At 43.5% G+C, this 63,568-nt stretch overlaps 3 protein-coding genes across 7 annotated transcripts; all 3 read right to left on the reverse strand.

Annotated features, from left to right (window-relative positions):
* Positions 1 to 11,831: 11,831 nt before the first annotated feature.
* Positions 11,832 to 35,449, reverse strand: LOC124136145 (beta,beta-carotene 15,15'-dioxygenase-like). Of its 4 annotated transcripts, none has more exons than XM_046501961.2 (11): positions 35,337 to 35,449; positions 26,744 to 26,841; positions 25,622 to 25,880; positions 25,185 to 25,323; positions 23,853 to 23,994; positions 20,597 to 20,808; positions 19,410 to 19,655; positions 18,782 to 18,884; positions 17,448 to 17,554; positions 16,483 to 16,597; positions 11,832 to 15,006 (listed from the first exon to the last, which is right to left on the reverse strand). In XM_046501961.2, the coding sequence occupies exons 2-11, from the start codon at positions 26,820 to 26,822 to the stop codon at positions 14,855 to 14,857; spliced, it is 1,554 nt and encodes a 517-aa protein (XP_046357917.2). In that variant the 5' UTR covers positions 26,823 to 26,841; positions 35,337 to 35,449; the 3' UTR covers positions 11,832 to 14,854. The 4 variants fall into 4 exon arrangements, with proteins under 4 accessions (XP_046357917.2, XP_046357916.2, XP_046357915.2 ...); XM_046501960.2 differs by lacking the exon at positions 35,337 to 35,449 and adding an exon at positions 30,175 to 30,285; XM_046501959.2 differs by lacking the exon at positions 35,337 to 35,449 and adding an exon at positions 30,143 to 30,230.
* Positions 35,434 to 37,668, reverse strand: LOC125382026 (carotenoid-cleaving dioxygenase, mitochondrial-like). The gene is made up of 2 exons (XM_048399632.1): positions 36,853 to 37,668; positions 35,434 to 35,611 (listed from the first exon to the last, which is right to left on the reverse strand). The coding sequence occupies exons 1-2, from the start codon at positions 36,950 to 36,952 to the stop codon at positions 35,460 to 35,462; spliced, it is 252 nt and encodes an 83-aa protein (XP_048255589.1). The 5' UTR covers positions 36,953 to 37,668; the 3' UTR covers positions 35,434 to 35,459.
* Positions 37,669 to 39,587: 1,919 nt separating this feature from the next.
* LOC124136226 (retinoid isomerohydrolase-like) lies at positions 39,588 to 56,979 on the reverse strand. Of its 2 annotated transcripts, none has more exons than XM_048399630.1 (8): positions 56,881 to 56,979; positions 49,879 to 49,976; positions 48,925 to 49,183; positions 45,400 to 45,538; positions 45,053 to 45,200; positions 40,575 to 40,786; positions 39,923 to 40,163; positions 39,588 to 39,690 (listed from the first exon to the last, which is right to left on the reverse strand). In XM_048399630.1, the coding sequence occupies exons 2-7, from the start codon at positions 49,955 to 49,957 to the stop codon at positions 40,071 to 40,073; spliced, it is 930 nt and encodes a 309-aa protein (XP_048255587.1). In that variant the 5' UTR covers positions 49,958 to 49,976; positions 56,881 to 56,979; the 3' UTR covers positions 39,588 to 39,690; positions 39,923 to 40,070. The 2 variants fall into 2 exon arrangements, with proteins under 2 accessions (XP_048255587.1, XP_048255588.1); XM_048399631.1 differs by lacking the exon at positions 56,881 to 56,979 and adding an exon at positions 56,758 to 56,878.
* Between the last annotated feature and the right edge of the window lie 6,589 nt (positions 56,980 to 63,568).

Here is a 63,568-nt window from a genome sequence, read left to right on the forward strand (position 1 = left end):
CTTTATCACTATACATGCAATTAATGTCACCATTATCACTGTACATGCAACTAATGTCACCATTATCGCTATACATGCAACTAATGTCACCTTTATCACTGTACATGCAATTAATGTCACCTTTATCACTGTACATGCAATTAATGTCACCATTATCACTGTACATGCAATTAATGTCACCATTATCACTGTACATGCAATTAATGTCACCATTATCACTGTACATGCAACTAATGTCACCATTATCACTGTACATGCAACTAATGTCACCATTATCACTGTACATGCAACTAATGTCACCATTATCACTGTACATGCAACTAATGTCACCATTATCACTGTACATGCAACTAATGTCACCATTATCACTGTACATGCAACTAATGTCACCATTATCGCTATACATGCAACTAATGTCACCTTTATCACTGTACATGCAATTAATGTCACCATTATCACTATACATGCAACTAATGTCACCATTATCGCTATACATGCAACTAATGTCACCTTTATCACTATACATGCAACTAATGTCACCATTATCGCTATACATGCAACTAATGTCACCATTATCGCTATACATGCAACAAATGTCACCATTATCGCTATACATGCAACAAATGTCACCATTTTCACTGTACATGCAACTAATGTCACCATTATTGCTTTTTGTAATGTATATAACTAGAACCAATGTTTTACTACAGATTATATGATATCGTTACTACTGTAATAAAAAAGTATTTTTTGTTGTTTAACGTCAACAATATTCTACTTATATGACGGTGGCATGTAGATAATCGAGTCTGGATCATACAATCCAGTGACTGATATTATGAGCAATAATACGATGACACACATTCATCGGTCTTGACCACCCGATCCACGTAGTCGCCTAGTACGATCAGCACAGGTGTTTGGGCCCAATTTTAACCCCTTGTGGGTAACTCATGTTACCTTTACTTCAGGCCGTGTCACCGCTACTACCAAACTCCGTGTAAACAAGCAACAGAAATTATTATGTATGTAACTAATTTACAAACAATTGTGCAACTTGGCAATAATGCAACAACAAACTGAAAAGGAGCGGGACATATCCACGAAAGGTGAGGTGGAATTGACTTTTATAGCGACGTGCATGAACGTGTGTGTGTGTGTGTGTGTGTCTGCTTGTACTAGTCCGGACTCATGCCGATTTATAGTGCTAGCTCACTGAGACATCATGCCGCAGTTAAACATGAATACCCCACTCTGACACAGTATACTGACTCAGAGCCGATCAGTCCTCGTTTTAGACACTTAATGCCGAGCGCCACACAGGGTAACAACAAGTACCATCTTTTAACGTCTTTTGGTATGACGCGGCCGGGAATCGAACCCCGGACCTTCCGCTCTCCGGGCGGACGCTCTGCCACAAGACCACGGAGGAGGTCTCGGAGAAAGGATAAGGGGCGCCCAAACACAGCTCATCTTGTAAACACCATTTTAAATAAAGGCGGAACTACCCTGTCTAAAATCATAAGAAATTAAGTGTAGGATTCCGACTATATCATAAGCATGTGTTCATGAATCACTATCAAACGGTAATGATATCAGATGTTCGCGTAAAAGGTGAACATATCCTGCTCCACCGTAGCTACCTGCCCCAAACACGTGCAAAGGCAGGTAAACTGTAAACACTTTTAATTCACGAAATGAACCCTACCGGGTTACTGTGTTATAGCAAAGGTGACTGTGTGTCGTGGACTCATTGATTTGAAAGACATATGTGCATTTGATTATCCTAACATTGGGCAAGGACATTATTACTTCTGCCAATTAACAGGATCAAATCGTCATGAATATTCTCACATCAGGCTTAAACATTGTTTAATTATGAAACATGAAATCCGTCTACAAGATTGATATCAGCGTGGAACTTCATTTGAAGGAACTGTCGCTGGTTTTGGTTACATGCATGGCAATGAAACGTTGAAACAAATCTATGCATGTTGCAATTCATTTACATGTTGCGGGAGATAAGTGAAGAGTTACTGTCAAAGCGTTTATCTGCTACGAATCGAGTCTGCTTTGAAATTTGAAAAGTATATCGTTTTCAGATAGCGAATAGGACCGGTGCTACGAAACAAAACACTGGTTTCACAGAAAATATGCTAGACTCGGATTCCACACCATTAAACAACAAATGTTCCATTCCGCTTCCGTCTTACGGGTGTTACGGGTATACAAAGTGGAGATTGACATTTCATATTCTGCTGCGAGCCAGACGGACTACAAAGATTGTGAAACTACTTATGCTGGTAAAGGTTTACTTGGTGGAAACTGGAGTTTTAAGGGGCGGTCGGGTAGCCTAGTGGTTAAAGCGTTAGCTCGTCACGCCGAAGACCTGGGTTCGATTCCCGACATGGGTACAATGTGTGAAGCCCATTTCTGGTGTCCCCCGCCGTGATATTGCTGGAATAATGCTAAAAGCGGCGTAAAACCATACTCACTCACTCACTCACTGGACTTTTAAAGATGTACTGCTATAAGGTTTTTATGTGTCCCATATCTTGAAATTTAAATACAGTATCGAGAATTTTCAAGATAGAAAACCACAAATGTTCGGCACAAATTGTATTCCTCAAACAGCATATTTAAGAAGATTAATTTGCAATCCTTACAAAAATACACGTTCTGTAGTTTATATGGGTATCATAGTCGCTATATGGCTGAAATAATGCCGATGCGACATTAAATCTTTACTCACTCGCAAAGAACTATGAAAAACGATCCGTGGTTTATTTCACGAAAAAGTATCATGACGTCATTTCTTGATTTTTCGAACATGCACTCGCAACAAGATGACATCGTAAATTGGACGACGTCGGAATGTATTCAGGGAGTCATCGTTATTTAAATACGTGTAAATATTTTTAAAGGTTGTACATTTTATAAGCATGCATAAGGAGGCTGTACATAAGGTTTAAATTTCATATAAGAAATACACAAATAAACCTGGTCGTTGTTTCTCGTACAATGCGCCCCTCATGATGTATTCTCCCTGCAGTGTTTACTGTTTACTGATGAACAACTCCCACTCGTCGTTGATTTCTCAAATAAGAGCTACAAAAACTACTCCCATTATCATAAGACATTTCTGTCAAAAGCAGAGTCCATTGTACGATTCCGACTATATCTTGAGCATGTGTTTATAATGCACTATCAAACAGTCATGATCTCACGTGAGTACAAAAGGTATATATATTCTACCCAAACGGAGGCACCCGTCCAAAACACATGCAAAGTCCGGCCACACCTCCCTCCCACAATCTCCCCATCATACCTCCCTCCCACCATGGGCCCACCATACCTCCCTCCCACCATAGGCCCACCATACCTCCCTCCCACCATAGGCCCACCATACCTCCCTCCCACCATGGGCCCACCATACCTCCCTCCCACCATAGGCCCACCATACCTCCCTCCCACCACGGGCCCACCATACCTCCCTCCCACCATACCTCCCTCCCACCATAGGCCCACCATACCTCCCTCCCACCATAGGCCCACCATACCTCCCTCCCACCATTGGCCCACCATACCTCCCTCCCACCATTGGCCCACCATACCTCCCTCCCACCATAGGCCCACCATACCTCCCTCCCACCATGGGCCCACCATACCTCCCCCCCACCATTGGCCCACCATACCTCCCTCCCACCATAGGCCCAGCATACCTCCCTCCCACCATTGGCCCACCATACCTCCCTCCCACCATAGGCCCACCATACCTCCCTCCCACCATAGGCCCACCATACCTCCCTCCCACCATGGGCCCACCATAGGCCCACCATAGGCCCACCATTGGCCCACCATACCTCCCTCCCACTATGGGCCCACCATACCTCCCTCCCACCATGGGCCCACCATAGGCCCACCATACCTCCCTCCCACCATAGGCCCACCATACCTCCCTCCCACCATGGGCCCACCATACCTCCCTCCCACCATAGGCCCACCATACCTCCCTCCCACCATGGGCCCACCATACCTCCCTCCCACCATAGGCCCACCATACCTCCCTCCCACCATGGGCCCACCATACCTCCCTCCCACCATAGGCCCACCATACCTCCCTCCCACCATGGGCCCACCATAGGCCCACCATACCTCCCTCCCACCATGGGCCCACCATACCTCCCTCCCACCGTAGGCCCACCATACCTCCCTCCCACCATGGGCCCACCATACCTCCCTCCCACCATGGGCCCACCATACCTCCCTCCCACCATTGGCCCACCATACCTCCCTCCCACCATGGGCCCACCATACCTCCCTCCCACCATTGGCCCACCATACCTCCCTCCCACCATAGGCCCACCATACCTCCCTCCCACCATGGGCCCACCATACCTCCCTCCCACCATAGGCCCACCATACCTCCCTCCCACCATAGGCCCACCATACCTCCCTCCCACCATGGGCCCAACATACCTCCCTCCCACCATAGGCCCACCATACCTCCCTCCCACCATGGGCCCACCATAGGCCCACCATAGGCCCACCATACCTCCCTCCCACCATAGGCCCACCATAGCTCCCTCCCACCATGGGCCCACCATACCTCCCTCCCACCATAGGCCCACCATACCTCCCTCCCACCATTGGCCCACCATACCTCCCTCCCACCATTGGCCCACCATACCTCCCTCCCACCATAGGCCCACCATACCTCCCTCCCACCATGGGCCCACCATACCTCCCTCCCACCATAGGCCCACCATACCTCCCTCCCACCATGGGCCCACCATAGGCCCACCATACCTCCCTCCCACCATGGGCCCACCATACCTCCCTCCCACCGTAGGCCCACCATACCTCCCTCCCACCATGGGCCCACCATACCTCCCTCCCACCATGGGCCCACCATACCTCCCTCCCACCATTGGCCCACCATACCTCCCTCCCACCATGGGCCCACCATACCTCCCTCCCACCATTGGCCCACCATACCTCCCTCCCACCATAGGCCCACCATACCTCCCTCCCACCATAGGCCCACCATACCTCCCTCCCACCATAGGCCCACCATACCTCCCTCCCACCATAGGCCCACCATACCTCCCTCCCACCATGGGCCCACCATACCTCCCTCCCACCATAGGCCCACCATACCTCCCTCCCACCATGGGCCCACCATAGGCCCACCATAGGCCCACCATACCTCCCTCCCACCATAGGCCCACCATAGCTCCCTCCCACCATGGGCCCACCATACCTCCCTCCCACCATAGGCCCACCATACCTCCCTCCCACCATTGGCCCACCATACCTCCCTCCCACCATTGGCCCACCATACCTCCCTCCCACCATGGGCCCACCATACCTCCCTCCCACCATTGGCCCACCATACCTCCCTCCCACCATAGGCCCACCATACCTCCCTCCCACCATTGGCCCACCATACCTCCCTCCCACCATAGGCCCACCATACCTCCCTCCCACCATAGGCCCACCATACCTCCCTCCCACCATGGGCCCACCATAGGCCCACCATAGGCCCACCATACCTCCCTCCCACCATGGGCCCACCATACCTCCCTCCCACCATGGGCCCACCATGGGCCCACCATAGGCCCACCATACCTCCCTCCCACCATAGGCCCACCATACCTCCCTCCCACCATGGGCCCACCATACCTCCCTCCCACCACGGGCCCACCATACCTCCCTCCCACTATACGTCCCTCCTACCATAGGCCCACCATACCTCCCTCCCACCATAGGCCCACCATACCTCCCTCCCACCATGGGCCCACCTTACCTCCCGCCCACCATAGGCCCACCATACCTCCCTCCCACCATGGGCCCACCATACCTCCCTCCCACCATAGGCCCACCATACCTCCCTCCCACCATAGGCCCACCATACCTCCCTCCCACCATGGGCCCACCATACCTCCCTCCCACCATAGGCCCACCATACCTCCCTCCCACCATGGGCCCACCATAGGCCCACCATAGGCCCACCATACCTCCCTCCCACCATAGGCCCACCATAGCTCCCTCCCACCATGGGCCCACCATACCTCCCTCCCACCATAGGCCCACCATACCTCCCTCCCACCATTGGCCCACCATACCTCCCTCCCACCATTGGCCCACCATACCTCCCTCCCAGCATGGGCCCACCATACCTCCCTCCCACCATTGGCCCACCATACCTCCCTCCCACCATAGGCCCACCATACCTCCCTCCCACCATTGGCCCACCATACCTCCCTCCCACCATAGGCCCACCATACCTCCCTCCCACCATGGGCCCACCATACCACCATATGAAGGTGACCTTGTAGTGAGGCAGTCCTCATAATAGGACTTTGGAATGAATGTGGATGTGACACTGATGGTGATCACAGCTGGTATCCTCATTACAGCATCGATGAGACAGCAGCATTCAGAATGTGCAATATTCATCTTCATTAAAACATTTGGACGTAATGCACTCCTCAGCTGTAGCTGGTATGCAGGATACTCATCAGGTTTGTTTATCATGTTGTACAGGGTGTGTGTTTTGTCAGTAGAACCCATAGATCTGTGACATAGTTCATCTCCCCTTGTCAGCAAAATGGACTGATCTTGATGGGTTGAACTGCCTGTGTCAGCAGAAAGGACTGATCTATGACAGGGTTGAACTCCGTGTCAGCAGAAAGGACTGATCTATGACAGGGTGGAACTCCCTGTGTCAGCAGAAAGGACTGATCTATGACAGGGTGGAGCTCCCTGTGTCAGCAGAAAGGACTGATCTATGACAGGGTTGAACTCCCTGTGTCAGCAGAAAGAACTGATCTATGACAGGGTGGAACTCCCTGTGTCAGCAGAAAGGACTGATCTATGACAGGGTTGAACTCCCTGTGTCAGCAGAAAGGACTGATCTATGACAGGGTGGAACTCCCTGTGTCAGCAGAAAGGACTGATCTATGACAGGGTGGAACTCCCTGTGTCAGCAGAAAGGACTGATCTATGACAGGGTTGAACTCTCTGTGTCAGCAGAAAGGACTGATCTATGACAGGGTGGAACTCCCTGTGTCAGCAGAAAGGACTGATCTATGACAGGGTGGAACTCCCTGTGTCAGCAGAAAGGACTGATCTATGACAGGGTTGAACTCTCTGTGTCAGCAGAAAGGACTGATCTATGACAGGGTTGAACTCTCTGTGTCAGCAGAAAGGACTGATCTATGACAGGGTTGAACTCCCTGTGGCAGCAGAAAGGACTGATCTATGACAGGGTTGAACTCCCTGTGGCAGCAGAAAGGACTGATCTATGATGGGTGGAACTCCCTGTGTCAGCAGAAAGGACTGATCTATGACAGGGTGGAACTCCCTGTGTCAGCAGAAAGGACTGATCTATGACAGGGTGGAACTCCCTGTGTCAGCAGAAAGGACTGATCTATGACAGGGTTGAACTCCGTGTCAGCAGAAAGGACTGATCTATGACAGGGTTGAACTCCCTGTGTCAGCAGAAAGGACTGATCTATGATGGGTGGAGCTCTCTGTGTCAGCAGAAAGGACTGATCTATGACAGGGTTGAACTCCCTGTGTCAGCAGAATGAACTGATCTATGATGGGTTGAACTCCGTGTGTCAGCAGAATGAACTGATCTATGACAGGGTTGAACTCCCTTTGTCAGCAGAAAGGACTGATCTATGACAGGGTTGAACTCCCCGTGTCAGCAGAAAGGACTGATCTATGACAGGGTTGAACTCCCCGTGTCAGCGGAAAGGACTGATCTATGACAGAGTGGAACTCCCTGTGTCAGCAGAAAGGACTGATCTATGACAGGGTTGAACTCCCTGTGTCAGCAGAAAGGACTGATCTATGACAGGGATGAACTCCCTCTCTCAGCAGAAAGGACTGATCTATGACAGGGTTGAACTCCCTGAGTCAGCAGAAAGGACTGATCTATGACAGGGTTGAACTCCCTCTCTCAGCAGAAAGGACTGATCTATGACAGGGTTGAACTCCCTGAGTCAGCAGAAAGGACTGATCTATGACAGGGTTGAACTCCCTTTGTCAGCAGAAAGGACTGATCTATGACAGGGTTGAACTCCCCGTGTCAGCGGAAAGGACTGATCTATGACAGAGTGGAACTCCCCGTGTCAGCAGAAAGGACTGATCTATGACAGGGTTGAACTCCCTGAGTCAGCAGAAAGGACTGATCTATGATGGGTGGAACTCCGTGTCAGCAGAAAGGACTGATCTATGACAGGGTTGAACTCCCTGTGTCAGCAGAAAGGACTGATCTATGACAGGGTGGAACTCCCTGTGTCAGCAGAAAGGACTGATCTATGACAGGGTTGAACTCCCTGTGTCAGCAGAAAGGACTGATCTATGACAGGGTTGAACTCCCTGTGGCAGCAGAAAGGACTGATCTATGATGGGTGGAACTCCCTGTCAGCAGAAAGGACTGATCTATGACAGGGTTGAACTCCCTGTGTCAGCAGAAAGGACTGATCTATGACAGGGTTGAACTCCCTGTGGTAGCAGAAAGGACTGATCTATGATGGGTTGAACTCCCTGTCAGCAGAAAGGACTGATCTATGACAGGGTTGAACTCCCTGTGTCAGCAGAAAGGACTGATCTATGACAGGGTGGAACTCCCTGTCAGCAGAAAGGACTGATCTATGACAGGGTTGAACTCCCTGTGGCAGCAGAAAGGACTGATCTATGACAGGGTTGAACTCCCTGTGTCAGCAGAAAGGACTGATCTATGATGGGTGGAGCTCTCTGTGTCAGCAGAAAGGACTGATCTATGACAGGGTTGAACTCCCTGTGTCAGCAGAATGAACTGATCTATGATGGGTGGAACTCCGTGTGTCAGCAGAATGAACTGATCTATGACAGGGTTGAACTCCCTTTGTCAGCAGAAAGGACTGATCTATGACAGGGTTGAACTCCCCGTGTCAGCAGAAAGGACTGATCTATGACAGGGTTGAACTCCCCGTGTCAGCGGAAAGGACTGATCTATGACAGAGTGGAACTCCCTGTGTCAGCAGAAAGGATTGATCTATGACAGGGTTGAACTCCCTGTGTCAGCAGAAAGGACTGATCTATGACAGGGATGAACTCCCTCTCTCAGCAGAAAGGACTGATCTATGACAGGGTTGAACTCCCTGAGTCAGCAGAAAGGACTGATCTATGACAGGGTGGAACTCCCTGTGTCAGCAGAAAGGACTGATCTATGACAGGGTTGAACTCCCTGTGTCAGCAGAAAGGACTGATCTATGACAGGGTTGAACTCCCTGTGGCAGCAGAAAGGACTGATCTATGATGGGTGGAACTCCCTGTCAGCAGAAAGGACTGATCTATGACAGGGTTGAACTCCCTGTGTCAGCAGAAAGGACTGATCTATGACAGGGTTGAACTCCCTGTGGTAGCAGAAAGGACTGATCTATGATGGGTTGAACTCCCTGTCAGCAGAAAGGACTGATCTATGACAGGGTTGAACTCCCTGTGTCAGCAGAAAGGACTGATCTATGACAGGGTGGAACTCCCTGTCAGCAGAAAGGACTGATCTATGACAGGGTTGAACTCCCTGTGGCAGCAGAAAGGACTGATCTATGACAGGGTTGAACTCCCTGTGTCAGCAGAAAGGACTGATCTATGATGGGTGGAACTCCCTGTGTCAGCAGAAAGGACTGATCTATGACAGGGTGGAACTCCCTGTGTCAGCAGAAAGGACTGATCTATGACAGGGTGGAACTCCCTGTGTCAGCAGAAAGGACTGATCTATGACAGGGTTGAACTCCGTGTCAGCAGAAAGGACTGATCTATGACAGGGTTGAACTCCCTGTGTCAGCAGAAAGGACTGATCTATGATGGGTGGAGCTCTCTGTGTCAGCAGAAAGGACTGATCTATGACAGGATTGAACTCCCTGTGTCAGCAGAATGAACTGATCTATGATGGGTGGAACTCCGTGTGTCAGCAGAATGAACTGATCTATGACAGGGTTGAACTCCCTTTGTCAGCAGAAAGGACTGATCTATGACAGGGTTGAACTCCCCGTGTCAGCAGAAAGGACTGATCTATGACAGGGTTGAACTCCCCGTGTCAGCGGAAAGGACTGATCTATGACAGAGTGGAACTCCCTGTGTCAGCAGAAAGGACTGATCTATGACAGGGTTGAACTCCCTGTGTCAGCAGAAAGGACTGATCTATGACAGGGATGAACTCCCTCTCTCAGCAGAAAGGACTGATCTATGACAGGGTTGAACTCCCTGAGTCAGCAGAAAGGACTGATCTATGACAGGGTTGAACTCCCTCTCTCAGCAGAAAGGACTGATCTATGACAGGGTTGAACTCCCTGAGTCAGCAGAAAGGACTGATCTATGACAGGGTTGAACTCCCTTTGTCAGCAGAAAGGACTGATCTATGACAGGGTTGAACTCCCCGTGTCAGCGGAAAGGACTGATCTATGACAGAGTGGAACTCCCCGTGTCAGCAGAAAGGACTGATCTATGACAGGGTTGAACTCCCTGAGTCAGCAGAAAGGACTGATCTATGATGGGTGGAACTCCGTGTCAGCAGAAAGGACTGATCTATGACAGGGTTGAACTCCCTGTGGCAGCAGAAAGGACTGATCTATGATGGGTTGGTCTCCCTGTCAGCAGAAAGGACTGATCTATGACAGGGTTGAACTCCCTGTCAGCAGAAAGGACTGATCTATGACAGGGTTGAACTCCCTGTGTCAGCAGAAAGGACTGATCTATGACAGGGTTGAACTCCCTGTGTCAGCAGAAAGGACTGATCTATGATGGGTTGAACTCCCTGTGGCAGCAGAAAGGACTGATCTATGACAGGGTTGAACTCCCTGTGTCAGCAGAAAGGACTGATCTATGACAGGGTTGAACTCCCTGTGGCAGCAGAAAGGACTGATCTATGATGGGTGGAACTCCCTGTCAGCAGAAAGGACTGATCTATGACAGGGTTGAACTCCCTGTGTCAGCAGAAAGGACTGATCTATGACAGGGTTGAACTCCCTGTGGTAGCAGAAAGGACTGATCTATGATGGGTTGAACTCCCTGTCAGCAGAAAGGACTGATCTATGACAGGGTTGAACTCCCTGTGTCAGCAGAAAGGACTGATCTATGACAGGGTGGAACTCCCTGTCAGCAGAAAGGACTGATCTATGATGGGTGGAACTCCGTGTCAGCAGAAAGGACTGATCTATGACAGGGTGGAACTCCCTGTCAGCAGAAAGGACTGATCTATGACAGGGTGGAGCTCCCTGTCAGCAGAAAGGACTGATCTATGATGGGTGGAACTCCCTGTGGCAGCAGAAAGGACTGATCTATGACAGGGTGGAACTCCGTGTCAGCAGAAAGGACTGATCTATGACAGGGTTGAACTCCCTGTGGCAGCAGAAAGGACTGATCTATGACAGGGTTGAACTCCCTGTCAGCAGAAAGGACTGATCTATGACAGGGTGGAACTCCCTGTCAGCAGAAAGGACTGATCTATGACAGGGTGGAACTCCCTGTGTCAGCAGAAAGGACTGATCTATGACAGGGTGGAACTCCCTGTCAGCAGAAAGGACTGATCTATGACAGGGTTGAACTCCCCGTGTTAGCAGAAAGGACTGATCTATGACAGGGTTGAACTCCCTGTGTCAGCAGAAAGACCTGTCAGTACAATGGACTGATCCATGACAAAATAAACCACCATTCACTTAAAGGATTTGTTTGTTTGTTTGTTGGTTAAAGCCGCACTCAGCAATGTTCATGCTATATGACGTCTCACTTACAGGAACAATAACTACATGCAAATCAAAACAAAAGCAACAGTATAGCAACAAAGGAGATTTATGACAACAAACATTTAATATATTAAAGCTGTGTATTAAATACAGATTGTCATTGATCAATGAAGTCATTTTCAAAGTCAACTGAGATATTGACTAAATTGACAAGGAATCATCATAAAGTCACTCAACATATTGAACAATGGGTAGATTTCTGTAGAACAGCCTAGAGCCATGAATGTTTCTGTGTAAAGAAAAGTGTCCAAGATCAATTACACCCAACATGACCCCTTCCTAAAAATATTAAATACAATGCTAAAGCACAAATATAATTAACCTCAGATGTTTACTCCTACATGATACCTCTCTGCCTGAAGATCTGACAATCCATCACTCCACAGGTTGTGTCAGGTGAACCTTAAACTTTGAGCACCCAGTCTAAATGAAGGTGGGTGGGTTACTGTCAGCTTTCCTTAACAATTTGGCTTCAATTCGATACAACCATGATTCAGGCATTTCGATGATAACACAAAACACTACAGAATACCTTTGGGTGTAGAATCAATTGCACTCAGAAATGTCAGGGTGTATAACATTTTACACAACAATACAATGCCATGGCTCTTATTATTTACATTCGGAACTGTTTTCTAATCATGCAACCTTGAATAGTTTCACACTGCATATTTCAAACAACAGTTACGGGCTGTACGACGGATTTGATCAAAGTCATCGTCTATCTCTTGCTTCAATGGGATAAACATTTGCAATGAACGAGACTTTTGAATTGCTGTCATATAATCTCGACCATCTGTTAGACATTCCAGAATTGTCGTTTGTTCAGTTTTCAAATTTTGAATAGATATTTTTCAAAGCGTATAAAAATCAGGAATGAAAGTCTCACCAGTTTGAAAATTGTGCAATAAAGAACCAGAAAGCTGCTTTCTGATAGACTAATGTCGACTTCTTGTTAGTCTTTGGTCAGTCAGAGTTGGCAAAACATTGTTCAGAAGTGACCTGTAATGGTATGTCCTCAGATCTATGTGTAGCAGTAGCGAGCATCAAGATCTGATTTTAATGAGATTGAATCTTCATGCGAAAAAGTAACACATGTCTTTTTAATGATTAAGTTAGTATTTCAGCAATATCTCGGCAGGGGACACCAGAAATGACCTTCACACATTGAATCCATGTGGGGAATCGAAACCTGGGCCTTCAGCGTGACAAGCGAAAGCTTTAACCACTAGGCCACCCCACTGCGCCGTGAAGATAATTGCCAAAGTACATCTCTCTTTAACTCATTCCTTACACAAGTCACTGCTGTCCCCATACACTTCATAGTACATGCCAATCAATAAACATATTCAATTACAATACACACATTTCATCAGGAACATAATGCTTTAAATAATGCTGTATAAAAATATGAAAACTAAAGTTGCTTTATCATGTGAAAACAAGAAAAATATAAACATGTTTCATTATTAACATTGTTTTACAATTCAAAATATGTAAAATATTACTAAAAAATGTGGGGTATATTCCATTTTGGTCAGCAATAATATGTAATATAAAGGATGTAAACTTTATGTAAAATAATGACTTTAACTAATATGAAAGTGATTTTCCCCAGCAAAAAGTCCACAATTTGTCACACAAATAACTGAGCTTAAATAGTTGGTCACTTGTAAATAGAACAAATGGCTACAAACATCATAATATATTTAAATTGCTCCATGTCCTCATCCACAAGATTCATAACAATTATCATCAAAATGTTTTGAAAACATGCATAACAAGTGTATACAACAATTGTTTTTATAAAGTTGCCGTTCCAGACAAAATGCATCTGAATAAACAAGATTTTACCGACTTGTGTAGTTGAAAATTATGGCATTATCGAACATGATGGCAATGACACTTCTGAATACAACTCAGTGTGTTGTGATCGTGATGTGATTTAAACTGACGGCACTCTTGTTGGATACTGAAACCTGACATACATATTTTGTTTATCATATGGTTTATGATCATATAACTGAATTAATGAACACAACCGTATTAACGATTCCACAAACACTACAGCATAATCAATGTCTTACAGACACCAGTGTCAGTGGAACATGAGATGCTTTTAATAATGCTGTATCAAAACATACAAACCTGAACTTGCTTTACCATTTCCACAAACACTACAGCATAGTGTAACATGAGCAGTCTCCAGCGTGACACTCAAACGCTTTAACCACTAGGCTACCCAACTGCCCAATAAGGTGTGGATAACAAAGGGTTATTACATTAATGTTCAGGTCATACTTACAATAGGCACTTGTCCTATCGTCCTTGCCAAACGGCCAAATAGTTAAGGTATCATAAGGACTAGTAGAAATTTGCCCGTTTTAAGGGTTTTGCATAATGCTATCATAATAAGGACTAGTGGATTAAAACTGTTTGTTTCTATCGATAACTTATGTCATCAACTTAGATCACATGTATTTCCCTTGCTGACAATGTTAAAATACAAGTCAGTATCGTGCAAGCCCTGAGACAGTTACTGCTACATACACATTCTGTAAGAGGACAGAATATTTAGGTAAATACTTGTTTCTATTTTAATTGAATACCAGGAAATTGAATTTGCAAATCAAATTATTAAGATAATGCTGTTCTAAGCTGATTTCATTGCTTTTCTTCCATATCACTAATGCCAACAGGACACTGCCATGGAAACTTCCTGGTCCAAGTCTTTTCCTCAGGGTATAAATAATACCACCTCATTGTAACAATGCAAAAGTATGATAAGAGGTTAGGCGATGCAAAATAATACTAGCTCATTGTAACACAGAAATACATATGATAAGAGGTTGGTCATGCAAAAATGTAATAAAAAGCAAATATAAAAAAATTAAATACACATCAAGAAAAATCAACAAAGTAATGCTTACAAAACATCTTTTTCAGTTGGACAAGCGGGACGTATTCCCACAACTTATTGTGAAGTAAAGCTAAGAAATTACTGCCAACTGTGGCTTTCAATGCCATAGTGATATCTTTGGTTCAAGTTTCCCTCAGGGTATGAACGACCCATGGAATGTGATCGGCATCTTGACACCAGGGGGCGTCTCTGCTCTCGCCAGTTCCTTGAATGTCTTCCCATCAAGCACCAGGAGGAAGGCCTTGAGGTCTGGTTTCATCGGGAATACAGGGGACAGAATTACACCTGGAACATACAGAAAGATTCAGTATTGATTTGACATTTAGTGAAAAGACTGAAGGAGGAGAGACCAGGGTACAGATTGATATGGCTGCAAATACGAGTAAATCCCCCAAACACCCACACATTCCTACTTAGACAGATATTCAGAAGACCTAAATACTGGGAGACAAGGACCTCATGTTCAGAAGACCTGACAGATGGAGAGTCAAGCACTCAGATATTCAGAAAGCCTAATAGACTGAGAGGGCAAGAAATTAGACGTACAGGAAGACTAAGGGACAAGAACTTAGATATACAAAGACCAAGAATAGAAAGAGGCAAGCACTTACATACAAAAGAAATAAAAGACAGTTAGACAAGTAATTTGGCATATAGAAGAAGTAAAAGACTGAGAGACAAGTACTTAGATATACAGATTAACTAAAGGACATAGACGAATGTACTTAGACACACAGAAGAACTAAAGGACTAAGAGACAAGCACTTAGACACACAGAAGAACTAAAGGACTAAGAGACAAGCACTTTGACACACAGAAGAACTAAAGGACTAAGAGACAAGCACTTAGACACACAGAAGAACTAAAGGACTAAGAGACAAGCACTTAGACACACAGAAGAACTAAAGGACTAAGAGACAAGCACTTAGACACACAGAAGAACTAAAGGACATAGAGGAAAGCACTAAGTCATCAGGAGAACAAAAAGACTGAGAGACAAGCACTTAGACACACAGAAGAACTAAAGGACATAGAGGCAAGTACTTAGACACACAGAAGAACTAAAGGACATAGAGACAAGCACTTTGACACACAGAAGAACTAAAGGACATAGAGACAAGCACTTAGACACACAGAAGAACTAAAGGACATAGAGGCAAGCACTTAGACACACAGAAGAACAAAAAGACTGAGAGGACACACAGAAGAAATATAAGACAAAGAAATAGGTACTTAGACACACAGAAATAAAAGACTGAGCGACAAGCACTTAGACATACAGAAGAACTAAAGGACATAGAGGCAAGCACTTAGACACACAGAAGAACTAGAGGACTGAGAGACAAGCACTTAGACACACAGAGGAACTAAAGGACATAGCGGCAAATATGTAGACACACAGAAGAAATATAAGACAAAGAGATAAGCACTCAGACACACAGAAGAACAAAAAGACTGAGAGACAAGCACTTAGACATGGCCTACAGAAGTATCAATAGACAGGAAGACACTGGGGACAAGACAACCAAAACATACAGAGGACATGACAAAAAACAGAGGACTTCATCAGCAGATCAGAACTAGACAGACATCTGGAGGATGAACAGATCCCAAACATTATTAAGTAATAAATACGAAGGTAAATACAAAACATGGTTCGGCAGACTGCCAAATCAATATAGGAATTAAGACCTTCAGACTGCACTGACAGGCACACACAGATATAAGTGGACGGACTAAGGATCCTCCAGAAGCACATACCATCGTCCTCCTCTGTGCCCTCAGGGCGAGCAATGAAGACTGGCTCCCCAGGCTGGTCCTGATCCTCAGATTGCCAGTGAACACAGGTCTTGGTCTTCAGGTCCAGCTTGGTCAGCTGAAATAACGAGTATTTTTCGTTGATGTGGACCTCACACTACACATGCGGATCCACTCCAGGGTGCATAGAGTGTACACTCCACCCTTATGAAGCCGACTAAACATTTGTAAATTTGTATAGTTTGTCCAGTTTTCTCTTGTGAACAGTGAATGGATGTTCTAAGTGTTCTTATCATACCTCCATTTCAGAATGAAGAGATCTGATTGGTCCACGTGATCTTGATCAAATACTGTGTAACCTGCCTTAGAGGGGAAAGGTAGTATGAGAGATATTGTTGAGTCTGTTTAAAGATGTTGTGTAGACAAGAAAAGGTTAGTCACAAATATGAATATTTTGGACATGCACTTGGTGCATGCAGACATAAACATTAGGTTGCATTTCCAATCATACGTTGCACTGGTGCCTGTTTTATATATTTATATCGAGCCCTGCCTATGGAGATGGGATAGCCGAGTGATGAAAGCGGAATTCACAATGGAATGAAAAACCTTCCAAGGCTCCATCCCTAAAATTCAAGGCCATCCATATTATTATTTTTTTCTCACAATCTTACAATTTCAGCTATTTATGTCTCAACCAGGGGCAGACTATCATTAGGATGGAGTTAATGTGGCTACTGACAATAGACTGAATGCAAATTTTTTGTTTTAACTTCAACGAAAAAGATTTGAAACCATAAAATGACAAAGGTAGTTATGTTTAGGAAATTAATTTGAGATGGGGTTTGTTGGTAGGTTTTAAGGCCTTTTTCAAGAAGTCACATTATTCATTCTGAAGCTTTTTTCAAAGCAGAATTATAATTGGCGGCCTTTTCGAAGCCCTATGAACCTGTGCAAGGACACTCTACCTTGGCCTTGTCTGTCAAGAATTCGGTTCCATACACATATCTGTATTTCTTTGTGTTGTAGGCATAGTTGATTCTTGGAAGTTCCATTAATACAGCTTTAGATGAATCTGTAAATAGTGAGTGGAGGAGTGAGTTGGGTGTCACACCACTTTGATCAATATTCCATTAATATCACGGTATGTCTGCTTAATGGGGAGGAAACCCCAAGGGGTGCAGGTCTTAGACGTTTACCACTTTGGTTAAACCCACAGGCATGGTATGGTGCTGACAAACCTAGAAACATAATGGGGGCGAACCAGGATTGGAACCCACGATCATAGGTTTCTGGCGTGCCCAAGGGACACACCTGTCCAGGTGTGAAAGGAAGAGCGAGTAGAGTCAGATGAAAATGACGTAATGCTTATTCACCATTAAGTGAGTGAGTGAACGTTGTTTAACACACAGTCAGCAATATTACAACCATATGACATTAGTCTGAATATGATAAAGTCTGGACCAGACAAACCAGTGATGAGCATGATCTAGGGGCATGGTGTCACACACTCTGCCAGTCACTCTGGACCAGACAATCCAGTGATCGAAAACATAGAGCATCGATCCACGCAATTGGGAAATGATGACATGCATCAACCAAGTCAGCGAGCCTGACCGCCCGATCCTGTTAGTGGCCTCTTACGACAAGGATAGTCGCCTTTTTCAGCAAGCATGGGTTGCTGAAGACCTATTCTGACCCAGGTATTCACGGGTGCCAACCAGCATGGGACACACGATAGCGGGATCCTTCTCTGGAATCCCCATGGGGTATAAACAATGAAATTCTGGTTTCATAAACATACACAGTTTGCCTTATAAACCTTGGTGACATCTAAAGGCTTAAAAGATAAAAGAATTGATTTTCAGGCAATGAGTTTTGAGAAAATAGTGCAGGCGGGCGATGTTTTTTTTTGCTTGTTCAATCTAGTATGTAACAAACAGTTGTGTAGCCTCAGCCTGGGAAAGGGCCTCTCTATATTAACTAGCATACAAACTCCTATTGCTGCCATAACCATAAAACGAGAGTGCGCAGTAAAGCAGTGTGCATGTAAAGGGAAGTAACTGTGTGCTATATTTGGATCGCATTGTTTTTAAGTAAATGTATCTTTATTTTTTTATTTGGGGGAAAATGGAAATAAAACCGAAACATGCGGCAGACTTTATGATGATGTGGGCAGTGCCTGAGCACCAATGGTGTTATTTTTTTCAGCCTGATGAAGTATTAATGATCACAGTGTCTCTATCTTCTGTCAACGATGTAGGATTTCCCACAGCAAGTTCTCAGTCAAAATGTCACCCACCTCCGGTGATGTAGTCAGGGGTACAGAAGATGGAGCCGTCCGGCTGTTTGACCGCTGTAGCTGATGTGTCGGACAGCGTCACCAGATTCTTGCCAGATTCTGCCTACAGTTGGGGAATCACAAACATACAATCTATACAACCAGATTCAGCTTCAGCTTCATGTTATCAATGTCTAAAATATATATTCACCCTACTGGACCCGTGAATATCTGGGGTAGAATAGGTCTTCATCAACCCATGCTTGCCGTAAAAGGCGACTAACGGGATCGGGTGGTCAGGCTCGCTGACTTGGTTGATGCACGATCATCAGTCCCAATTGCGTGGATCGTTGCTCATGATATCAATCACTGGATTGTCTGGTCCAGACTAGATTATTTACAGACCTCCGTCATATAGCTGCAATATTGCTGAGTGCAGCGTTAAACAACAAACAAACAATCAAACCAATCAGCCTACTTGCGAACAATGACCATGCAATATGACCTGCAAGAGCATGTTGAATGAGATTTAAAGCCCAAAGCTGTTCTTGACTTGAAAGGTACAAATTCTGAATGAGATGACATTCAGCATAGCAACACTAATATCGAACCATTACATATTATGTTTGAAACCCCCATCACACATTACCTTCGCGACATCCAGTGGCAGAACGTAACGTCTCACTTTGGCATTTTCCCACTTTGGCTCCTTCTGCGTGATGGAGTGAAGGTAAAGGTCACGCACAGCTTCCCCACTGTCAAAGGCACAAAGGTCGATGACCAGATGCCTGTCTTCCTCATAGCAGTTGATGAAGTGGAAGCAGAAGAAAGAATCCGCATTATACTGTGTCGTGATCGTCTCTCCATCCGAGCGACGAGTAAGATGAATCAAAGACTGAAAGAAAGTCATTTCAATCAACAATTCTTTAAAATAAAATAAAAATATCAATGCCCTGGGTTCATGTAATGAAATTAAGAGGAGAAAAAAACATAACTGTTGCTAAGAGAATGCTTAAATGACCTAGCTCAAACTTAAATGTTTTCTGTTCAAAATGACAACTTCAAAATGAATTTATTGTGACCAACATCCAGATCAATATTCTGTGTATTGTGCATATATACTCTGTGTTGTTTTTGGAAAACACTGTTTATTGTTTTCACGGATGTGCTCCACTCAGCGCTAATAAGCAGTGCTATTTGTTGTTTGATTGGATTAAGGTGAGGATATGTATCATTCCACTGGGGATGCGGTGGGGGGAGTCGCATTGATATTGAGTCGCATTTTTGGCTAGGGGTCAGCAGTCATATTAATTTGGAGACACATTAATTTGCAGATTTACAGTATGCCATCCTGTGCAGGCAGGCTTAACATTGCTATCTCACCCAGACACTGTATACTGACTCAGAGCTGACCAGTCCTTGTTTTAGCCCCATACTGCCAAGTACAAGGCAGGGTAACAACAAGTATAATCTTTTAGCATCTTTTGAGGCGGCCTGAGGATCCGTCCGCTCTCCTAATTATAAAATGACAATATGTTATTTTCAGGACTAAATAACCTCCTACACAAGTGACAATACGTTGTTTTCAGGACTAAATAACCTCCTACACAAGTGACAATACGTTGTTTTCAGGACTAAATAACCTCCTACACAAGTGACAATACGTTGTTTTCAGGACTAAATAACCTCCTACACAAGTGAAAATACGTTGTTTTCAGGACTAAATAACCTCCTACACAAGTGACAATACGTTGTTTTCAGGACTAAATAACCTCCTACACAAGTGACAATACGTTGTTTTCAGGACTAAATAACCTCCTACATAATGTTTCTTACCTTCTCCTCAGGATAGTTATCCATGCATGTTTCAAATGCTGCCCCCCAGATGTTCATTACAGACAACTTCAAGAGGTTGGCAACCAGAGTCTGTTCCAGGACAACAAAGTAGTTCTCCGACATCCCAAAGCTGTGGTTGTAGCCGATGTTCACCTTCCAGCGAGATGGAATGGTTGACACCAGGGATGCCCGGGTGAAGGGGTTGTCTCCCCCTAGAATGATTTTAACTTCAAGGTCATTGCGTAATATAAATATAATATTTCAAACACTAAGGGGCTGGTCAAGTATTGTAGGGGTGGGGGGAAGGGGTAGGTCTTCCTGTACTTGGGAGAGATTAGTCTTAGAACTCTTGTCAAATTTTGCCATTCTCCCCCCATCCCATTTTATGTAACAAATTTTCATCCAGAACTATTTTGAAAAAAATAGAACAGTGCATTTTTTTCATGGCCCCCACTTATAGCTGTGATATATATAAGTCACCCCCATCTATTGTGGTGTCAGACCATACCCACCCACCTACACCCCATCTTTTGTGGTGTCAGACCATACCCACCCACCTGCACCCCCATCTTTTGTGGTGTCAGACCATACCCACCCAGCTGCACCCCCATCTTTTGTTGTGTCAGACCATACCCACCTACCTGCACCCCCATCTTTTGTGGTGTCAGACCATACCCACCCACCTACACCCCATCTTTTGTTGTGTCAGACCATACCCACCTACCTGCACCCCCATCTTTTGTTGTGTCAGACCGTTACCACCCACCTGCACCCCCATCTTTTGTTGTGTCAGACCATACCCACCCACCCACCTACACCCCATCTTTTGTGGTGTCAGACCATACCCACCCACCTGCACCCCCATCTTTTGTGGTGTCAGACCATACCCACCCAGCTGCACCCCCATCTTTTGTTGTGTCAGACCATACCCACCTACCTGCACCCCCATCTTTTGTTGTGTCAGACCATACCCACCCACCCACCTACACCCCATCTTTTGTGGTGTCAGACCATACCCACCCAGCTGCACCCCCATCTTTTGTTGTGTTAGACCGTTACCACCTACCTGCACCCCCATCTTTTGTTGTGTCAGACCATACCCACCCACCTGCACCCCCATCTTTTGTTGTGTCAGACCGTTACCACCCACCTGCACCCCCATCTTTTGTTGTGTCAGACCATACCCACCCAGCTGCACCCCCATCTTTTGTTGTGTCAGACCATACCCACCCACCTGCACCCCCATCTTTTGTTGTGTCAGACCATACCCACCCACCTGCACCCCCATCTTTTGTTGTGTCAGACCATACCCACCCACCTGCACCCCCATCTTTTGTTGTGTCAGACCATACCCACCCACCTGCACCCCCATCTTTTGTTGTGTCAGACCATACCCTCCCACCTGCAACCCCATCTTTTGTTGTGTCAGACCATACCCACCTACCTGCACCCCCATCTTTTGTTGTGTCAGACCGTTACCACCCACCTGCACCCCCATCTTTTGTTGTGTTAGACCATACCCACCCAGCTGCACCCCCATCTTTTGTTGTGTCAGACCATACCCACCCAGCTGCACCCCCATCTTTTGTTGTGTCAGACCATACCCACCCACCTGCACCCCCATCTTTTGTGGTGTCAGACCATACCCACCTACCTGCACCCCCATCTTTTGTTGTGTCAGACCGTTACCACCCACCTGCACCCCCATCTTTTGTTGTGTCAGACCATACCCACCCACCTGCATCCCCATCTTTTGTTGTGTCAGACCGTTACCACCCACCTGCACCCCCATCTTTTGTTGTGTCAGACCATACCCACCCACCTGCACCCCCATCTTTTGTTGTGTCAGACCGTTACCACCCACCTGCACCCCATCTTTTGTTGTGTTAGACCATACCCACCCACCTGCACCCCAATCTTTTGTTGTGTCAGACCATACCCACCCACCTGCACCCCCATCTTTTGTTGTGTCAGACCGTTACCACCCACCTGCACCCCATCTTTTGTTGTGTTAGACCATACCCACCCACCTGCACCCCAATCTTTTGTTGTGTCAGACCATACCCACCCAGCTGCACCCCCATCTTTTGTTGTGTCAGAACATACCCTCCCACCTGCACCCCCATCTTTTGTTGTGTCAGACCGTTACCACCCACCTGCACCCCCATCTTTTGTTGTGTCAGACCGTTACCACCCACCTGCACCCCCATCTTTTGTGACGTCAGACCATACCCTCCCACCTGCACCCCCATCTTTTGTTGTGTCAGGCCATACCCTCCCACCTGCACCCCCATCTTTTGTGGTGTCAGACCATACCCACCTGCACCCCATCTTTTGTTGTGTCAAACCATACCCACCCACCTGCACCCCCATCTTTTGTTGTGTCAGACCGTTACCACCCACCTGCACCCCCATCCAATCATAAATGGTCACTAATACAGATGACTCTCATTATTTGAGAGATGTGTATGTCAAGTTGCATCTTCAACTTCACATCTATCCTCCTATCAGGTAACTTACAGCTTCTGTCCAAGAAGATCTTGTAGAGGGATTATGCTCCAATTAGGAGATACATGTTATGTGTTTTGGGACTTGCATGGGTTTTTGAGGATTCAAATCATGGAAAATTCAATTCGAACCGCCATAGGTTTCAAATGTTAAAATCTCTGAGCATCGAGTACTCAATAACACCCGCAAACCTAAAACACATAATGTTTATCGACATTCTAAAATACTACAGTTATCAGTTATTATCACTTTCTCCCTATGTGAACACTCACAGTTGTGAGACATATATGGCATTACTACAGAATGAGGTGACATTACACTGGATCACTATTACCATTAGCATGTGTTTCCAACGTCTCTGTTTTGGAAAACATTGGACCGAGTCATCTTGACTTTGAGAAGTATCAGGGAGTCATTTCACAGAGCAATCTTAGCGCTACGACTGGCGTAAGGCTATGTTAAGTATGGAAGACAATAGTCTTAGCGCTAAGATTAGTTAGTGGAACAGCACCCTGATCAACAGGTTTAGAAACATAAGTGAGTGAGTGAGTGAATGAGTGAGTGAGTGAGTTTGGTTTTACGCCGCTTTTAGCAATATTCCAGCAATATCACGGCGGGGGACACCAGAAATGGGCTTCACACATTGTACCCATGTCGGGAATCGAACCCGGATCTTCGGCGTGACAAGCGAACGCTTTAACCACTAGGCTACCCGACCGCCCCTTTAGAAACATAAAAACATAGATACCTCTTTCTTTTGGAGGTACCTTCACAATGCTGTATGCCTGCTTCTGGTTGAATGATGTTGCCAGGTTGTACATGGTGCCGTCAAAGTCCATGTGTGGGTGAGCCGTGGCGATGTGCACCGCCACAATGTGCCCAAGGGGTATCTTGTTACGAATACACCAAATACATACAGGTTCAAATCTGGCACATCTATTGTATTTGATTTCAGTTACTGAAAATAGCGGAAGTCCAAGACACTGGCACTACTAAGCCCATCAATTTCTCCTTTTAATCCTTGACAGCTGAGGTCTAAAAGTACTGAAATAAATTGATTGACTGACAGCTTTCCACATGTTATGACACTGATGCAGAATTTTGTTTTCATGGACCTAACAGATTCAATATTGACCTCAAACTTTGTCCCTGGTCATTAACTTTTCTAAGGTTCAATTTCTTCAGGTTTCTGCAAAAATATAACATTAATATTGAATTCAATCTAACTTCCGAGAACAGTCTTTTCTTCAGCCCAAATCTGTTAACTACTACTAGTTCAGAAGGAAACATATGTTCAAAATTGATCCACATTGGAAGCAAAGTACTCCTTTGCTTTGCGATATCTTTACTTTACCTGACTTTGTTACTCAGCAAGATCTCTTTTCAGAAATGCCTCTCCTAAACACATTTTAGTTTTCTTACTGATAATTTGACCCTGGTCTGGGGAAAAAATATCATAAACAAAGAAATCAAACGCTTGATTAAATATGTTTGAGCCATTTTGAATTTTCGAAAGGCAAGGCTACTTTGCTGTGACCAGTAATATATGTAATATGTCGTGATAAAAGCTGAACTGAAATGGGGTTTAACATCATGTTCAACATTATGGCACTTCTATAGCGATGTGCATGCATGTGTGTTTGCGTTTGTGTGGCTGCTTCTACTTGTCCAGGCTAATGCTAGTTTTACAGTCCTAACCCAGTGAGATACCTTGCCGCAGTTTAACAGGAATACCCCACTCAGACACCATATACCGGTACTGACTCTGAACCGACCAGTCCTTGTTTTAGCCCCTCAATGCCAAGTACCAGGCAGGGTAACAACAAGTAAAATCTAAAAATGTCATGGGATTGAACCCCGGACCTTCCGCTCTCCAGACGGACGCTCTACCACTAGGGAACAGAGGTGGTCCTAGTTTTGGAGAAGAGTATTTAATTGCATTGATATTCATAAGACATATGGACCATAGACAGAACCCATAAGGTATCTTAATAATGAGCATGTCAATATATAACAATCATTATAGTTCCAAGAATTTCCTCTAGAAACTTGTAATGCCCTTATCTTGAAGTCAGCATACCGATCCTTTCCTTGTGAGTGTCTCGGGATTGACAATATTGATGTTTGAGGACTCCGTAAAGGCAAGTAGCATATCGCCATGGGGGACGATGTTCACTGCTGTGTTGTCTGTCATTTCCCGGGAAAAATAGGAGAAAAACCTAGAAACAAAACGGACTGAATAAACATACTTCAACACTTGTATTCCTTCAGGGTTCATCTCAGAGTTTTAACTAAGTGCCTATGGCTGGCAAACTGGGGAAATACATTATGTTCGTCCACAGCTTTGAATAGTTGTTAAGTCCATATTTTCTGAAATTCAGAGGTATTTTAATATTGTATCCAAATGTCATAAAGTAAAACTAAACTAGTGAATAAAGACTTGTCTCTTATTTGCTTCTGTGATTCAGAAAAACACAAGTAACATTTGCAATGTTGACCCTCGATCTTCTCCCATACCTCGCAAAGATGCTCTTACAGGGATCTGGGTATGCAGCTGTTGCAAACTGACCAATGACTAGTCGATTAGCCTTCAGGCATTTTCCAAGTGTCTCAGTGTCCAAGAGCTTATTCTGATACTGAACTTTTCCGTCTTTGATGGTGAACTTGTGAAGGACAGCCAGGCCATCAAACAGGTGCTTCACAGTTGTCTCCCCTACCTTGAACATCCCAGACCCATTCCGGTACAGGGTCCCCGTCACCCATTGTGGGATTGTCCCTGGATTGTGAAAGGAGGGAGTGAATAAGAAAATATAGTTTAAGCATTTTTTCCAAGACATGGCATGTACAATGAATCTAATCTGCAATTGCATGACATTGACATTGAGTTGAAACTTGTAGGAACAATTTGAGTTCACAGATAAATAAGTTCAGTGTAGGTATGGAAGTCTTTCCCTTCCACACCGCCATCTACAGTCAAGGTAGTAGTGTTAGTCAATAAGGTATCTCTCAATTCAATTTCATATCCCATCCGGTAAATATGGGAGAATGACAGACGGATCATGATATCACACCTGCATCAGATTCAGAAAAGTCTACAGAAGAATAATGATCTTTGAGCTAAGTGTGAATCGTGGTGTCACGATACATCGAAATATCGATATATTGCTATTGGTAAGCACTTAAAAGTCAATAAATCGATTGTTAAATCAATTTCGATCAATAGTATCGATTTCAGTTAGGAATATCGATAGTTTCGATTGTATTTACCATATCATGTGATTGAGTCACCGAAACACGCTCACGAACGCAGCCGAGTGTGGATTAGAGTTAACTGCCCTTGATGCTTAGCAACCGATCTTTCTTAAGTAAAATGGTAGAGGGTGACAGTCAAGTGGAGTTTGTGACAAACTTGGGTGGAAAATCGAGTGTTTGGAAGTCTCTTGGCTATGTTAAAGAAAATAATAAGCTTGACAAGAAACATGTTGGATGCCGAAAGTCCATCTAAAATGATACACTGAAAACTATCGATATTTATCGCAATAGTTGCTTGCAATATCAATAGTCATCGCAATAGTTTCTTTCAATATCAATAGTTATCGCAATAGTGATTTCCAGACCAATTGTCACCCCTTATTTTACCTGTGATGTTTGTATCCACTGGCTTCTCAAGCTGGTCGCCGGGCTTGTAGGTTAACCATGCTGGCAAGTCGTCGGCCATAGTTTCAAATGAGCATCCACTGAAACAAAGAGTCATCAGAAGTTTGATAAGAATTATATAATTTGTCTCATAACTCACAGACGACAAGGGTGGGCCAGTTGTCTCAGGTGCCACAGATCAGATAGATCTTTAACTGGATGCTAGCAAGACTATAAGGGACTCTAAGATCAGGGATTGAATCTAAGATCTGCGCTGAGAGAGTTGAGTTTAACGCCGCTTTTAACAGTATTCCAGTTATATCCCGGCGTGCCGGCTTAATGTGGAAGGAAAGCCCGAAGTGATGCAGGTCTCAGACGTTTACCACTTCGGTGAAACCTACGAGCACGGGTATGGTGCTGACAAACCTAGAAACATAATCGGGGCTAACCTGGATTCGAACCCACAATGATAGGTTTCTGGAGTGCCCAAGGGACGCAACTCTGCGAATCGCGGCGCCTTAGACGACTGGGCCACCCGTGCCCCCTAATGTGAGAGGAAAGAGCCGCTGATGAATTCCATCAGGCCCTAATATCAGCTCTAACATCTCAAGACCGCCTCCGTGGTCTAGTGGTAGGGCCTCCCCCAGAGAGCGGAAGGTCAGGGGTTTCGATCCCCGGCCGCGTCATACCAAAAGACGTTAAAAGATGCTACTTGGGTTTGTTTGGGGCATTGCTGTGCATGTGTTATTTGTGTTATAATTATAAGTGGTAAATATCAAAGCAGGGGCATAACTAGGCTAATTTTAAGTCAGATCTCCAGATAACTTTTTGAGCAATTGAGTTTTTACTCTAGGGTTTCTATTTTAATTGGGTTATTACATTTTTCATAGGGTAACCAATATTTTTTCACTCATCTATTCATCACTCTATTGGGTTTTTCCCAAATTAGTGAACATTTTAAGATTAAAAAAAATGAAATAATGTTTCAGATGTATATAACTGTTCTAAATATATAGGCTTAGCCCGGAAAGTAAATTAACTCGTAATTGTGTTTCGGAAATTAGCTCCTTTGTACACATGCTGAAAAAGCTTCAATGGGTATTTACCCGTGCTGTTGTTATACATGTGAGTTTTTCATTTAATGCATGCCTTTCTGTACCAAGTTAATTGATCGTAATTGGGTTTTGAATATTTTGGGGGGGGACTTATCTGTAGCTCTGTAAGTGTAAGCAAAACCAATTTTATGAGGGCATGAAGCACCCAAGCAACTCACTGGCATTGTGACCAGGGTTTTCACAGCTATGATAAACCATCTACCACTAAAATCCTAAAGACCATAAAAATTCCGATTTTCCAGTTAGACAATAAATATCATGTTCAACTGTGTTGAGTTTGAATAAAAACTTTTCAGCATAGATGGTAAATTAAGGTTTACTCTTTTTTTCAAAAATGTGTTTTTGTTAGGTGTAAAAACAAATTATGTTTTTTTCTCAGGTGTAGGCAATTGCTTTCCTGCTACAGTGGCAGTTTTGCCCCTGCAAAATCCCTTCGAGCTTTTTTCCAAAACTGAACAGGTGCTCACTCTGGCTGTAATTTGTAAAACTAAACTCACTATACCTCACTCATACACTTATTTATCATATAATCGGTAGGTTTCCTGGCAGGATAAAGCCAACAGATAAAAATGATATCCGTTGGGGTCATATGCAGATAGAGATGCAAATATCAAAGGTCAAGTAGGGACTACTTTTACTGTTTAAAAACAAACATGGCGTCGCCCTCGTCATTCGGCGGTCGAGTCAGAATTAACCATCGGGAATCGGGATAAACTATAGGGATAATTGCTATCATTATCAAAAGAACAGTCTAATATACTGAAAATCTGTGATGTAGCTAAGGCATTTTATGTTTTGGCAACTTTGGAGATATAAATTTCGAAACAATTTTGCGAGCGCACGAGGCCTAGCCAAGCGGGATCAGTAGCCATATCTGTGCTTGTAGACCTCTGCGGCTTGAAACCTTCTCCACAAATTAAAATAGTTGGATTTGGCCGAAATATGTTTGAATTGTTACCTTGTTTCGTCTTGTCGCTGTGTGTACATCTGTCTGCACTTAACGTTATGATAGGACAGGTCGACTGTCAACAACATCTGAGCGTGGCTGTGAAGTCTCAAAGACTAGGGTTAGAGTAGCTTCCCTTTGACAAAGGGCAGTTACTCTAGCGGACAGACTGATGGATTGCCGCAAAAGGCAAATAAAAACAATTGTTGTTTTGCGTATATGTTTCTTCGCCACTGTGTAAGAAACAGATTTCAGTTGGAACTATATTGGCTACTGTCACTGTCCGACTGACACATCACTTACCCTGTGACGTAATAAATATTAATGCGCGCATTCCAGGAAAGCGATTTTGAAGCACTGAATTAAAGAATGACATTATATGATAAAGAGGTTATCACGCTTGTGTGTTTGGGGATGGAAAATATCCTGTATTAGGAATAAACACTATGTATTTAGCTCGCCAAGGCTCGCTAAATACAATGTTTGTTCCTAATGCAGGATATATACCATCCCCAAACACACTCGCGTGATAACCTCTATATATTTTATCATTTCATTTTTTAATTACATCTAGATTTGTATATTTCATTTATTATCTGGAGATAAAATCATAAATACTTCAATACAATGTAAACATTTTCTATTGTGAATAAGAAAACACAAACCAGTACATGGTCTCTAATAGGGCTGGGACGAGTAACTCGGGTACCCGGGTCGAGTGGGTACAGAGTAAGACCCGGGTACCCACAGGACTACCCGGACCCGTGGTTAGTCACGTCATATATTGTTTCATGACAAAAAAATCACAATATAACTACATGGTTACACGACATTTTTAAATCTCTAATGCTCGCATTTCTTCATGGCTATGAACGCGTTCCTTTTGACTTAAATATGTTTGAACAAAGCTAAAACTTCAGTCAACTTCAGTGTATGCATGACCACATCGTTTTATACGTGCATCTAAAAACATTCTGCAAGGGCTACTGTCAAACTATTACAAATCGAACATTTTGTACCTTTCTCTTGACACCAACAGCGAGTACCCGGGTAGGGTCGGGTAATAGGGGTGTATGTACCCGGGTAGTAAATTTGGACTCGTCCCAGCCCTAGTCTCTAACTTAATCAATGTACACGTGTAGCCTACATAGATCTAGCTTTGAAAGAAAGTATCGACAAGTGAACTTTGATCTCTTGCATGCATTAGGCCTAGAGAAAACACTCAACAGATGAACTATTAAGTGCATCTGTCCGAACTGTCAACACAGTGAATAAAAATATAGAAACAATGCATTGACAACCATGTCAGTTTAAGTTCGATAAATCATCAGTGGTATTTACTGTATGTAGTTAACAGTAGGCTCTAGACTAACCGTACGCTTGACAGTCTTCGATGGGTATACTTCAAGCTCCTCACAGCGATAGTCCGTTCGCGGAGCTCTCTATACTACCGAGTGTGTAACGAAAGTGTCACGCGCTGGGAAGGAGCTTGGTGGTTACTTCAAGCTCATCACAGCGATAATGTTACCGAGAGTGTAACGAAGGTGTCACGCGCTGGGAAGGAGCTTGTGGTTACTTCAAGCTCCTTCCCAGCGCGTGACACCTTCGTTACACTCTCGGTAACATCGCTGCCACCAGTGTGGGCGCGGCCATTACAAGAATCTTGAAATTTGCCCTCTAACCCCAAATGTAGTAACGTTTATACTTTTGTTTATGTCTTTGGGAATGCCATCATATTTCTTTTTTTAAAAGGTTTACGACTGACCATGTTTTCCAGATGAATTTACTTTGTTGTTTTGATAATCAGATTGGCTCGAGATTGCAGACTAACGGAAAACCAACCAACTTCTCCCTTACATTCTTACTATATCAATAACACGATAGTTTTAATGAAACAGAAATTCAAATTGACAAACGAAGAAAGTAATTTAGCAGCTATAAGTGTATTCGGCGTCACGACAGTCGTCACTTGTTTGTAAACAAAACGGTCATTCGGTTGCGAGTTCAACTCCAAGCATGGTTGTGGCCACCTATTCACAGTGGGGAGTTTTGACTGGTGGCAGCGATAGTATAGAGAGCTCCGGGAACGGACTATCGCTGTGAGGAGCTTGTGGTTACTTAACTGAAGGGAAGTAACTCTAATGTGTCTTTAAACCCCATTCGTCACCACTCGCTTCTTTCCGTAAACTACACGGTTTGTCACGGAAAGACCGGAGTTGATCACGAGCCTGAAAATACTTGAAGTGCGAAGCGCTCATAATATATTCAAAAACGCTAAAAAAACCCATCGCGTACCACCTTATAAAGCTTCTGTTAGGGCTGGGGCGGGTAACTCGGGTACTCGGGTCGGGTGGGTACTGAGCAGGACCCGGATACCCACAGGACTACCAGGACCCGTGGTTAGTCACGTGATTATATTGTTTAATGGCAGAAATTATCTAGAACACTATGGTTACACTATAAATGACAAATGTTCACATTTCTTTCCGACTATGCACACATTCCTTCTGACTTCATATGTTTGCATAAAGATAAAATTCAGTCAACTTCAGTGTATGCATGACCTGTATCTAAATACATTTTGACAGGAGTACGGTCTAACGTTTCCTAATCGGACATTTTGTACCTATCTCTTGATACTTACAGCGGGTACCTGGGTAGGGTCGGGTAATAGGGGGATGAGTACCCGGGTAGTAAATTTGGACTCGTCCCAGCCCTAACTTATGTCTGTACGTGTATTATCGGGTTTTGTTTGACATATGTTGATTACACACCAAACTGTTATTTTCTGATGGTAATTTTACTACATCTATCGATACTATCGATATTTTAGCACAGTTTCGGTTTCATTGTAAATATTGATATTTGAGCTTGTCCTCGATATGTGATCGTATATATATTGCCAGGAAGTAATTTGTAAAAACATAAAAAGTGACAGTTGAAAAAGCTCTTGAAAATCCGGGTTATACCTGGACTTCAGGCCAGCCACCCATGCTTGTCGTCAGAGGCGACTATAACGAGATTGGGTGGTCAGGCTCGCTGACTTGATTGATGCATGTCAGCTTATTCCAATTGCGTATACTTATGCTCATGATATCAACCACTGGAGTGCCGTCATGTAGTTGAAATATTGCTGAGTGTGGGGTTAAACACCACCACCACCACCACCACCAACAACGACAACAACAACAACAACAACAACAACAACAACAACTGTGCACACTGATCTGACCGAAGAGTTCTTAATTGGATCCTATGCAGAGACAAATTTATTGGTATGCCGGATGCCTTGAGAGGCTTTGCGCCGGGATATTATTGGGTGTGTTGGATGGTTGCACCCCGAATTGTTAATATTCTTTGTTGTATAGAGAATAGATAGTACGTTCAATCGTTATATCCGGAAGTCAACAGAGGTGAGGTGAGGTGAAATGGGGTTTAATGTCGCGTTCAAGATTATTTCACTCATATAGCGACGTGCATGCACGTGAGTGTGGCTGCTTGTACTAGTCAGGTCTCATGCCTGTTTTAAAGTGCTAATCCACTGAGATACCATGCCGCAGTTTAACATTAATACCCCACTCAGACACATGATACTGACTGAGCCGACCAGTCCTTGTTTGAGCCCCTTAATGCCGAGCGCCAGGCAGGGTAACAACAAGTACCATCTTTTAACGTATTTTGGAATGACGCGGCTTGGGTCGAACGCCCGATCTTTCGCACTCAGATTTTATAGCGCATCCCATGGTATACCTCTACCATATAAGCTAGGAGTCCTGCTAGAGACGAGTTGGTCGACCATCTCCTGAAACTACCGAGAAACTTAGAAAAAGAGCTTTATTGAGTTAGCACCTCTTGAGTCAAAAACATCCACCTCTGAGGGATGTTACAGGTTTTTCAAATTAAGATAAACCTTTTTCTCAAACAAGTGTTAATGAATCTCGGTGAAAAAGGTTATATAAGGTAACATCACTGTTCAGTTGTGCTGTGACAATCGATACATGAGAATGTATGATTTGGCTATGCTTACCTAGCTTTGACAAGTTTATTTGCTTGTAAGCAAGTTCTATCAAACGACTTTTAGAGAATTCTACTGTCGACTTGTCACATCGACCTATTAATAGTCTTAGGGGGCACGGGTTGCCCAGTCGTCTAAGGCGCCGCGATTCGCTGTGCAGAGTTGCGTCCCTTGGGCACGCCAGAAACCTATGATTGTGGGTTTGAATCCGGGTTCGCCCCGATTATGTTTCTAGGTTTGTCAGCACCATACCCGTGCTCGTGGGTTTCACCGAAGTGGTAAACGTCTGAGACCTGCACTTTCATAGCGACGTGCATGCACGTGTGTGTGCTTGCGTGTGCGTGCTTGCGTGTGTGTGCGCGCCCGGACTAAAGCCGCAGTTTTACATGAATACCCCACTCAGACACAGTATACTGACTCCGAGCCGACCAGTCTTTGTTATAACCCATTAATGCCTAGCGCCAGGAAGGGTAACGACAAGTACCATCTTTTAATGTCTCTTGCTATGACGCGGCCGGGGATCATACTCGTCATACAATATATTTTTTAATGTTACACCAAGTATTGACTGCGTCATGGGACAAGCACTTCAACATTACTTTTGTACATGATCATAATCACCACAATTAACCATGATCCAGTAGTAACGTTTTGCTTGTATCTAGGCTTCACATCTGAATCGCCTGTTTGCACCAATCTTATTAAATCAGATTTTATAGTTCGCGCTACCTGTAAACAAAGATCTGAGGACATTCCATTACGGGTCACGTCAGACACGACCTTTCATTCGACCAATCAGAGCGTCGCTTACCAGATCGGGAAAGTAACAATCGGAATGTGTTTTCTTATCATGCAACCTCGAAAAAATCAACACAGAGTATGCCGAACGACAGCTACGGGCTGTGCGGCTGTCTCTCGCTTCAATGGGATACTTTTTTGAAACGGAAGAGACTTTTCATCGCCCGTGTGGGGTACCGCCTTACAATATAAACCATCTATCTAACATTCCAGATATGGTTGTGTTCACCTTTCAAATTTTGAATCAATATTTCAAAGCACTGCCCGTAATGGGATGTCTTTAGATCTTTGTTCAGCTGTAGTGGTAGAGCGTCCGCCCGGAGAGCGGTAGGTCCAGGGTTCGATCCCGGGCCGCGTCATACAAAAAGACGTTAAAAGATTGTACTTGTTGTTACCCTGTCTGGCGCTCGGCATTAAGGGGCTAAAACAAGGACTGGTCGGCTCGGAGTCAGTATACTGTGTCTGAGTGGGGTATTCATGTTAAACTGCGGCATGGTATCTCAGTGAGCTAGCACTATAAATCGGCATCAGTCCGGACTAGTACAAGCAGCCACACACACACATACACGTGCATGCACGTCGCTATATAAGTGCAATAATCTTGGACGCGACGTTAAACCCAATTTCACCTCACCTCACCTTGTTCAGCTGTAGTGAGAAGTAGCGTCATACAATATCATCCATGTATTTTGACATTCCAGAATTTGTTTTGTTCAGTTTTCAAATTTTGGATCTTTGTTCAGCTGTAACGAGAACTAAGATCTGATTTGAATGAGATTGTGGTTTGCACATCAGTATCAGTATGGTGAGCTGTGTCAATGTTTGGAAATGTGTCGATCATCCAGGCACTGCGTCGGACTTCACGGTTTTTGAATGGAAAAAGGAAGACAGTTTTGACAGAATTTCTTTTCGGCATCTTCATAATGCGCTACAATATTCAGTAAACTACGGTTATAACGAACTCAAAGGGACCACTAATTTTAGTTCGTTAAAATCATAGTTCGTTATAAGCATATACATGTATAAGCATATATACAGCAACTGGACGGGATCAAAACACATTTCGTTTTTTCCCGCCAGTTCGTTATAAGCTTGTTCGTTATAAACAAACAATAATGTTCGCATTAAACAAAAAAATACCACCTAATTGTAACACTGCAATGAGTATGAGAATAGGTTAGACCTTGCAAAATAATACCACCTCATTTTATATGCAATAAGTATGATAAGAGGTTAGACCTTGCAAAATAATACCACCTCATTTTAACACTGTTATAAGTATGATAAGAGGTTAGGCGATGCAAAATAATACCAACTAATTGTAACACCGCAATAAGTATGATTAGAGGTTAGGCGATGCAAAATAATACCACCTCATTGTAACACTGCAATAAGTATGATAAGAGGTTAGACCTTGCAAAATAATACCACCTCATTGTAACACTGCAAAAAGTATGATAAGAGGTTAGACTTTGCAAAATAATACCACCTCATTGTAACACCGCAATAAGTATGATAAGAGGTTAGGCGATGCAAAATAATACCACCTCATTGTAACAATGCAATGAGTATGATAAGAGGTTACGCGATGCAAAATAATACTAGCTCATTGTTACACAGAAATACGTATGATAAGAGGTTGGTCATGCAAAATAATGTAATAAAAAGCAAATATAACAAAAGTTAATACACATCAAGAAAAACCAACAAAGTAATGCTTACATAATATCTTTTTAAGTTGGACAAGCGGGACGTATTCCCACAACTTATTGTGAAGTAAAGCTAAGAAATTACTGCCAACTGTGGCTGTCAATGCCATAGTGATATCTTTGGTTCAAGTTTCCCTCAGGGTATGAACGACCCGTGGAATGTGATCGGCATCTTGACACCAGGGGGCGTCTCTGCTCTCGCCAGTTCCTTGAATGTCTTCCCATCAAGCACCAGGAGGAAGCCCTTGCGACCGGGTTTCGTCGGGAATACAGGGGACAGAATTACACCTGGAACATACAGAAAGATTCAGTATTGATTTGACATTTAGTGAAAAGACTGAAGGAGGAGAGACCAGGGTACAGATTGATATGTCTGCATTTGTCATTTGACTCAACAACAACAACAACAACAACAACAACAACAACATCATCATCATCATCAATAATAATAATCATATTATTATTAATAATAATAATAATAATAATAATAATAATAATAATAATAATAATAATAATAATAATAATAATAAAAATTAAAATAATAATAATGATAATAAAAAAATTGATGATATACTCGATTATGTATGATTTTGTTGACTGGCCGATCAATCCTTTTCTAATGATTCTTAGATATTGTGTTGATTGCCCTCTAAAATGTGCAGACAAAATACTGAGCTGCAAAACCAAGAAGGCAAGTTTGAAGAATATGGCGCATACAGTTATGTATTTAAATAACAGTTCAGACACCCTGCACCCTCGTGGGTCGATCAGTGACACAACAATCACTTTGTGAAACGGCCATCAGTTCCAGAGAAGTCAGTTACCTGATTTTGATCATAATCCTCCATCAAATTCACGGGTACGATGACACACTATACAGCCAGCCAGCCACTAGTTGCAGCAGTCGACCAAAAACACTTATGAGTCTTACAACAATCAAATTGCTTCTATCACTTAACAAGAGGGACGTGGTCTGGGTCAGTCAACCGAAGCAGAGGATAGCTGAAATCCTTCATTCACTCTGAGGAGTATGATGATACACAAAGCCAGCCAGTTGACAATTCAGAGAATAATATCCACTCGGCAATCCATAAGATACTTACTCTGCCCTGTATCTAGGCGTTACCAAGATGCCACACAACATGATGGCCACATACCATCGTCCTCCTCTGTTCCCCCGGCAGTCCTCACAAGATACTTACTCTGCCCTGTATGTTTACATGATTCTACACAACATGACGGCCACATACCATCGTCCTCCTCTGTTCCCCCCCGGCAGTCCTCACAAGATACTTACTCTGTCCTGTATGTTTACATGATTCTACACAACATGACGGCCACATACCATCGTCCTCCCCCCTTCCCCCGGCAGTCCTCACAAGATACTTACTCTGTCCTGTATGTTTACATGATTCTACACAACATGACGGCCACATACCATCGTCCTCCTCCCTTCCCCCAGCAGTCCTCACAAGATACTTATTGCCCTGTATGTTTACATGATTCTACACAACATGACGGCCACATACCATCGTCCTCCTCCGTTCCCCCTGGCCTGGCTATGAAGACCGGTTCCCCAGGCTGATCTCCATCTTCTGTCCTCCAGTGGACACAGGTCCTCGTCTTCATGTCAACCTTTGTCAGCTGAAACCATACAATTTTTGTTTGATTGCTGTCTAGTCCGCATTCAGGATTATGGACCAGACAATCCGGTGACAAATATGAGCAATGATTCACATTATGGGGGTACGATGACAAGCAAAGTCACTGTGTCTGATCATCCTATAGGTCGTCTCTTACGACAAGCTGGTTGCCGGGGACCTATTGTAGCCTGGAATCCCCATGGGCCAAACCAGACAGAATAAAGGGATTTGAGAAAACCAAAATTGTGCACACCAGGTAAAATTGTATCTGAATATGCGCAACAGTCTGAAAGTATCACTTAAGTTAATCTATTTTGTTTTCTAGTGATTATCAAACTAAGTCATTGCCTAGATTCCATACCACTGATGAAATGACTAGTTGAATTCTAAAATGCCATGTTACCATCATGGATCCAAATTCACAAGCTTAGACCCTGATTTCAAATATTCCTCATTGACTGGTAGTATTTGAGGGTGATGATTCTGAACCAGTTCTCAATGCTTCAATATAGGTACAAATTGGAACTGAATAAAACTGACTGAAAATGTAAACATGGTACAAAAATTCGCTTATTCAAAAGCAGGACTATCTACAATAAGCAGGAATATCTGAAATAAGGATGACACTTGTCCTCTGGACTAGTTTTGAAATATATCATTTCTAAGGCTGTTCTACTATTTTATGATTTATGGTACAAAGTGAGCCACCCATGGTATGTCTGTCATCATTCCTGATCCATAGGAATATCTGTATTTCTTTGTGTTGTAGGCGTAGTTGATTTTGGGTAGGTCCATTCTTACACCATTGGCTGCATCTGGAAATAACCCCAATGAAAATACAATGAAGCATATTGTGTGTTGTATAGCAGAGTCTGATATCATGGTGTACTGCTGAATCGTTAAATCCTTTGCCCAGTGGATAGTCTGGCATTATAGCCATATTTGCATACCCATCAATATTTCTTGAATGTGCCTCAGAAACTGACAATGATATAACCATGTCAACCAACCCTGACCGCTGACCTTGATCTTTGACCTTATGACATGCAGAAAACAATTCCCCATGACCATTTGGAAGAAGTCGATGGAAAGGATTTACATGTAAACAGATAAGGAGCTCCATCACCACTTAATCCTGAATGCACTGTGCAACTTTCCCATCCAAAACATCTATCATGACGAGGCGAGCAAATCAGGAGACGAGGAAAACATATGTCCAATTCAGTACAACTTCGAAACAGAAAAGCCTTTGCCATTAGCAACCTTAATAACAAAGTTATTAGCACTTCTGGTTTAATAACACCATTTGCTGTTTGGGAAAGCAAATTCAATAAAACGTTGGAACAGAAAAAGCCTCTGGCTCTAGCTACGTTTATAACAAAGTCTTCTCTCTTTCGGTTTAAAACCATCACTTTTAGGTTAAAAGAAACATGTCTAATACAGTACAACTTTGAAACTGAAACAGCATACGCCTCTAGCTACCTAAGAGTGAGTGAGTGAGTTGGGTTTAACGCGGCTTTTAATAGTATTACAGTTATATCGCGGCGTGTCAGCTTAATGTGGGAGGAAAGACCGAAGTGATGCAGGTCTCAGACGTTTACCACTTCGGTGAAACACCACGAGCACGGGTATGGTGCTGACAAACCTAGAAACATAATCTGGGCGTACCGGGATTCGAACCCACAATCATAGGGACAGCGAATCGCGGCGCCTTAGAGGACTGGGCCGCCCGTGCCCCCAGCTACCTTAAGAACAAAGTAATAAGCTCCTTTGGCTTTATGACCCTCACCTCCAATCTCAGTCTGCCTAGATATCATGTAATGAAATGTATATACAGTGCCGTCCAATCTCAGTCTGCCTTGATATCATGTAATGAAATGTATATGCAGTGCCGTCCAATCTCAGTCTGCCTTGATATCATGTAATGAAATGTATATACAGTGCCGTCCAATCTCAGTCTGCCTTGATATCATGTAATGAAATGTATATACAGTGCCGTCAAATTCCAATTATAAACACTCAAGATATTGAGTACATAAGCTTTCTGGGGATGTCCACTCCAAGCCACGTCATCTTGATCTTCAACGTCATCCAGTCACGGAAGAAAAACATTATTTGTTGCAAACCTAGGTGGTGTTACAAATATGAAGTCTCCATATCACACAACCAATACTTCCTGAATAAAACTATAAAAGTCTAATCATGAGTGAATGACCTTTATAGCGACCTTGATAGTTTACACAATCATGGCAAATGATCGGTGAGTGGAGTTAGTTAGTTGATCTTAACTGATTGCAAACATATTTTTTATTAGTTTTTTATGAATTAACCTGCAATTTCATGAAATATGAACCTCTAATGACCTTGACCTTACAATGAGGGCACCCAGAAGTTGAAGCAATAGAGACACGGCTTTAGAGACCATGTACACTTAGCTTAATACAGAGTGACCTTAACCTTCAATGTGATCCAATCTCATGTTAAAAGAATTCCCCAGTATAAAGGAGTAGATAGGAGGCACATTAGGTATGAAGTCTCAGACATATGTCATGAGTGCCATAAAACCCAACAACCAACAAATGCTTCATCTAATTGCTCAAACCAACAAATGCCACACCTACCTCCGGTGATGTAGTCAGGGGTACAGAAGATGGAGCCGTCCGGCTGTTTGACCGCTGTAGCCGACGTGTCTGGTAGTGTCACCAGGTTCTTGCCAGTCCCGGCCTGTTTGGATCAAAAAGCAATATCACTCAGAATTAGAATCCCTTTTGATGCAGGTGCATGATGTGTCTCTAACACCGTCTGGCAAATGAGTATTTTATATCAATTCACTATCAACATCTCTCATATCAGACTTTCCAATAATTTCCGTATTAATTTGTAAAACATAAACCACTAATGTATTGACGAAAATCTGAATAGCTGAACATACCTGACTACCTAATAGCTGACTTACCTTTTGGGCATCAAGAGGAAGCACATAGCGTCTTAATTTGGCATGAAACTGTCCGTAGACTCCTTCCTTGAGATTCTTAAGATAAAGGTCATGCACCACACGCCCATCATCAAAGGCACATACATCAATGACAAGATGGCCGTCCTCTTCATAGCAGTTGATGAAGTGGAAACAGAAGAAGGCATGTGTACTGCGTCGTTAGTGTCTTTCCGTCTGAGCGCCGAGCAAGATGGATGAGAACCTGTGGTTGAAACGGATGTATTAATTCAGAATTAAAAAAATACAAAAGACTCTCGTTAAATGCCAATTCAAGGAACCGAGTCAATATTCTATAATATACCATCGCATTTTGAGTGATTTGACCTATTCATTGTTCAGTAAGCCTCAAATGTCTGCTACTTTACACGATTTGAATTGACAAACTTAACGTCAAATGAGACTCGAGCGAGTGCTTCATAAAAGTACTTTACCCAGATAAAAGCAGAGGCTAAATTGAGGTGTCATTAAATCCTGCTTCAAATTTAGAGGCTGCAAAAATTCTGATAAGCACACAGCCTGACAGTCTCTCTACATCAGGATGATTTAGAACTCAAAGTTTGCACAAGTTTCAGTAAGAACAATGATACAACGAGCAATCGAGCAGTTGTCTAACCTTTTCATCAGGGTAGATGTCCATACAATTCTCAAATCCAGTTCTGGTTAAAAGCAAGAGAGGCAGCTTCAAGACGTTGGCAACCAGAGTCTGTTCCAGGACAACAAAGTAGTTCTCCGACATCCCAAAGCTGTGGTTGTAGCCGATGTTCATCTTCCAGCGAGAGGGAAAGGTCGACACCAGGGATGCACGGTTGAAGGGGTTGTCTCCCGCTGGAATGAGAGACTAGGTGAGTAAACACAATTTGTATGTTAACATGCTTTTCAAAATAATAGTCACGTTTCTTAAGTTAACCAATTGAAGATGACATTTCTCTTTTGCAAATCAAATCAATCAAATTATTATATTCACTTTTTTATTTCACAATAATTAGCACTGCTGTTTACGGGCTGCAGCTTTTAGCGCTAAATGGGTCGGGCAGCCGCCTTTGGCACCTGCTTCCCTGATCTCACGTGCCTCTTCGATCCTCTCTTCGAACGCCCCTTTAGGATCTTTATAGTGCCCCTTTCTGATCAAAAACCCCTTTGCGATCATTATGGTGCCCCTTCCTGATCAAACACCCCTTTACGATCCTTAGGGTACCCCTTTCTGATCAAAAACCCCTTTGCGATCCTTAGGTTACCCCTTTCTGATCAAAAACCCCTTTGCGATCATTATGATGCCCCTTCCTGATCAAACACCCCTTTAAGATCCTAAGGGTACCCCTTTCTGATCAAACACCCCTTTGCGGTCATTATGGTACCCTTTCTGATCAAACACCCCTTTAAGATCCTTAGGGTACCCCTTTCTGATCAAACACCCCTTTAAGATCCTAAGGGTACCCCTTTCTGATCAAACACCCCTTTGCGGTCATTATGGTACTCTTTCTGATCACACACCCCTTTAAGATCCTTAGGGTACCCCTTTCTGATCAAACACCTATTTACGATCCTCAGGCTACCCCTTTCTGATCAAACACCCCTTTAAGATCCTTAGGGTACCTCTTTCTGATCAAGCACCCTTTTACGATCCTTAGGGTACCCCTTTCTGATCAAACACCACTTTACGATCCTCAGGGTACACCTTTCTGATCATGCACCCCTTAACGATCCTCAGGCTACCCCTTTCTGATCAAACACCCCTTTAAGATCCTAAGGGTACCCCTTTCTGATCAAACACCCCTTTGCGGTCATTATGGTACCCTTTCTGATCAAACACCCCTTTAAGATCCTTAGGGTACCCCTTTCTGATCAAACACCTATTTAAGATCCTCAGGCTACCCCTTTCTGATCAAACACCCCTTTAAGATCCTTAGGGTACCCCTTTCTGATCAAGCACCCTTTTACGATCCTTAGGGTACCCCTTTCTGATCATGCACCCCTTAACGATCCTCAGGCTACCCCTTTCTGATCAAACACCCCTTTAAGATCCTAAGGGTACCCCTTTCTGATCAAACACCCCTTTGCGGTCATTATGGTACTCTTTCTGATCACACACCCCTTTAAGATCCTTAGGGTACCCCTTTCTGATCAAACACCTATTTACGATCCTCAGGCTACCCCTTTCTGATCAAACACCCCTTTAAGATCCTTAGGGTACCTCTTTCTGATCAAGCACCCTTTTACGATCCTTAGGGTACCCCTTTCTGATCAAACACCACTTTACGATCCTCAGGGTACACCTTTCTGATCATGCACCCCTTAACGATCCTCAGGCTACCCCTTTCTGATCAAACACCCCTTTAAGATCCTAAGGGTACCCCTTTCTGATCAAACACCCCTTTGCGGTCATTATGGTACCCTTTCTGATCAAACACCCCTTTAAGATCCTTAGGGTACCCCTTTCTGATCAAACACCTATTTACGATCCTCAGGCTACCCCTTTCTGATCAAACACCCCTTTAAGATCCTTAGGGTACCCCTTTCTGATCAAGCACCCTTTTACGATCCTTAGGGTACCCCTTTCTGATCAAACACCCCTTAACGATCCTCAGGCTACCCCTTTCTGATCAAACACCCCTTTAAGATCATAAGTGCACCCAATTCTGATCAAACACCCCTTTGCGGTCATTATGGTACCCTTTCTGATCAAACACCCCTTTAAGATCCTTAGGGTACCCCTTTCTGATCAAACACCTATTTACGATCCTCAGGCTACCCCTTTCTGATCAAACACCCCTTTAAGATCCTTAGGGTACCCCTTTCTGATCAAGCACCCTTTTACGATCCTTAGGGTACCCCTTTTTGATCAAACACCACTTTACGATCCTCAGGGTACACCTTTCTGATCATGCACCCCTTAACGATCCTCAGGCTACACCTTTCTGATCAAACACCCCTTTAAGATCCTTTGGGTACCCTTTTCTGATCAAACACCACTTTACGATCCTCAGGGTACCCCTTTCTGATCAAACACCCCTTAACGATCCTCAGGCAACCCCTTTCTGATCAAACACCCCTTTAAGATCCTTAGGGTACCCTTTTCTGATCAAACACCCCTTTACGATCCTTAGGGTACTCCTTTCTGATCAAACACCCCTTGACGATCCTCAGGCTACTCCTTTCTGATAAAACACCACTTTAAGATCCTTAGGGTACCCCTTTCTGATCAAGCACCCTTTTACGATCCTTAGGGTACCCCTTTCTGATCAAACACCCCTTTACGATCCTTAGGGTACCCCTTTCTGACCAAACACCCCTTTACGATCCTTAGGGTACCCCTTTCTGATCAAACAAGCGTTTAGATCCTTAGGGTACCCCTTTCTGATCAAACACCCGTTTAGATCCTTAGGGTACACCATTCTGATCAAACACTAGTTTAGATCCTTAGGGTAACCCTTTCTGACCAAACACCCCTTTACGATCCTTAGGGTACCCCTTTCTGATCAAACAAGCGTTTAGATCCTTAGGGTGCCCCATTCTGATCAAACACCTCTTTACGATCCTTAGGGTACCCCATTCTGATCAAACACCCCTTTACAATCCTTAGGGTACCCCTTTCTGATCAAACACCCCTTTAAGATCCTTAGGGTACCCTTTCTGATCAAACACCCCTTTTACGATCCTTAGGGTACCCCTTTCTGATCAAACACCCCTTTACGATCCTTAGGGTACCCCTTTCTGATCAAACACCCCTTTACAATCCTTAGGGTACCCTTTTCTCATCAAACACCCCTTTACAATCCTTAGGGTAACCCTTTCTGATCAAACACCCCTTTAAGATCCTTAGGGTACCCTTTTCTGATCAAACACCCCTTTACGATCCTTAGGGTACCCCTTTATGATCAAACACCCCTTTAAGATCCCTAGGGTACCCTTTTCTGATCAAACACCCCTTTACGATCCTTAGGGTACCCCTTTCTGATCAAACACCCCTTTAAGATCCTTAGGGTACCCTTTTCTGATCAAACACCCCTTTACGATCCTTAGGGTACCCCTTTCTGATCAAACACCCCTTTAAGATCCTTAGGGTACCCTTTTCTGATCAAACACCCCTTTACGATCCTTAGGGTACCCCTTTCTGATCAAACACCCCTTTAAGATCCTTAGGGTACCCTTTTCTGATCAAACACTCTTTACGATCCTTAGGGTACCCCTTTTCTGATCAAACACCCCTTGACGATCCTCAGGCTACTCCTTTCTGATAAAACATCCCTTTAAGATCCTTAGGGTACCCCTTTCTGATCAAGCACCCTTTTACGATCCTTAGGGTACCCCTTTCTGATCAAACACCACTTTACGATCCTCAGGGTACACCTTTCTGATCATGCACCCCTTAACGATCCTCAGGCTACCCCTTCTGATCAAACACCCTTTTACGATCCTTAGGGTACCCCTTTCTGATCAAACACCCGTTTAGATCCTTAGGGTACCCCATTCTGATCAAACACCTCTTTACGATCCTTAGGGTTGGGCATCACTTGACAATACAGCACCCCTTTTCGAACCTTAGGGTTAGTTGTTTGTTAGGGTATGAGTTATCTATCTCTTTCAACGACTTACGTCTTTATTTCGAGGAAAGTCTGTAAATTTTTATCGAGTTTCGAGTTTCGCAGTTTCAGAAGAGAGATCACTTGATAAACGAACACTAATTATTTGGAATAGCACCCGTGTTCCCGTCAGTGAAATGTTGGATAATTTCATTAACTCATTAGCATAGCTTAGGATCAACCTGGCATGAAAGATCGACCCTTCACTCATTGCTTACTGAAATCCTTAAAATAACTCCCCTTATAAATTATTCTGGCATCTTGACACTTATGACATTAAATTGATGCAATAAGAAAAGAAAAGTATTCATTGTTGAAGTACGCAAATTACGATAGTCATAGAGGTTGCTTTGTGAAAGAGACAAGACTAAAATGACAATCTGAAAACTGATCATCAGGGAAACAGTCATTCAGTAAGTTTCTACCTATTCATCATTCAAGTATTCCATAGAGATGGTAAAACATCACTCATGATCACAAGGAAACCCAAGGTCAGTCAGTTTGTTTGTACCTTTTTCTTGTGGTGGTATTTTGATGATGTTGTAAGCTTGTTTGTGGTTGAATGAAGTGCCCAGGTTGTACATGGTGCCGTCAGAGTCTGTGTGAGGGTGAGCCGTGGCGACATGAAGTGCAACCAGGTTTAGCTTGTCTAGCGGAATCTAGAAAGGTGAAACATACGGATGCGATACAACGGAAGAAGAGTAGAGAAGGGGGTGCTGAACATGATGGATGTGCTGAAAAAATATATTGTAGCAAATATAGTTCCGCTTTGTACATGAAATGTCTGTTTGGACAAACGTTTGATCTTTTTCAGTCTGGCAGCTAAACTAATGTGTCAAACCATTTGCATATACATACCGATCCTTTCTTTGTGAGTGTCTCAGGATCAACAATATTGCAGATTGGTGTCTCTGTCAAGGCCAGAAGCATGTCGCCATGGGGGACGATGTTCACTGCTGTGTTGTCTGTCATTTCCGGGATAAAATAGGACAAAAACCTTAAAATAAAAAAATGAAAGCACCGTAGGTATTGTGTTCAGTGCATCACATGCCACCTTGGTCATCAATAGTGTATGGAGGCAAAGCTAGACTATGTCATCAACCATCGCAATTCACGCTAGTCCGCTAGCCCGAGACTACTAAATTGTGCTGAGAATAGGTCGAAATCCAATGACTGAAGTCCTTATTGACTAGTATCCTTTGAAGGCAATAATTCTATAGCTGTTCTTCATGCTACAATTCATCTACAAAATGGAACTGGATAAAACTGGCAGAAACTGTAAACCGTAAACATTTTGTCTCGTTCAAGAAGGACTAGTTGCAAACTCTGAGGACATTTGAAATAATGTTTACACCAGTCCTTTGGACTAGGTTTGAAACATAATTTCTCAGGCTGTATCATGCATCCAAAAGACACCCATGTGTCACTCTGTCTTCCCACACTATCAGGAATTGGACATTTCTTAAAGCACGTGGTCCCTCATGTCCCTCATGTCTCTCCAAGATCATAAGACGACAGTTACCACCAATAGCAGGCGAGAGCTGATGGAAGATCTGACATGGGCGGTCGTCCTGCGATGACCAAATATGTGGCCAGGGATACCTATAACATCAGACTATTTCTCCTTGCCCTGGGATACCTATTACATCAGACTATTTCTCATTGCCCTGGGATACCTATTACACCAGACTATTTCTCATTGCCCTGAGATACCTATTACATCAGACTATTTCTCCTTGCCCTGGGATACCTATTACATCAGACTATTTCTCATTGCCCTGGGATACCTATTACATCAGACTATTTCTCATTGCCCTGAGATACCTATTACATCAGGCAGATTCTCCTTGCCCTGGGATACCTATTACATCAGACTATTTCTCCTTGCCCTGGGATACCTATTACATCAGACTATTTCTCCTTGCCCTGGGATACCTATTACATCAGACAAATTCTCCTAGCCCTGGGATACCTACAACATCAGGCAAGTTCTCCTTGCCCTGGGATACCTATTACATCAGACAAACTCTCCTAGCCCTGGGATACCTACAGCATCAGAGAAATTCTCCTAGCCCTGGGATATCTATAACATCAGACACATTCTCCCAGCCCTGGGATTCCAATAACAATGACATTAGCATGCTACTGTATGGACAGCAAATAAGCAATCAATGCGCGTGTAGGTTTGGTGCTGCAAAACATGCATTTCAGTTAGATCAGGCATGTAAGGGCAGAAATGATCAGCCTGTGTTTACCACTCAAGCAAGGGCACAGTGTTGACACTGTTAGCAGATCAAGCATAATGAAGGGACCATAGGTACAGCCTCCGCTGTCAGCGAGCGGAGTGGTGCGGATAGTCGCCCTCGCTGTTTGGGTCTTATGGGATCAGATATTGTAATATTTCTTTCGGAATTAAATAGATTGCTCTGAGAGCACAACATCCCCCGCATGAATTTTTTTAACGAGTCAAATGAAGCTCCGTAAAACAGGGGCAGTAACTCTGTCAAAATTAGTCGAAATGAAACGGGACTGCGATATGCGTATCATCAACATGTCGACATCTTGTGTGTAGAGTGTCAGGGATATTCTCTGGAAACTGTAGGAGGAGTTGATTTCACAAGCTTAGTACCCTCTCTCATAATAAGGCAAATGAAGCTCCGTAAAACAGGGGCAGTAACTCTGTCAAAATTAGTCGAAACGAAACGGGACTGCGATATGCGTATCATCAACAAGTCGACATCTTGTGTGCAACGTGTCAGGGATATTCTCTGGAAACTGTAGGAGGAGTTGATTTCACAAGCTTAGTACCCTCTGTGGGACGGACAGACGAACGGACGGACGGACGGACTGCCCCACGACATAATCCCCCTTCGGCCATTTCTGGCCCGGCGGGGGATAAAAACGTCACCAAGGTAAGTTAAATAACGATCAGATTATACGGATATATTTCGCCATGTTTTTCTTTGCTTGTCGTTGTGCTATAGCACGCACTTCTTGCCTCACATGGTAAGTCTTAGTTTTGCTGGTTGGGGATCTCGTCATTGGTCCTTGATATGGTTGGTGGATGACGGCATGGTGATGGTGGTATCCTAAATACAAGTGCTGTAACATCTACCGATGAAGAATGATATTAAGCTTTTACTGCGCGGGGGGCATTGCTGACATTTGCAATTCCTGGTATCGCATAACGGGTCGAACGTTCTTTCGGTCTTTTTGTTCCACCATTTATAAGGAGCTACAATAAATTATAAACCCATTATATCTCAATGCAAAAGTTATATTATTGTATGAACAAGAAGTAGGGGGGCTCGTAAGGTTGACGATTGGGACGTTGAGGGTGTTTCAAAATGTCGAAATTGCAGATAGTGCTGCTTATAAAGGGTTTCAAAAATATAGGAAAGCAGTATTCCATAAGAGTCAAAGTAGAAAAGAAGGTGTCCTATGCCGAAACTGCTAGAATTGCCAATGCCACCCCTTCACCCTCCAATGCATCCGCTGTGACACGCCATGTTTCTCCACCAGTGAACAAGACACCAGAAGATGTTCAAACAAATGCTCTGAAAACACCCCCTGTTCCAAATGATGTCCCTGGTTGTTCTTGCAACTGCTCTGCAGATGGTTCCATAATAGATAAAGCATGCATGGTCAACTAGTTTAGCGCAAACTGGTACTATTCCTTTGGCTCAAGTAACTCTCATTCTAGGTATTTCCTTGCATGACATTTTGAGGTCACTGCCGGTGGTTTCAAAAAATGTATCCGTTGCAAAAACTTGATGTGTCAAGAGATATGTTGAACAATTTGCATGCTGGTAACAAATGTGGATAAAGCTCTCATTCTCCTTACTATTTTCCACTGGAACGCTCTATGTCTTGTGGCCCGTGGACATCATCTTATTCACATTTTATCAAACATTTCACAACTGCCAGGTGTTTTTTGAGTTTAGGAAACGCCTTTGTGGTTAATGTTTCTTTTTCTGATAGATATTCTGGGGTTTTATTTCATTGAAAGGGCGCCATCATTTTTCAAAACAAATTGTTTGCTTGATGTTTTCATTAAGCAGTGGATCCTGTCCTTTCATCAGAGTAATCGTGTACAATATAATACATTTTACATGGTAAATTGCTTTGGTGCAGTAAATCGACTTGCATTTATTATTGTTAAATATTATTTGATGTTGTTGGGCGCAAATAGACCTTCTTTGGGGTCGCCCTTAAGCTGCAGAACCTTTGGACAACCCTGGGACCCGTAAAGCACAGAGACTACTTAGGATTTCTTCCATATTGTCAAATATTTGATGAACCTGTTAGAAGTAATGCATGAATCACAGAACAGAGTTGGCCTACCCTGTTTAAATTACAGTGTATCCTTCCTCATCAAAATACCTTGCAAAGATACTCTTGCAGGGATCTGGGTATGCAGCTGTAGAAAACTGACCAACGACCAGTCGATTTGCCTTCAGACTTCTTGTAAGGGTGTCCGAGTCCAAGAGTTTGTTCTGATACTGAACTTTTCCGTCTTTGATGATGAACTTGTGGAGGACAGCCATGCCATCAAACACGTGCTTCACAGTTGTCTCCCCTACCTCATACATCCCTGATCCATTCCGATACAGGGTCCCTGTCACCCATTGTGGGATTGTCCCTGGATCGTGAATAGAGTAAATAAGAAGATAGAGTTTTACCCTTTTGTCAAGACATGGGACATACAGCGAATCTAATCTGCCAGCCATACTGCATGATAGGCAGATTAAAGGTTCAACGTTGCATCCGAAAATGATGTACTGGTATTTCAATACTTTCTTTTATTGTTATGTCTGTAAATCTTTAAAATATTCTTTTGGGTTATGTGGTCATTTCATGTGTGACATCTGTAATGGCAAATATCATGGCTTCGTGAGTGAAAAGTAGTCCTACATGGACATTTAGCTACACAACTGTATGAACCATTTGAGTTCATAGATAAATAGCTCAGTTAAGGTCTGGAAGTCTTTCACTGCCCCTTAATGATGACCTTTAACAAGTTGACAGTTACAGTAGCAGCTTAACTCAATTAGGTGTCCCTCAGTTAAGTTGTTTCCCCGTCATGTGTAATCGGCATTAGATTCAGTAAGGGGCTTTTGGGTAGCCTAGTGGTTAAAGCGTGTGCTCGTCACGCCGAAGACCCGCGTTCGATTCCCGACATTAGTATAATGTGTAAAGCCCATTTCTGGTTTCACCCGCCGTGATACTGCTTGAATATTGCTAAAAGCGGCGTAAAGCCATACTCACTCACTCACTCAGATTCAGAAAAGTCTACAAAAGAATGATGTTTGGGTTAGCTGTGAATCTGTATTTCACCAGTGATGTTTGTATCCACTGGCTTCTCAAGCTGGTCGCCGGGCGTGTAGTTTAACCATGCTGGCAAGTCGTCGGCCATAGTTTCAACTGACCATCCACTGAAACAAAGAGTCATCAGAAGTTTGATAAGAATAATATAATTTGTCTCATAACTGACGACATGGGTGGGCCAGTTGTCTCAGGTGCCATACTACACTGTGCAGAGTTATGTCCCTTATGTTTTTCTAGGATCCAAAGATCGGGGGTTTGAATCCAAGATTTGCGTTGAATATGATGTTTAATTTGTTTTTACCATACACTACAACGCAAAAGTCAAATGTCCAAGGAGCCACGGCAAAATATCCGCGGCAATTTTGTTCTTTTTTGCGAATAGAGGATATTTCATGAGTCTAGTGAAATTATCTGTTTCTCTCATCGAGTGATAGGGGGAAAGGAGAAGTTTTCACGAGTGGCGTAGGAGAAAATATCTCCTTTTCCACCAACACGACATGAGAAAAACAGGATATTTCACTCGACACATGAAATATCCTATTCATCATATACTTTTTGAGTTGTTGTCTACCGGAAAATTAATTATTTCATTAGTTCAGTGTTTGCAAAAGCATAAAAAAACTATATAAAAAAGTAACAAAAAATATTTAGGGTCGCATATTCATATCATATAGATATGATTATATACAAAGTCAACTCTAACAAGAAATATTCTTGAAAACTTCGAGACCGCTGTTCGAAGCGAAAGAATACACGCTGGCCAGGTTACAAAAATGGCGCTTTGCGAAACGAACGGTTTCGATTGACGAGTTAAGTGATAAATTTACTGTTTATAACAGAACATTTTCAAGAGAATAACAAACGCCATGGGGCGATATTAACTCCATAAATGACCATCTGTCCTTATTTTGCCTTGTCAGTGTGGAACTAACGTCAAAAGGAAGCCAATAGTTTGTGAACGGGCCAGACAGTTACGATAAAGGGAGACAATTTGAGGGGAGTTGTCAATGGTTCCGTCAAAGTGTTATGTTCACTGCTGTGAAATATTAATTGTTATGTTCAATAGAAATATCACTTTCCTCAATTTCGGAAAACTCAGTCTTTCACACTTAAGTATATAATAAAACAATATTGCTCATCGTTAATGTATATTATGGAGCTGAACGTTATACGTATACACTGTTTCCCTCTAAACATACAGATAGATACATGTCTTCACTTAAAGTCACACGCATGACCTTCTAGAGCGTCAATTTGAGTAACGACATTCCTTATACAACAGTGAGTGAGTCAGTGAGTCAGTAAGTTTAACGCCGCTTTGAACAGTATTACTGTTATATCAGGGCGGGTCAGCTTAAGGTGGAACCCGAAATAGGGTTCTGGAGTGGTCAAGGGACGCAACTCTGCACAGCTGATTGCGGCGCCTCAGAACGTTTCAAAGTACAACGCATGTGATGATATGTGTTCAAGTGTAACAACCAGGACAACAGAATAAACGAGTGCAAGATAAACCCCCTTTTGTCAACCTTACAACAATAGTAGTTCAAGAAAATTTCCTTTGTGGGAGGCAGAAGTGTTCTTTGACATTTAATGAAGAAGAAATCAATATGACAGATGAAAATATGGATGTTTTCAAGCAGGAAAAGGGAGAGAGCAGGCATATTATCTGCATTCACGAGGGTTGAAAGGGCATTAAATGTGTTAATATCAACCAGACATACAGACAGTAATGCTGTAAATGAAGAACTTGACAATTAAAGGTCAAAACTCAAGAGTGGAGGTCATTTGTTTCAGAGAATAGGAGTGAATGTGATGAACTTGAAACATAGTTTTTGAAAGTGAAGGACAGGCTTGAACAGTTATGCTCAGGTACTATGCTTTGGCGTTATGATAAGTCTAAACTACTTGAAGAATTGAACCCAGGGGATTCAGTGAGTGGGGTTACCAGGGTGTCGAAGGCTTCGCTTGCATCCTCAACAGGTAGTAAGGCTAAACTTGTGGCTAAGAAAGCAGCATTGAAATGATTCCGGGGGATTCAGTGAGTGGGGTTACCAGGGTGTGGAAGGCTTCGCTTGCATCCTCAACAGGTAGTAAGGCTAAACTTGTGGCTAAGAAAGCAGCATTGAAATGATTCCAGGGGATTCAGTGAGTGGGGTTACCAGGGTGTGGAAGGCTTCGCTTGCATCCTCAACAGGTAGTAAGGCTAAACTTGTGGCTAAGAAAGCAGCATTGAAATGATTCCAGGGGATTCAGTGAGTGGGGTTACCAGGGTGTCGAAGGCTTCGCTTGGTTACCAGGGTGTCGAAGGCTTCGCTTGCATCCTCAACAGGTAGTAAGGCTAAACGTGTGGCTAAGAAAGCAGCATTGAAATGATTCCAGGGGATTCAGTGAGTCGGGTTACCAGGGTGTCGAAGGCTTCGCTTGCATCCTCAACAGGTAGTAAGGCTAAACTTGTGGCTAAGAAAGCAGCATTGAAATGATTCCAGGGGATTCAGTGAGTGGGGTTACCAGGGTGTCGAAGGCTTCGCTTGGTTACCAGGGTGTCGAAGGCTTCGCTTGCATCCTCAACAGGTAGTAAGGCTAAACGTGTGGCTAAGAAAGCAGCATTGAAATGATTCCAGGGGATTCAGTGAGTCGGGTTACCAGGGCGTCGAAGGCTTTGCTTGCATCCTCAACAGGTGGTAAGGCTAGACTTGTGGCTAAGAAAGCAGCATTGATGGTTAGAGCAGAGGCTTTGAAGAAAAGTCAAGATATAAAATTGAAGCAAATGGAATTAGAGCAGTTGCAGGAGACATTGCAGATTGAAACAGATATTGCAGCTATTATAGCTGAAGAGGAAGTATACAATTTAAGTGAACATGAAAATCCTGTTATCAAATCAGCTGCATCTGGTGGAACAAAACATAGAACTCAGAAAGAGGTCAATATTGTCAAAACTGACAGGGGGAAGCTTGAGCTTAATCCATCAGCTGCAGAGTGGACAGGTGGTGTTTCAGGTGGCCAGAAAATACAGGTCATCTTTAACTGATGATAGAATGAGGTGAGGTGAGGTGAAATTGGGTTTAACGTCGCGTCCAAGATTATTGCACTTATATAGCGACGTGCATGCACGTGTGTGTTTGGCTGCTTGTACTAGTCCGGACTGATGCCGATTTATAGTGCTAGCTCACTGAGATACCATGCCGCAGTTTAACATGAATACCCCACTCAGACACAGTATACTGACTCCGAGCCGACCAGTCCTTGTTTTAGCCCCTTAATGCCGAGCGCCAGACAGGGTAACAACAAGTACCATCTTTTAACGTCTTTTGGTATGACGCGGCCGGGGATCGAACTCCGGACCTTCCGCTCTCCGGGCGGACGCTCTACCACTAGACCACGGAGGCGGTCGATGATAGAATGATCTCCATGCAAGAGCAAATGATTAGCATTTTCCAACATCCCAAGACTGAGATCATGAAATTTGATGGCGATCCACTTAAATACTGGCTATTCATCAGGTCATTCAAAAACAGTATCGGGGACACAGCTGCAGGTAATAGTGCCAAACTCAACCGCCTACTTCAATACTGCATAGGTAAAGCTCTTTCAGTCATCGAATGTTGTGCTGTTATGGATCCAGACGTTGGTTACTTAGAGGCAAGAAAATTACTGTTGGAACGTTTTGGCAACCAGTATGGGTATCCAAGGCTTGGGTTGAAAAGGCCACAGAAGGTCCATGCCTACGATATAATGACAGCAGTCGGTTGAGACAGTATGCTGAATCAGTGTGAAGTTTTGTCGTTATTTTATCTGCCATGAGTAGACTCAATGAAGTGGACAACCCAATCTCATTAAAATCAGATCTTAGTTCTCGCTACCGCTAAACAAAGATCTGAGGACATCCCATCACAGGTCACGTCAGACCGACCTTGCACGAACTTTGACTGACGAACGGAATGACCAATCAGAAGGCAGCTTTCTCGTGCTTTACGGCACTTATTTGAAATTGGCGACTCCGCTTCGCAACATATTTTGACAAATTCTCGATTACAAATTTGAAACCTGAACAAAAAAACATTCCGGAATGGTTAAGAGATGGTCTAGATTGTATGGATTCAGTCGTTAAACACGTAACTATCGTTCGGAATACCCCGTGTTAAAGTTTGCGAGGTTGTATTATTAGAAATCACATTCCGACTGTCACTTTCATGATCTGGTAAGCGACGCTCTGATTGGTCGGATGAAAGGTCGTTCTGACGTGACCCCTAATGGGATGTTTCAGATCTTTGTTTAGCGGTAGCGAGAACTAAGGTCTGATTTTAATGAGATTGGTGGACAACCAGGTCAGAATGAGAAAAATAGTGGATAAGTTACCACCATATCTACAGGGTCGATGGAGAAAGGAGGCAGTACACAGATTGAAGATAACTGGATGTTATCCCAACATATCTAAACTGGCAGAGTTCATTGAGACTGCCGCACCGGAAGCCAATGACCTAGTGTTCGGAACACGTCTCACCACTAGAGACTTCAGTCAGAGGTTGCCCCAGGGCCTGAACAAAAGGGACAATGTGTCAAGTTTCAAGGTACAGGCTCTGAAGGACATAGGTCCAGTGACATACAATAGTCAGACTGTTAGAACATTACCTCCTTGTAAATACTGCACTGGTGACCATGCCATATTTACCTGTGACAAGTACAAACTCCTGACTCCAGAGAGGAGACTAGAAAATAGATTGTGCTTTAACTGCTTACCATGCTTACCATGTCTCCTACAATTGTTCCAAGGGTAGCATGTGTGGTCACAACGGATGCAGTGAAAAACAGTCAAAACTATTGCACTTTGGTACCGAAAGGTGGTGCAAGCCAAATGATGAATGAGTGAGTGAGTTTGGTTTTACGCCAGCAATATTAGCAATATCCCAGCAATATCACGGCGGGGGACACCAGAAATGGGCTTCACACATTGTACCCATGTCGGGAATCGAACCCGGGTTTTCGGCGAGGCGAGCGAGCGCTTTAACCACTAGGCTACCCGACCGCCCCTCAAGCGGACATAAGACACCCAGTATCTTGTATTAGTTTGTAATTTATGTGTTATGTACAAGACCTGTCCTCAGTGCATCCAAGTCATTTCCTACATCTAGTCAAACCCTTTTCACTATCTGTTAGGTCACGTGTGCCACATGCAATTTTATCATATGCCTATGCACCTAATTTTGCAAGATTTCCATATTTTACTCAGGGCGGTATCGCGGATATGCTTCAAAATGCACAATTCTGGACAGAGTTAAGCTGAACCAAACAGAATAGGATAGGAAATATCAGCAACATATCGACGGGATACGTGAAGACGTCCACATTGTAATCATATGGAGGATAAAACCAAATTGTGTCTTCACCCTCAAAATCAGGGGTAGAATTGGTCTTCAGCAACCCATGTTTGTCATAAGAGGCGACTATGCTTGTCGAAAGAGGCGACCAACGGAATCTTCTGACTTCGGGATCTTCGCTGACTTAATTGATGCAAGTCATCGTATCCCATTTGTTTGTGCTTGATGCTCATGATACCAATCACCGGGTTGTCAGGTCCCGACTCGATTTTTTAAAGGTCGCCGAATATTGTTGAGTGCGGCGTTAAACCACAAACAAACAAACAAACCGAAGTTTAGCGCTACAACATATCGCATTATACATTGATAGGATAGGATCGCCCCCACACGTTCTCGAGAACGTGGATGTGGTAATTAATGTCTATACAACACAACTATCTATGTTACCCGTGTATACAGCTTAATAGATATGAACGACCTTGTCCAACATACGATTTAACCTACCAACTGTGATATCAGTATGCAATGTGCAAGGCGTCACGTCACATGGCATAGCTCATATACCATCACGTGACCATGGTATTACGATAACACACAGAGTTTACTTTTTCCTGTTTGACCTTGTTTTGAAATTCTGTTTGGTTCAACTTAACTCTGTCCAGAATTGTGCATTTTGAAGCATATCCGCGATACCGCCCTGAGTAAAATATGGAAATCTTGCAAAATTAGGTGCATAGGCATATGATAAAATTGCATGTGGCACACGTGACCTAACAGATAGTGAAAAGGGTTTGACTAGATGTAGGAAATGACTTGGATGCACTGAGGACAGGTCTTGTACATAACACATAAATTACAAACTAATACAAGATACTGGGTGTCTTATGTCCGCTTGAGGGGCGGTCGGGTAGCCTAGTGGTTGAAGCGTTCGCTCGTCACGCCAAAGACCCGGGCTCGATTCCCGAAATGGGTACAATGTGTGAAGCCCATTTCTGGCGTCCCCCGTCGTGATATTGCTGGAATATTGCTAAAAGCGGCGTAAAATCAAACTCAGTCAAAAGTTATGTCCGCTTGTAATAATACCCTGAACTGTTCATGTAAAACACATGTGAATGTACACGTTGTTACTCTTATCACAATGACATAAGGAAGAGAATGCCTGTCCCTAAATGCCTTTCAGAGACCTGATCACAATGCCCCTTAGCACATATTACTCACAGTCAGATCCATAGTTAATGGTTGGTTTTTATTAAAAGAACATTGGAATTGAAATACGTGTCTCTAGTGCTGATGCATATGTAATTTTCAGCTTGGTGGGAGTAATACACTTCATATTGTTATCAACGTTAACTGTGTGGTCACACTGAACAGAATATATCTCCGCACTTGCGATTTTCCCAAGTACATACTTCAACTGTGCGAGAGTGGTATTTATGCAAGTATATACACGTAGGTTTGAACAAGAAAATAGACACGATGCAAGCTGATCATTAATCAAATATTTTACGAACTGGTGTTTACTTATCAAACATTACACTGCACAGTGTAGCACAGTATATTGCGATGTACTTACCGAACGATCGACACAGTGGTAACACATAAACGTTACAATGCACCGACAACCATGTACGTTTAAGTTACACATATGTTCAGTGATATTTAGAGTAGGCGATCAACAGTATCTTTTTATACCAACCGTGCTCAAGTCTTCGTCTAGGTCTCTGTTGAGGCAAGCCGGTGTGAGGTGGGTGGTAACGGTAAAATGCACTATACATCTCATTGGTCACCGGTCGTGTCCCGCAGACACGAGTTGATCACTATAAATAGCTTGTAGTGCGGAGCGCTTATATTCAAAAACGCTTAAAAGGATCGAGTATCACCTTAAACAGGTTGTACCAGTATATTCTTGGGTTTTATTTGATGGTTACACCCCAAGTCTGATCTGCTTTGACAAAGAATGCATGAACTGGTTGAGTGACTATTTTCCATCAGCGTGAAAGGGCGGAATGGATTTTAAGAACTTAATTGTCCCAGAAAATGCAAGAGGTTTATGTACGTTTATGTAAATTAACATTATATATATACTCACTCGCAAAAGAAACGCAAGTGGTTTTAAGCAAATAGGTAACAAACACGGAACCATAAATTGATACGAGTTTTAGCATGTAGTGAAGCCTGATGGTGTTATCAATATTTTTGGTTGCATTTTGGAAGCCCCGAGTAAAAACGCAACATAAAAAACGAATCGCCAAAACGCACCATTTCAATGAATATGTTGGTTTCATGCACCCATTTCTCGCGAAATCGAAAATGAACGAACTGTCGAGAACTGTAGTGGGTATAAAACTGTGGCCGATTTTTGGACCTACCACTCCTTGGTCAACAATGCCACGCCTAACTCAAGTTCAGAGAAACCAGGCTATAGGACGTTTAGAAGCTGGAGAGTCTGTCCAAGATGTTGCCCGTCATTTAAACGTTAACATAACCACAATTTACCGTCTCCTGCATCGATACAATGCTACACAGACCACAGACGACCTTCCTCGGAGCGGTCGTCCTAGGGTCACCACACCTCGACAAGATCGGCAGATTACCCGTCAATACCAGAGACATCCGTTCCTAACTGCAAGTGAAAGTGCTCGACAGACCATAGGAACACATAATCGACACATTAGCCGGGACACTGTGATCCGACGTCTCCGTTCCAACAACCTCAGATGTCGCCGACCAGCACGTCGTCCTGTTCTCCAACCCCGGCATCGACAAGCACGACTTCAGTTGGCACAGGGTCATCACAATTAGCGTCATCGTGAGTGGAGGCGTGTCATCTTCTCTGATGAAAGTCGCTTTTGTGTCTCCCATGCAGACGGAAGAGTCAGAATTTGGCGGCGTCGAGGTGATCGTTTCGCAGACAGAAACGTTGTGGAAAGGGATCCATGGGGTGGACCTAGCGTCATGATATGGGCAGGGATTGGACTTCATGCGAGACTTGGACCCATGTGCTTTCTGAATGTTGGTCAAGGTCGGGGACACGGCGTCACTGCTCAGCGGTATATCGACCAAGTGATCATATCCCACGTTGTTCCATTTTTGGCACAACATCAACAACACATTTTCCAGCAGAACAACGCTCGTCCCCATGTTGCCAGAGCTACCATGGCCTTTCTGCAACAACACAACATCCGTGTTCTACCGTGGTCAGCCCTCAGCCCTGATCTGAACCCCATCGAACACTTGTGGGATGAGGTTCAAAGGCGTCTGCATAATGTGCGCCCAGTCCCTACAACTGCCGATGAACTACGCACAGCTGCTCTGGATGTGTGCAGGAGGATCCCTAGGGCCTCCACAAATCGTCTGATCCACTCAATGTACAGGAGATGTGTGGCAGTGATCAATGCTAATGGTGGTCACACCAGGTATTAGCTGACATTTGGGGTATTGACCCCAAACTGTGTAAGCCCTTAACATTTGAAAAGAACAATTATGTCATCTGCCTTTGAATCCATTAAACTGTCTTCAGTCAATTTTTTGTCAATCTAGCCCTATAAGTATTTCTTGTCTTTACTGTTGAAAATAAATAACATGTACACTGCATACTCGACTTGCGTTTCTTTTGCGTGTGAGTATATATATATATATATATATATATATATATATATATATATATATATATATACAGACACACACACACGCACGCACGCACGCACGCACGCACACACACACACACACACACACACACACACACACACGGCTGTAGCTGAAAACATATCTAGTCCCCATACAATCTTCCAATTCAAGTGGCCATATCATGCAAGTCACTGTGTTGTATCCTTCCACTTGGTTATTGACGCCACTTGCCCTGTTGTGATATAACCTAAACAGTTGTTGACTCTGTTGTGAAATAGAACAAAACATAAATTGTTCCAGACAATTCTTGAAAAATGTAATTATGCTTCAGGCTGTTGTAACAAAAATATATCTGCTCATGCAGCTGTAACATAGCTGAAAATAATATCTCCAGACATGTGATAACTGATCCTTGTTGTAAGGGAGACCTGGGGCCAATTGCACAAAACGATCTTAGCGCTAAGACTATTGTAAGCCTATGTTAAAGTATGGGAGTTACGATCATCTTAGCGCTAAGATCGCTTTGTGCAAGTGGGTCCTGGTCTTGCTCCTATTTGATGATCAGGGTGATCCCACGAGTGTTCTATATGTGATAAGTCTGGTGATTGTGCTGGCCAGGGCAATATGTTGTATAAGGCCTTGTTAAGGGGATTTTCTTGCAAGAACGGTAACAGAACAGTGTAGAGAGATTAGTCAATGTAAATCACCAGACGCTTCAGATGCCGGATTAACTTGGCTTCAGGTTCCGCTTTAACAGAACTAATGATGCCTCATTGGCAGGGCTAATGATGTCGCACTGACAGGGCTACAGATGCTGCCCCCTCCAAACGGTTCGACATCTTGAATATCAACAACGTGAGATTCGTTCTCCTCGTCGGCGGTGGACGAATTCTTCCATCTGCTCGGAAACTGCTCTCTCCTGTAAACATGACGCTTTGCCAGTTTCTGTTCTACCAGCATTGCAGTGTTTGGGCCTATCGGTCTGTGTTTCGACGACAGCGTTATGTCTCGTAGTGGTCTACAAACTCTGATATTGTACCGACTCAGTCTTCTGGACATTGTCCAGCGACTGACAGGATGACTGTCTCAGCTGATGCCGCCACAGTGGTAATATGATTCCTAATATGGAGGATACGTCAATCTCATTAAAATCAGATCTTAGTTCTCGCTGTCGCTAAACAAAGATCTGAGGACATCCCATAACGGGTCACGCCAGACACGACCTTTCATCCGACCAATCAGAGCGTCGCTTACCAGATCGTGAAAGTGACAGTCGGAATGTGTTTTCTAATCCTGCAACCTCGAAAACGTTAACACGGAGTATTATGAACGGCAGTTAAGGCCCGTACGAGTGATTCCGTCAAAATTATCGTCTATCTCTCGCTTCCGTGGGATAAACATTTGAACAGGGGAGGCGTTGCACAGTACGTGGAAAGCACTGCCAGACAATCTCAATCATATATTAGACATTTCGGAATGTTCGTTTGTTCAGTTTTCAAAATTTTAATCGAGAACTGTGTCAACATATTTTTCAAGCGTAGTCTGAAATGGAAGTCGCCAGGTTGAAACGAGTGCCGTAAAGCTCGAGAAAGCTGCTTTTTAATTGGCTGATGTCGACTTCTTGTTAGTAATTTCAGTGGTCGGTCAAAGTTCACCAAAGGTCGTTCTGACGTGACCCGTAATGGGATGTCCTCAGATCTTTGTTTAGCAGCAGCGAGAACCTATATCTGATTTAAATGAGATTGGAGGATACGTATGTAACGTTTTCCCGGGTGGTGTTGATAGGAGGTCTGCCACTCCTTGGCCGGTCTCTCGTCCGCTGTCTGTCTGTAATAGACCAGTCTTGGTGACTGTCATTCTGCTACAGCCAAAAGTCCTTGCCACATGATCATGCATTGCTCCTTGATGCATCATACCAACAGCTTGTCCTTTTTTTGTAGGGTTTATCTTAGCATGCCTCTGTCCAACGGTTTGGGTGTGAATGAACAATACATCGTTCCTTTTATATCAGGGGCGGTCGGATAGCCTAGTGGTTAAAACGTTCGCTCGTCACGCCAAAGACCCGGGTTCGATTCCCGACATGGGTACAATGTGTGAAGCCCATTTCAGGTGTCCTCCGCCGTGATATTGCTGGGATATTGCTAAAAGCGGCGTAAAACCATTCTTACTCACTCCTTTTATACCAATGTCGTTGGTCAAGTTGGTCAAATGGTCCGCCCTTAACTTTTATTAGATGACAAACTGTATCCCCCATCAGTGACATAGTTGGAATCTTCAAGATTGTACGTGACACGTTTTCATTGGCTGATATGGAGACTTGGTTGCAGCGTCTATTTACGACATTATCTATGTTGATATTTGCAATTATTTTCCCACAAAACTGTGCCCTTTAAATGAGGAACGGATGGAACTGGGTACGTTCATAGCAGGTGCAAGCCTTGCCACATGTCCAATTTGATGGTCGCTTACGACCAGCATAGGTTGGTGTGGACCTTTTCTAAACCGGAACCCTAGGGAGTTAATAAAGTGTTAGTTAGAAGGCGAACAGGTAATCACATGTGACTTGATTTGTTCAGATGCTAGGACTACCATAGCCCTAAGTCTAGGTTCTGGGTTCTAGGTGCAGAGTATTAATATCATGCTAAGTACCTGGCAGTCTTGCTCCTTAAAATACCAGATTGTTTTTGTTTATTCTTTAATCTATACTCACCTGTAAGCCCTGGGTGAGGGAAGACAGCAACGATGAGTTTCAGAGTATTTTGTCAATAAAAATCAGGCCATATAATGGTGTCCTAAACATTACTGGTTCTGGCACAGATGTGTGTTGAGGGGCGTGGGGTCGGGTCATAATAAAAAGTCATAATAAAAAGTAACAAAATTTGGCGTTCGTTCTCTTTATTCATTTGACATTCAAACAGATATTCAACAAATAAACTTGGATTAAACATCAAATTCTGATGTTACAGGCTACATTACACCCGGTCCAGTTTTGGTGCCACATTATTTTGGACCTACTCTAAACAGGGATGCAAAAATGGCAATATTAACTGGTCAGGCGCTGAACAAACAAAAGCTGTTTGTACGACTGCACTGTCTTGCATCTATGAATCTATGTAAAATAAATGCTTTTTGAGTCTGTATAATTACCCAATTCACTGAACAAGATAATAATGTAATAAAATAGGACAGGATAAGTGAGTGAGTGAGTGAGTGAGTGAGTGAGTGTGGGGTAGAGAGGACAAAACAATTTGCCAAGTATTGTGACCCATTTGAGTTTCATTCCAGTGCTACTAAACATGAGTAATCTGATCTGAGATTAAAACTTCATGATACAGCTGCACAAACTTTAAGTAAATGTGTAACAATTCCAATATACCTCCTCCCAAACTATCACCCTTAAGGAAGAGAATTTATAGATGTCAACTTCTTTATTATGAGGAACACAACATTTCGGAGTATATTCACCAAGTGATGAAGAGTAAGCATATACTCTGAAACTTTGTGTTTCTCATAATAAAGAGGACGGTCAGGTAGTCTAGTGGTTAAAGCATTTGCTCGTCACGCGGAAGACCCGGGTTCAATTCCCCACATGGGTACAATGGGTACCAACAGCTTGTCCTTTCTGTTGTAGGGTTTATCTTAGCATGCCTCTGTCCAACGGTTTGGGTGTGAATGAATAGTACATCGTTCCTTGTATCCCAGGGTCGGTCGGGGAGCCTAGTGGTTAAAGCGTTCGCTCGTCACGCCGGGTTCGATTGTTGACATGGGTACAATGTGTGAAGCCCATTTGTGGTGTCCCCTGCCGTGATATTGCTGGAATCACTCACTCACTCACTCACTCATAATAAAGAAGTTGACATCCCCAAATTCTCTTCCTTATGTGTATCACTTCTACATGCCTTTCAAAGACTTTATCACCAGTAAGTTGAATAATTATACAAAAGTGAAAATAACAAGACATAAAAATGAACATGTGTAAAGAAAAGATAAGTTATTGACTTTCTGGATACAACAGTGGCTATTAAGCTCCCTGTCTAGAAATGACGAGGTCGGACAAGGCTTACTGGAAATGTTGGATATGAAAGGTATAGAATCTTTTAATAATGTTTAATAATTATCAGACATGTTCTAATGGCTTTTCTTACACTTGCAAATTTCTGTCACCTTCTGCTATGTCTGAAGGGAGCAGCAGAAGAAGGAGAAGTAGATGAAATCTAACTACAGTGATCCCTTGCTATTGTGCTCTTCGATAAAGCGCTACCTCGGTTACTACGCGCGGTAACGCATGGCTCCCAAAATTTATGTACACTTTTAATACTGAGAGTTTTACACAGCCGTGATTGTATTGTTGTTCGTTGTTCATTTGCACATAACGCTTCTCATTGCATAATCAACCGTTTATCGCTGAATGGAGTTCTAATAATCTGTTTGAAAACATCCGCGGCAAGTCCCGGAAATACGCGATTGTTCAACTAGTTAACTTTTCACACTATACATCCTTTGATCTTCGAAGCGCATGCATGCATGTATGAGCAATTCCTTGACCGAAGATGATTTTTGTTACCATATGTCTGCATGTCTATCTACATCTCCTAAGTAACTCAGCTTGGGTCATGTTCAAATAATTAGAATTTGGTTCCTGAAATCCTCTAAAACTAGCTTTCTGACACATGTTAGCTTAACATCTACTTGTATACATTTACTGTTGTAATACACTTTGTTTGTTTGTTTATTTGTTGTTTAACCCCCGAACTCAG

The sequence above is a fragment of the Haliotis rufescens genome, unplaced genomic scaffold (genome assembly GCF_023055435.1).
Source record: "Haliotis rufescens isolate VD_foot unplaced genomic scaffold, xgHalRufe1.0.p SCAF_2, whole genome shotgun sequence".
Lineage (NCBI taxonomy): Eukaryota > Metazoa > Mollusca > Gastropoda > Lepetellida > Haliotidae > Haliotis > Haliotis rufescens.

Coding starts and splice junctions, on each gene's coding strand:
- LOC124136145 (XM_046501961.2), bottom strand. CDS start 26,822: ATGGCCGACGACTTGCCAGCATGGTTAACCTACAAGCCCGGCGACCAG. Junction 16,598..17,447: donor TCTTGACAGACAAGGCCAAG/GTAGAGTGTCCT, acceptor TCGTTATTTCAG/CTGACCAAGCTGGACCTGAA. Junction 15,007..16,482: donor GGGCACAGAGGAGGACGATG/GTATGTGCTTCT, acceptor TGTATGTTCCAG/GTGTAATTCTGTCCCCTGTA.
- LOC124136226 (XM_048399630.1), bottom strand. CDS start 49,957: ATGGCCGACGACTTGCCAGCATGGTTAAACTACACGCCCGGCGACCAG. Junction 45,539..48,924: donor TGCAAGAGTATCTTTGCAAG/GTATTTTGATGA, acceptor TTTTATTTTAAG/GTTTTTGTCCTATTTTATCC. Junction 40,164..40,574: donor ACATCTACCCTGATGAAAAG/GTTAGACAACTG, acceptor TTTCAACCACAG/GTTCTCATCCATCTTGCTCG.
- LOC125382026 (XM_048399632.1), bottom strand. CDS start 36,952: ATGAAGACGAGGACCTGTGTCCACTGGAGGACAGAAGATGGAGATCAG. Junction 35,612..36,852: donor GGGAACGGAGGAGGACGATG/GTATGTGGCCGT, acceptor TGTATGTTCCAG/GTGTAATTCTGTCCCCTGTA.